The sequence below is a fragment of the Porites lutea genome, chromosome 10 (assembly GCF_958299795.1).
Source record: "Porites lutea chromosome 10, jaPorLute2.1, whole genome shotgun sequence".
Taxonomy (NCBI): Eukaryota; Metazoa; Cnidaria; class Anthozoa; order Scleractinia; family Poritidae; genus Porites; species Porites lutea.
In genome coordinates this window covers 16,424,262-16,496,350 of record NC_133210.1, presented here as the reverse complement: position 1 = coordinate 16,496,350, position 72,089 = coordinate 16,424,262, and the positions used below count along the sequence as shown (strand labels likewise).

Genomic DNA, 72,089 nt, shown 5'->3' with positions numbered 1-72,089 from the left:
CCCTGGTTCCAGTGCTTCTCAATGAAAAATCCCCCTGATTCCTGATCCTTATTTAACTGGGGTTTATTTGATTGAAGGGACTTTTTATGATAGTCTAACCTGTGTACATTTACAGTAACTCAAGGTGGAATTTGTCACTCAACTGTTTAAAAGAGACCTGCACTAAAGGAACTGTAGATCAAATTTCATGTCAGAAAAATGGGGAAAATACTTTGTTGCTGTACTGCTAAAAGACAAGCGCATGCCAGTTGTGATGGCTACACATGTATGATAGTTGCAGATAATATTTTACTTACACATGTTAGGCTTGGAGAAGCAATAATAATAATTACATGTATATTTTCCTCAAAAAATCAGTATAATAAAAGAACATCCATACCAACACAGATTTGCTAGGATCGGAAAATTAAGAACTGATTAAATTTTTGTCTAAGACTAATACCTGGTGTAACTACTTATTAAAATACAACCGGTGTAAATCTGTACCTCATGTGATTAAAAAATAATGTTGCTCAGCAGTCATCACTTTTGATCTATTGTTGTTTAGTGTTTTACTAGCAATAGTCACCTTTTAGCACTGATTAATCATGATCACTGTTTTTTAAAGTAAAATTAGTTTGCTGAATGGCTAAACATGTCATTATTTTTTACTTTTAATCTTATTTGCAGCAATGCAAAGCCATCATGCCATGAGAAGTGAGGTTTTTTGAAAATAATGGTCATGCTAAAGAATCACCAGTCAAGCAAATCCGTGAGTTGTGTCCAAAACAAACGACAAAATGTGGGACAAATGATGAGCCATCCCAGTGCTACACATGGACACAAAACAAACAGGATATATTTTGATCCAAAACTGGTTATTTCCTACAAGGAAAAATTTATTAGTGTCTGGTAAGGCAATTACCTGTTGTCGTATTTAAGTTGGTGACTGTGTGATACTTGTTTACCCCTGTTGGACAGAGAAGGAAATTTCCAGATATATGCATCACTGAAGAACTGAGATTATAGTACCCTTTACAGAGCTTCTGATATTTCGTGCAGTCACAGAGGCCACAGAATTAAAGTAAATCTGCAAAATCCCATGAAATTCACAAAAACACGACAAAATACCGTGAAATTCGGTAGAAATCTTATCAAATACATGTCTGTACAACATATTAGAACTTATTTCAGCTATATAGGGGCTATTTCCTTGCCGTAAACTTGCAAATTTATCTTGGAACTTCGTCACTGAAACGTGCAAACAATGTCCCGAAACTACCAGGTGTAAATTATGTTGCAAAAAACTGGGCACTAGCCATGATGTTTAAGGCTTTGCCATTGGTTCATTTCTGGAGCATATTGTTGTTGAAAGTAAATGATGACCTCTGTTAGAAAAACTTTAAAAAATGCTGGTCTGGTCAGTGCAAAACCGATCAATTTCTAGCAAAATTAATTTTGCCTTGAAAATAACCACAAAATCGGCCGTTTTTTCCTGATTGCTTTTTGCTGAAGTTTGCCCCGAAAACTCCCTCGAAATTCCGCGAAATCGGCCGATTTTTCCTCAAATTTGTCCCTAAAAATCACGCAAAATTTGACTTTTTCTTTCAAGACCTATCAGAAGCCCTGATGTGTATAAGCAGAAAAAAAAGGTGATTATTATTGTAACTCTTATACTCTTAACAAATCATCAATTTTACCAGAACATAGAGGTAATTATCTGCACTCAATTTGACAATTGATATATGCCTGTAGACTGAGGAATATTATTAAGTTTTAAAGTACCACTATTAATTACCTTCTTTAGAATCATCCACAAGCTTTAAAATGTAATGTATGGCTTCTGGTTTGTGATGAACCCATTCCCAGGTAGAGACAATACCTCTATAAACGTGAAAGATTTCAGGCAGATTAAATTTTAGTTGCAACTTAATACTGTACTACATAATTTTTGGCACATATGGTACAAGGCACATAAAAAATACATCTAAAGTAACCAAATTAACTACAGTCATTTTGAAAAGGGGCTGTTCTGCAGCGATGTATAGAATTATGAAGTCAGTGTCACAATCATTATGAATACTAACCCTATAATCCTCTTAACCTATTATGAGTGATGATCATAATCAGACATTCTCTTAGCACTAGTACATCATAAGAAAAATTAAAGTTACATGTATGAGGAATAAATCAAAAGTTTACGAAAGGGTAAAGCTTAATTGATTTTCTATCTAAAATTGGTCCTGAGAAAAATTGTAGGGAGCCCTGTGCTCTGAACTTGTGAAATTCATGCAGGGAACCCAGTATGTGATTTGTATGAAAAAACTAAGATTTTCTAGTCGCCCCAGAGCAAAAGTTTTAGGTACCAGGGGCTACCAGGTGCTGGTAGGGCACAGCCCTGCTTTTTTCCTTTATTATAAGGAAATGTATATAGGGATCAGTACTAGTCTGGAGAATGAACTATGGATTTTAACATCTGCTACATGTAAATGTAATGAAATATTATTACTTTCAGCTCAATTCACTCATTATATTATTGTAATTATCATTGCACAAACAGTAATTCAATTATAATCAAGTGGTCGTTTCCAGATGCAATAATTAAATAATTCATCCTTCAGGTTCTTTCTGTGCAACCATTACAAACGCCGCCTTTAACACTATATGAACCTTAAAATCTTAGAAATTTCTGTCTTCTATCGTCAATAATTTTTTAAGAGTATATTTTAGCCCTTGCTGTCTTATTTGAAACAATTGAACTCTGTTACTTCTTGAAATAAGTTTAAAAAATACAGCTGTAACACATTCACTTCTCTGTAATCACTGTTAAGTGCTCTTTAATATTGTAGAGTCTCTAAATTACAAAATGATTTTTTGATACCTCCATTCTGTTCCAATGTCTTCCTTTGTCACTTTGTCTATTTTAAGGAAAATATGACTTGGTCCATATAGGGTAAATCTTAAATTGTTGATAAATGACTTGATCTCCCAACTGCTGTTGGCCTGGTTGTTGGATCTATCAATCCCTAGGACTGACATCCAATTGTCATGTTCAGGGTTGTAAACTGACCATCCTGCTTCTCTAACCAAAGGAAGTTCACTGTGTAAGGGATAGCACAGCAGATACACCGGTTCTCCAAGCCTCACTGGCAATGGCACAGGATTCGACGGCCCAGTGGCTTCTAGACAAGATATAATTATTAATATTTACGCCTCCAACATTACACCGTACAGTCAATCGATTTCCCGTGGATTTCCGTCATACTTTCACTGTCATTTTACCCTCGGTAACTAGAACCCTCGATAACTTGAACTCCAGCTAACTCAAACCAATTTTTGTTTCCCCTCAGGTCATTTTCTATATTATTTTACCCTCCAAAACTTGAGCCATGTTTTGAGCCCTTAAAAAGTCGGAAAAAAACCGTCTACTGGCGTCCGAAACATTGAATTTTGGATTTCCTATTAACGTGTTGTAGGAGTATAGTTTACTAACGGAGGCCGGCTGATGTTGATTGTCACAGGCTAACGTGAAGCAGCTTTACTTCTCAAAACAGTAAAACGCATGCTCTGTTTAGGTTATGTTTTGTTACGTTACATTCTGATTTATAATCTAGAAGTATGTTTTAATTTTTACTTGACATTTCTACAATTAAATGTGATTAAAATGTTCACTGTGCAGTAGAAAACTGTTTTTTGCCTTACTCTCGGCTATTTTCTTCGAGCTCCCAATAACTCGAACTCCCGATAACTCGAACTTTTTTCGATTTCCCTAGTTGAAGGTTTGAGTAATCGGGAGTCGACTGTATATTGTATAAATATAAATTATACCATCCACTTGATTGGGTGTGTCCAAGACACCCGATCAAGCGCCTTTTATCATGTTTATACTGTAGCTGAAATCTGATAATACCCCTCTGTATCTACTCGCTGCCGAAGGCAAACCAAAACAAAAACCAAGACATGTTCAAGAATTGTATTAAACCGCTGGATGGAATGTTTTTTTTTTTTGACGTAAGGAATGATCTTGTCAGCTTTCATGCTCAATGATCGTATGATTTAGGTTAACTTCTGGGCAATCCTCCGAATTTATAAGCTCACAAATTGAAAACAAATGCTGAGATGAAAGCTAAACCTTTTAAACTCCAAGCAAAATCGACATTCCTTGGATTTGATCCTTTGCTTAAATGAGAACTCAAACCGGCCTCGTGCTCGAACTTAGCTTCTTGCGGCTTTGAACTCGAACGATTTCAAGATTCTTTCTAACACTGATTCAGCCACATTAGACGGGAAGCTTGAAGAACATTTCTACTAACAGAATACTAGTTTACCTGTCAACGGTGGAAAAATTACTCCCAGAGACACAAGGAGAGATACTACATGACCTGCCGCCATAGTTAATGTTATTTCTAACGAATGAGCCCGCGAAGATATTTTGAGCGCGCGAGGCAAGTAGTACATGTTAGCACACCATATAGTCGTGCAACATAAATTAAATGAACAGTGTGTACCTGAACGTCTTGTAAGTAGTACGCATTTCTCAAAACTCCTCTTTTCTGTACTCTCGGCTTGACCTTTGTGTCCTTTTATGTCCTTTTATGTACTTATTTGTCCTCTTCCGTCCTAACTGAGTTTGGATAGAGTGCGAGCCAGCGAGCCATGCGAGCCATGCGAGCCATGCGAGCCATCTGAAAACCTATCTACACGAACGATGAAACCGTATCGTTTTCAAAACGCGCAAAGCGTTTCTAACACGTTTCTAAATCCTTTCTCTTGATTACGTGGTATGCCACTTTTAAGCATGTAGTTCTCCAACATGTCGATTAGTCCTTGCACATCTTTCATCCCCAAATGCGCTGCCGAACACTGATAGAAGCAACGGTTTCTTTCCCCGCTTGGATCGATGTTTAGCGTGAAACCACGCTTCGTTGCTTCAACGAGACACTGCACATTTCCAGCAGCAAAACCAATTACAAAACGAACTATTTCCAATTAGAATATTATTAAAAATTTATATTTTCCGATGGCTCGCATGCCTCGCATGGCTCGCTGGCTCGCAGATTATCCGGACCCTCCTAACTAGTCCTTTTCTGTCCCTATTAGTCCTTTTTAAGTCCATATTAGTCCTTTTGTGACCTTACTAGTCCTTTAGTATCCCTACTAGTCCTATTCCGTCCTCCTCATTAGTCCTTTTCTGTCTTTATTAGTCCTTTTCTGTCCTTACTAGTCCTTTCCCGTCCTTACTAGGTCCTTTTAGGTCCATATTAGTCCTTCTGTGTCCTTCTCAAGTCCTTTAGTATCCCTACCCCGGGGGGGGGGGGGGGGGGGGGTACTTTAGGAATTTCTGGGTGGGGATGTGCCGCTGGGAGCCTGGAACCCTTAACCTAGTTCAGCTAGTTCAGCTGAATTTTGCTACCCTATAATAGAGTAAACTCCCCAAATCCCCCTATCCTAGAGTAGCTGTGTACCTAGTCTAGATAAAATCTTCAACCAACTGATCAGTTTCCTGAGAAATGATACCCTATTCTAGAGCCAAACGCTCTGATTTATATACCCTATCCTAGAGTAAACTGCTTGAAACCCATACCCTTCACAGCGGCACATACCTATATAGCCCATATATGGCAGTACCCCCCCCCCCCCCCCGGGATCCCTACTAGTCCTTTTCAGTCCTTTTATGTCCTCATTTGTCCATTTCTGTCCTTATTAGTCCTTTCAGGGTTGAACCTTCCATTTTTGGTTTTTATTCTTTGCGTTCGAGAGGGGCCACTTCCGCTGCTTATAATGGGGTTAGTGACAGTGTGTTTCAGTGGCTTGGCAGCTGGAAGTCCGTTCTAGCCAAGGGCGCCTACCGATGATGACCTAGAAAGAAGGCTTTCACTTTCCGAATTTCTTGGGCTCTAGGAGCTTTCATTTGTCATTCCGCCCAATAAACTTATTTGCCATTACGTTTTGCCTGTTGATGTTGTGTAGTGGAGTCAAAATATGTTATTTCTGACGAATGAGCCCGCGAAGAAGGCAGAAATAAATATTTTGACGGCACGAGATACAACAGGGCCTAGGTACTAGGCCGGGTTCACCATGGGTAGCCATATCGGAGGTAGTAAGGCTGCGTATATCACGTGTACGTCATCTAGGCTTACGAACCAACCATTCTTTGGTTTTTCTTAAATTTTTGTTTTATTTATTTTTAGGAGCAACCTATTCTCGATTACATCGTAAAGTCCCGTAGGAAGGGCTTTGAGCTTGAGCCTTGGTTCCTACCCAGATTTCCTGCCCGCATTTTTTCCCTTCGGGGTTTTTTTGGGCAGGATTTTTCTGGCCTCCGTCTGACCGCATTTACTTCAGTTTGTAAGCGGTAGCTCTGCTCTGCTAGTTTTCAGCTTTTTCCCGTTTCTTATTTTATGTACTTGTACAGTTATCTCAGTTTTGCACCTGCTTCTTTACTTGACATATTTAGTTTCTATGTATGCTTAGGTCAACTGTCCCGGAACCGCTCCTTAGGGGGCGACGTCTCGTTTGACGCAGTTAGGTTGCAGACAATGTCACAGACCTCTAGCCAGGGTCGTTATCCATTTGTTTACCCTCAATGTCCTGTCCTAGCCTTTTATGACAGCCTTACTGGTTATTGGGCTACGTGCCTTGTTGGGTACATTAGTGGAGATAATTCCCAGTTTTCCTGGCACTCAGCCTCTGTGCTCCTTCCTGAAGTGTTCCCGGTCCCAATTATCCGTTTATCAGAGTTTTATTAAATTTCCCCAGCCTAACTGGCACTAAGCCTGTGTGCTTCTTTAGGGGATTCAGGTCGAGGTCGACCAGTTGTGGCAGTTCTTTCTGTTTGCTTAGACTCTGTGCTCCAACCGTGTTCCCTGTGCAAGTTACACCTAATTTCAATAACGTTGTCGTAGAAAAAAGGAAAAAGCCAAATAGGAATTAATAGGCTATTTGCACTAAGAGGCATGTGACATCGTTTTTATGAAAATGAAAGTTGTATGATTTTGCCTTCGAAAAACGATTAGTGGGTCATATCTTAAACAAAATAATAGTGATTTGGTTTTTCAAACCCGCACCATTTTCTTAAAATGAATAAGTTCGTAAATGGTCACGTGACCAAAATGAGATTTTTAAAATTATGAATTATCTCTCTCTGAACACAAATTTTGCACTTAAACTTCAAGGAAAATGTTGAAAAGATGATGTGATAACGTTTAAAGCACATCTGAGCGTAACTATGAAACGTTGAACAAGATATCAGCAAGAAGTAGTTTTGGCCGCCATGTTGGAGGGCAAGAGCATGCCCTCCAACATGGCGGCCGATACAAATCATACTACTTTGCTGAAAAATCAAAGTGCCGTAAAATATCTCCCTTAAATGCGTTTTTTCTCAAATTTCGGGTGTAAGATAAATTTTGTGTGCTCTAACAATTTTTGGCATCGGCAAGATTCCAACTCATTGTTTAAAGGAAGCATTGGTCACGTGACCTCTTAGTGCAAGTGGCCCATTAGGCTAATTAAGCCACATTCTCAGGGTGGATTCATGTTCAGCTGCTGCATTTCTCCGCTGGAATTTTTTTGATTGGTTTTCAGCTTTAAAACAATGGCAAATTCTAACAGGGAAATACGACGTCCATGTGCGGATGCTGCAAATGAATTTGTTTAGCTTATTAGCCTAATTAATTCGTTTTAGGTGGCTTTTTCCTTTTTTTCATTTTTCTAAGACAACGTTATTGCAATTAGGTATATCCGTTGTCAGAATTTTATTAATTAGTTTCCCCAGAATAACTGGAAGCCTAACTGGCACTAAGCCTGTGTGCTTAACTGGGAGATTCAGGTCAAGAGCGACCATTTGCACCACGAGTTTTTTCTTTTTGTGAAAGCTAGTTTACAAGTGTTGTATGTTAGGTATTCACTTGTAATCACCTATTATTATATTAACATAAGTACCTTGTAGGGTTGGTTCTCGCCAAGCCGTCCCAAAATAAACTTATTTGCCATTACGTTTTGTCTGTTGATGTTGTGTAGTGGAGTCAAAATAGGCATTTTCAAGTGGTAGTCGTGCCAAAAAGGCAAAGAAATGCACAGAAAAGTGTGATGCACGTGTAACTTTGTTTTGTTTTGTTTTACTTACTCGTTGCACGTTAGATCTTTTAAGGGTGCGTTTCTTTACTAAAATCCAAGATCAGATCAAAATACGAATTATTAGGATTTTTCGTTAAGAAAAGAAACGATGTATCCAAAAAAGGATTATTTTTCTCCCATTTCCGTAGAAGCGACCCACAATATCGACGGTATCCCGGTGAAAGAATAATAGGTTTCGGCTGCTCACAATGCTGCAAGTTTTCTTGTATTCTGGGCGATTAGCCCAAGAATACTACTTTAGACTGGTCAAATAAAGACCACTCATTGCAAAAAGATATGTTCTGGAAAAGTAAAGTCGTAGAAAATTAGAACAATGCAGCTACCATTTGCATTGAGATTTTACCACGCAATAAAATGGATAAAATCTAACGTTTAATCCGATGCGTCATGTTCAAAAATGACGGTAAAGATGAGCAGCTTAGTCAAACAGATTATATGTATTAAGATTGTTTCGAGTTACCGCTGGAAGTATTCACTCTTTTCGGATCCGTAGTAGAGAAACGCTTCGGATCATGTATCCAAGTATTTGGTTTTGGATATGATCCAAAGAATCCACCCCTCGTTGTGGATCATTTGATTCAATAATCCGTTTTTGGGATTTTAGTTAAGAAACGAAATATCCGGATTTGAATTTTAATAAACAATAGAAAGTCACATGTCATTTGTCGTTTTGACGTAGGCGTCACGTGGACGCGCATGCTCGATCGATGGAGAATCAAACGGTTGTTCTCAGTGGTTTCTCCCTCTTCGTAGCGTAGCGTCCGGCCTGGCGAAACCACTGCTAGCGGGGTAAATCCCCAAATGCCAAAGTCAATTGAGAATGAATTGCAATTGAATCCACGATGACCGTTACGTGAGGTAAATTTTAATCGCGTGTTGCAGGATTGAAAATTCTGATTGGACTGAAGCTGAAAAGAAAAGGAACAGCTGGGTAACTCGGGGAGTTACTTCTGGGAATTCTCGGTTGGAGTGTGCCTCCCGGTTCTCCAAATCCTGACCCTCAGACCAAAAAAATGTTATTTTCCACACCTGTTTTCACACCTGGCTTCTAAAACCCAATCCTGCTTTCAGACCTGAAGTTACTTCTAAGTTTCGAACGTCAGATATTTTACAATCCATTTCGAATTTGCATATACTCTTTCATTCTAAAATGCAACCAAAAAAAGAATTCATACACTACCTCCGATCCTGTAGTTCCCTCGAAAACCATACCCGAATTCCAGACCAAAATCTTTAAATGTGCAAAGTCTATATCAGCGCTAGCTGGAGACATAATCGGCGTAGGAGACCGCAAGCGCGGGGTCAACGCAGTACCATCGAAATTAGAGCCAAATGTGCTAGTTTTAGAATAAACTGCGCCACCCTCAACGTCACACATTCGCACGGGAACCGGCGAATTTGCGCGGCTCTCGAGTGGAATTTCAGGAGATGGGCGATCGTTTCGCGACTTTTTGAGTGCTCTCTGAACTTTCCAAGTGCTTCATATCTCAATAGAGAATGCATACATAGTGCATGGAAAAAGAGCCAATGTTATATAAACACTACAGTAACTAGGAATACGTTTATCGCAAGAACCACGCGAGGCTGTAATGAGCCAGCAGTAAGAATTATTGGAAACAAGCCATAAAGGGGAAAATAGGATAAAATAGAAAAATAAAACCAAAAAATTATACAACAATTTAAGAAAAAACAGTTAAGCCCAGAGTCGAACCAGGACCCTTAGCATGGACGTTCGGCTCCTAGACCACTGCGCCACGCTGCCAATGACAAAGATAAGTGGGAAAATTATTATATCTAAAGTACAGTAGAACCTCCCTTAAGCGACCACCCAAAATGCAGACTTATTGGTCGCTTATGGGAGTTGGCTGCTTACAAGAATCGAACCACAGGCCGAAACCACGGGGGGCATCTTCCGAGAAGAGGTCTGGGCACATCTACTTTATGGAAGATAACTTATTGCATTCAATTTCTAAGTTATGCCATGTGTAGTTCCAAGTTGTTACTAAAGTTCTTCGCATATGCTAAGTAGGATAAGATCAGAGAATGCGTCAAATGGTAGCTTACAAGAGGTTATAAACAATGCAAAATATTTAAACTTTCAGGCCTAAAAAGTTGACGCAGTCGCTTACAGGAGGTGGTTATTTACTAGTGGTACCAGCTGTAAGGCTTTGCCTTTAGTGTTTTGGATCGGTCGCTTATGAGAGGTGGTCGCACATAGAGGTTTGGGTGTATTATTTCCGTGAAATTCTGCCGGTAGACACCGTATTGATCATGAATTCAATGATATATTTGAGGAATATTAGCCATGGATATTTGTTGTTATTGTTGTTGTTAACTTTCCGCCCTCCTCTTCCCGATCTTTCCCCTCACGTTTTATGTTTTTTTTGTTTCATCTCTTCGTCACTGGATTTGTCAAAAAAAAAAAAATTGCCGGATTAGCATAAGCGGTATTGGCAATTACCTTGATTAAAGATAAAGATTAAAGAGTAACATTCACAGTCCTCACATTTAGTGTTATCGTATTTATTCGAATAAGTGCCCAACCTCGAATAAGCGCCTATCCTAAAGGCAAAAAAAGTTAATAAGCGCCCAGCCTTGAATAAGCGCCCACCCCCACCTCACCCCTCCCCCTCCCACTCAAACTCAAATAAGCTGTATCTGCTTCTCGGGCGACTTACCCAATTGCCCGAAGACGAGTTTTCTTCAGAGTATTTTACAGAGACCTTGCTTTGTTACATCTTCGCGTTTTGTTATTAGCATTTATTGTTTTGTTGTAAAATAAACATACTATACTTGCTGAAAATGGTGAAAATTTAATAAGTGCCCAGCCTGGAGTTAGCGCCCACCTCATATAAGCGCCCGCTCTCAAGGTCCAAAATATTATATAAGCGACCAGGGCGGTTAACCGAATAAATACCGTGTTGTCAAAGAGGTTTTCTTTATACCCTATCAAAGTCTCTCCCCACAAATTAAAGGCGGACATTTGTTTTTCTGTTACCCAGGCCCGCGCGATTGACTAAATTTGCTGTCGCGCATGTCAGGCAGACTTGTCAACCATCAGGAGATATCAAGAATAAAGTGAAGTCAAGATTAAGCCGGTCGATGTAACTTAAAAAGCCTACACTTTGGTCCGAGTTCCCTATAAGTTAATAGTTTTTGCACACATTTTCCCCCTTTGCGGCTAGCGTTCTTAAATGCCTCTTGGAGATAGGGAAGTTTCTTTCTGAAAGCGTCTAAAATTTGGTTGTTGATGATAACGCCACCGACACTTGAATGCTCTCATCATCATTTTCTCCGTTGCCTTAGCTTATTGTTTTGACAGCGTGTGCAGAAGGAAGCCATAAAGACAACTATATCAAATAAAGTCGGCGAATGGTTTTGCAATAACTTTATTAACTAAATGGATTAAAACAGGCCTTGTCACGCTAAAATCAAACCTCTATCTACGGTGGTCGAAAGGGCTCCTTAGTGTAAATAAATTGGCTGAATTCGAATACCATACCTCCTAAAATCGCACAGATACTAAACCCGAAAGACAGTATATTTCACAGACCGGAAGGCAGTGTAGATTAAAATTTCTCAGTCAGAGATTTGACCTTCATCGAAATTGTCTATTATTAATTCCTCGAAGGCTGCGTGACTTTCTTCGCTGTTTTAGAATATTCAATGAGTACTTTGATATTAAGGTGCTCTCTTCCTACCTCTTAACATAGAATCTTACTAATTAAGCTTAATTCATCGTGACAATATCTTCATATTCCAGTCTTAACTCACTTGTTCACATTACTTGTTCATAATTTCGTAGTAAGCGAAGGCAATTCTGCCACAGAAGCGCCTTCCTTGTCTCCCTCCGCTTTTGCCAAGCACACGCATGTAACACAAATAACACAGCTAGCGTTCGAATCACTTTACTAAAACTAGCACAACAGTAACACGAGTCGTAGGTCTCCTAAACTGCGCATGTCCGACCCAACTCGGGCTCAGGTCCCAAGCTACACTACCCCCTCCCCCATAAGGTCCCAAGTACAAGAGAGAATTTTTAACTTAAGCATGCAAATGTTCCTACAAAGTTCAAGGGCCAGGTTGGATAAACAACAACTGTTCTAACATAGTCTCGTAGCCAGACAGGCTCCCTTCGCTCACGTCTCGGCCTCGCAGCATAACACGGTTCACGACGCAGTTCATCACTCACTGGAGAAACCTCAGATTGACACGGCAGGTCAGCAGATTGAGGGGATGTACTTAATGTACCACTAGATTCACGCTCCGGGGAGGGATGAGAAACCTCTGTGACTGTAGCAACTGGATTTTCCAGCCATTCCAATTCGACATCTCCAGAGTCAACTAAGCTTCCTCGAGACGGTTGCTGCCCGTCCCTCAGGTTCTCCGCTTGTGGCGTATCTTGCGTATGGCTGGGAGAGGTTAACTGTGAGGGCTTCTCGTGGATTTCTGGTGGCGAAAAGCATGGCTTCAGATAATTGAAGTGGACCACCTTCCTCTGACGACGTTTTCCCGGCTTCCGCCTCTCCTCTTCAATGCGATAGGTAACATCAGAAAGAGCTTTCACCACCTTCCAAGGACCACACCAGGGCTTGAGGAATTTCTTTCTTCTCGTCCTGGTTCGGTTTCTATACCAAACCCGGTCTCCTACACGGAACCGCTGACCATGGCCCTTAGTGTCATAATAAGCTTTCTGGGACTTCTGCGCTCGCTTGAGGTTCTCTCTCACTATCTGTTCCGTCTCTTCCAATTGCTGCTTCTGCTCAACAACATAACCGAGGTATGTCTGTGTCGACCCTTGGGAAGGTGTTGTCTCGAACCTAAGGAGAGCATCCAATGGCAGAATAGCTTCCCTGCCGAACATTAAGCGGTAAGGGGTAAATCCAGTCGACTCATGCACGCTAGTGTTGTAAGCAAGAACTGCTTTCGGCACAAAGTCCGCCCAGTCCCGGCGATGGTCAGAAATCAGCTTACTAAGGATCTTCACCAGAGATTTGTTCAGTCTCTCTACCTGCCCATCCCCTTGGGGATGGTACGGCGTTGTCCTTGTTTTCGCTGCGTCAATTAAATCGCACAGTCCTTTGAAGACAGCTCCATCCACATTGGCTCCCTGATCAGAATGCAAACCCTCGAAACACCCGAAACGGCATATGTATTCATCCATCACCTTCTTCGCCAGCGTGACTGCTGAGGTGTTTCTCACTGGGAAGGCTTGAGCAAACTTAGTAAAATGATCGGAGACCACCAGCAACCACTCATGGCCAGAGGTAGATCTTGGTGTGGGGCCTACGATGTCTATTGCGACCCGTTGTAGGGGGTGCCCTGCCTTAATGTTTATAAGGGGTGCCTTTGGAAGCTTGCAAGGGTCGTTGACTTCAGCACATGGGATACACCTTCTAACGTGCATTTCGACATCTTCCCGCATGCCGTGCCAATAAAATCTCCTCCGCACTTTTTCTAGAGTCTTCGAGACGCCAAGGTGGCCTGCTGAAGGATCGTTATGCAAGGCGCACAACACTTGTGACACGACGCTCTCGGGCAAGCAGATTTGATGATAAATCTCTTGGCCTGTCACTTCGTGTTCCCAACGTCTAAACACCAGACCGTTCCTGAGAAACAGCCTTCCCCATTGTGACCAGTATGACAAAAGTTTGCGCCCCCCTCCTTCCACATCGCCTCTAGCAGGTCTGACACCAGTTTCAAGCCACCTCACAACTTGCGACAGGACAGGATCTTGGTTTTGGGCTGCACGTATACGTTCTCTCGACAAGGGTTCCATATTCACAGACTGAATCAGGGTGGCGTCCCTCTCTACCTTAACCGATGCACCCTCGTCCCAGGGAAGGCGGGACAGTCCATCTGCATTGCCGTGCAACTGACCCGGACGATGTTCCACCTCGAAATCAAAGTCACTAAGCCTTTCAAGCCACCTAGCCACCTGGCCTCTAGGGTTTTTAAAGTTCAGTAGCCACTGCAGAGCACTATGGTCAGTCCTGACCCGAAAACATCGCCCGTAAAGGAATGTCTCGAAGTGCTCCGTTCCCCACACGAGGGCCAACAGTTCCTTCCGGGCGGTACTATAGTTCCTTTCGGCCTTTGATAGAGCGCGTGCTGCGTATGCTATTACACGTTCTTTCCCACACTGAACCTGCGACAACACCGCCCCCAGCCCACTGTCACTGGCATCACTGTCCAGGATGAACGGTACGTCTAGCTGGGGAAAAGCCAGGATGGGAGCACTCGACAATCTGTGCTTGATGACCCGCAAAGCTTCCTTGCACTCAGCTGTCCATCTGAAACGGTCCCCCTTTTGACAAGCACGGTGCAAAGGGGATGCAATGTGGGCGTAGTTTGGCACAAATTGTCTGTAGTAACCAGCCGTCCCCAAGAACGCTCTCAGCTGACTCTCATCAACTGGCTCCGGCCACTCCTTTATGACTCTGATTTTCTCTGGATCAGTAGATATGCCCTCCCGTGACACGACGTGACCTAACACAACCACCTGTTCACACAAAAGCTTGCATTTCTTGGCGTTAATCTTCAAGCCTGCTTCTGTCAAGCGTGACCACACAAGTGACAGTCTCTCCCTATGCTCCTGTAGTGTTCGACCAAAGACAATGATATCATCTAGATACACTAGACAGTCCGACCAGCATAAACCCTTCAAGATAAGGTGCATAGCCCTCATAAAACACGCAGGTGCATTCGTAAGGCCAAAACTTAGTTTGCGGAATTGGTAAAGACCATCCAGAGTTGCGAACGCCGTCTTTTCCCGATCTTCCTCTGCCACATCAATTTGCTAATATCCCCTAAGGAGGTCGAGATGAGAAAACCACTGTGCCCCAGATAAACTCTCCAATATGTCATCACACCGAGGAAGCGGGTACAAGTCTCGCTTGGTTACCGAGTTAAGAGCGCGGTAGTCCACACAGAAACGTTGACTGCCATCAGGTTTCGCTACTAAAACCACCGGAGAGGACCAAGGGGAATCGGACGGTTCTATAATCTCTGCTTCGAGCATTTCATCCACTTGGTTGCGCATTTCTTGCCTTTTGTGAAAGGGAACTCTTCGCGGCGGTACCTGGATTGGCTTGGCAGAGCCTGTGTCGATGGTATGTTGTACGCCCTTCGCAGTTCCTAAATCCCACGGCCCCTTTGAAAGGCAGTCAGCATAAGTGGACAACACCTCATAATGCCTAAGTTTTTCCTCTTCCGGGACCAAATCGCTGCTGATAGGGAACATCTCTTCTACCAATAAACTGTGAACGTCAGCGTCCCTCACAAAAACCGCACTACATTGTTTAGCTTCCAATCCAACCTCAACATCTTCCTTTGAGGCCGTAGGGGGTACCACCTTGTAGCCCACACCCACATTGGTTTCCTCCTGTGATCCCTCCTCGCCAGCTAATGGGTAGAGGTCCCCTATACCGCTACACCTGTAAATCTTGAGGGGCTTGTTAAGGTAATTGAACACACGAACTGGGATTCGACCTCATTTCACAGTCACGGCCGTCCGAAAGGCCCCAGCTGAATATCTTTCTGAAAACTTGTCCGCTGGTTCCAGTACACCCATACATTCGTCTAAGTCATCTACCCCTTGGACCTCACAAGGTATGTCTGCGACCATATTTGGAGATAATGTGACGGTTTCGGCCACAGCGATCCTGTAAACTCTGTCACGGCATCCGAAAGCCATTTTGTTGGGTCCCTCCTTGCTGTAGACAGTGTTAGTGTCAAAGTTAATAATACATTTGTGAGTTGTTAGGAAATCTACACCAATCAACACTTGTTGTGCCAAGCCTCGGCACACCAGCACTTTATGCTTAGCCCTGATTGCGCCCAGCTGAATTGTTACTTCTGTTTCTCCAACCACATCAAGTGGCATGTTATTGGCTCCCAGGACAGGCTTCAGTGCGGACTCAAGTTTGTTTATATGTGTCTTAGAGCGACTGTACAGGTCTTCACTGATAATTGTTGCTTCTGCACCTGTGTCTAATAAGGCTTGAGACTTAACACCATTGACATCACAAGGCAAAAATGCTCCCTTTGGATTCTCGGGCGGGGTCACTTTCGGCTGCGCCCCGCCCATCTCCCGTTTCCCTGGTCGGGACGGACTTGATGTGGACAGTCACGAATAAAATGAGTCGGGCTACCGCATTTAAAACATGCTCTGGGGCCTTGTCCAGATTCTAAACTTTCATTCCTACCTTGCCTCCCTTGAGGAATATTCTTTAGCTTCTCTAAGATTTCAGCTTGCTGTTGAAAAAGCTCCTTAGCCCACGCTGGGGGTTCTTGGGTGCCCTGTTGGGAACCAAACTTTTCCTGCTCCCCAGATGTTGAAGACAGTACTCGAGCACTTCCCTTGTTTAGCACTCTTTGATTTGATTCATATCGCTGAGCTGCCGCTAGGGCCTCATCCAAAGTATTGGGCCCTAAATCCAACACCTTCTCTCGCAATATAATAGGAGTTAAAGCACCCACGAAGAAATCTCTGCCCGTGCGATTGAGTGTATCCGGGGGGTCATCCGGATAGGCCAGCTCCACAAGACGAGAAATGTCGCACCTCAGTTGATGTAGATCTTCGTCGGGACGTCTTAATTTAGCTCGTAGAGTGGAAATGTGTACCTGACGAGATTCCTTAGGATGAAATCGATCTGTCAGAGCGCGTTCAACGGCCGTCCACGTGGCTGTTTGTTCGGCAGTCAGGCTGTAATAGGTCTGTTCGGAAAGGCCTTTCAGGTACGCGGGTAATATTTGACATTGAAGCTCAGGACTCCACTTGTTAAGGGCTGCAATACTTTTAAATTTCCGTATCCAAACCACCCAACTTTCGCCGGACGTCGCAGAGAAGCTCTCCGGTTTGATGCGAAGCGGGTTTTCTGGCGACGTGGTCGGTGAACTGCCGCTTGCACCAGCCTTACTTTCACTTTTCTTTCCAAGTTTCGCCTCGAGGAGCGCCACTTTCTCTTCCAAAGCTTTCACAGTATCTTCCATGGCAAAAAATCCCACCGCTGCCACCAAATGTAACACAAATAACACAGCTAGCGTTCGAATCACTTTACTAAAACTAGCACAACAGTAACACGAGTCGTAGGTCTCCTAAACTGCGCATGTCCGACCCAACTCGGGCTCAGGTCCCACGCTACACGCACACAACCATATGGCTAAACACCATAAGTAAATACTTTGAAATGCCATTCCCGAGCCAAAGTTCTCTCCAATATAGGCAAATTAATATATATCTCGTACGTAAACGACAGCAGATTAATTCCCGAAGCGCTTTCTGAGCTTCCCGAATCCTCTCCTATTCCTTTCACGCTTGGAAAACTGGCAAAAATCACAAGGAGCAAGATATACCTGTTTTCGGAGGCCATTTGACGAGCTCAAATCTGCTTTTTGTTAGACGTTTTACATATCAAAACAAAGGAAATTTGTTCCTCTCCTTGATTTTGGCGAAATTTTGGCGGTACATTTTCAATTTGCGCTTGCGTAAAAGGGTCATCGCCCAAGATCCCTCGCTCGGTTGTGTTTTGATCACAAACGCCTTGTTAATTTTGATCGAACCGCTCGGGAAAATTGAAAAATGACGAGGGAAAAACTTTACTTTGGAGTTTGAGAATTAGCAAAATGGAAAGCCCTTATATCATAGTTAAATATTTCAGTGGTACATTGACTACTTTTAGTGCACAGAATCGGCACGACGATAAAACATCCGAAAATCGCACTCGATTTTAGGGTGGTGCCGAAAGGGGCGTGGTCGCAAAATTCAATTACAGACTATTTGTACCCCTTGAGTTTCATATGAGGTCCCGACTCAAATTTAGAGGACGCAATGATGACAGAAATGGAATTTATTCAATTTTTAAATAAAAAATCTGTATCTGAATCTGAATCATCTCCTACGGAGGTAATTTCCCACGCCGTTTTGTTTGTTCGTCCCTTGCCCGGCGCCCACGCAAAAAAAAGAGCGCGAGTGCCACACGAGATGGTACTATTTGTGCTAAAAATAGCACATATGGCCATTTCGATGGAATCAACCCCTTTATTGGAAAATGGCATGCACTTACGGTGTCCTACCCCGATTATGGCTCCTGGTCTATACACGTTTTCAGACCGAAACAGCGCAAAAAACATACCCTTTGGGGCGCCACATATGGCTTGTATAAGGGAGTACCATCCGCCGGGCTGTATAATTCCCCAACGGGAACAAGTACATGTGTACTTATAAATGACTTTCCTTGTCGGAGAGGAAAATTTGATGCGACGAGTGATTTATTTATTTATTATTTTATTTTATTTATTTTTTGGCAGTGACATGACTATAAAATTGAAGCTTTATTTCAAGATCCCTTTTTAGGTGCGAGCAAAATTTAAGTGAGGAAAGTAAGATGTTCACCAATGTACCCTACAGAAGAGGACCACCTTCGGATTGTCCCGAAATGAAAATGTTCCTTTTGGGGCCGTGGAGAGAAATCCTTCCATTTGGTCAGCGGCAGGCGAAAGAAAACAAGGTAAAAGAGAGGACACTGGGTACGAGATTGCAGTGAGCAAGAAGTTTCGGCGCGATCCATTCAACCAAAATTCAGACCGGTCCGACCGGGAAAAGAGGACCACCTCAAAAGGTGGACCTGTTTTTTCGAAACTTTTCCGGTTGGACCGAACCGATCCATTGAGTTTTGGACCGAAATTTCCGGAAATTTTGGTTGAATGGATCGCGCCCTTTGTCTTTGCGGTTTCGACTGCGGTTTCAACTGCTCTTCGAGGGGATAGAGATTTACCAGTGTTTTAAAGCCAAAAGAATCTAAAGGTTTGTCCATTATGACCCTTGTGTTTTTACTTATTTGGAAAGAACCGCTTGGTTTCATTTACAGGTCAAAGATTAGTTTCAGGGTCACTTGAGTTTCAGGGAGACGCACTGTTGCTTTTTTCCAGTTATTCGAGAAGTTTCCTCTAGAATCAATGTCTCGTAAATTCTTATAAATACACAGCTAACATGACAAATTCACAATGATTTTAACTTTAATTAACAAAGCTTCACAATTATTTAGCGTATTAAAATAAAAGGGAAGACAATCTTTAAAGTTACTACAGCCACAATAATGCACAGGTCAGTGGAAGGCCCCGCATCCCACTACCCGAGGAATAGCGGGGCATTAGACCGGGCCTGTCTTCTAAGGCCCGGTTCAGACACCGAACTTTTCATGAGCTGAACCCAATTCAAACTATTTGGACCGACTGAATTGATTCGGACGCTGATCTTAATTGCAGCACAACAATAAATGCTCATTTTGGTCAAACTGCTTACAAAATATGTTATAATTTATGCATTAGGCTTGGTACATGAAAAGCTCGGCGTCTGAATCAAAGCCGTTCCAAAGTCACCCAAAGTTGAAATTCCCGGCCGGGTTGGGCGAAAAGAATGGCTAAGCCGTTCCAAATTGAAACAGACGTTTCTAATTGATTCAGACGCCGAACTTTTCATGAACTTAATTCAATGTATTAGGTTCGGCTCATGAAAAATTCGGTGTCTGAACTGGGCGTTAGTTAAGTAAATTCCCCACTATGCGGAGAAATTTCGTGCGTCAAAATGTCACTTTTATTTCCTGACCCGCGTGGCAATATAGTACTTTAAAAATCACAAAATAATGTGCAATGTTGCCTAAATTAAGTTTTAGAATTGTGGCCCCGAATTGAACTTTTACAAAAGTAATAGTTAAATCAATGCACTTCTTACACAGTCAAAATTCAGTCAAAATTGTAAAGATGAGATATTAGTCATTATTTTTAATATCAGTTCATTAAATATCTTTATTATTCATTCAAAATATTTCCTCAATTCTGACAGGCTAAAAGCACACTCATAGTTCACCATAACTAGTTACTGCTGACCAAATTTGGAAGAATTTTGTGTTTAACTAGGAAATGACCACAAAAATGCAGCCTGCTACAGGTTAAGGCACCGTTACCGAGAAGACCTGGGGATGAGGTTGAGTTGTTTTGGTTGTGAAAAAAAAAAAAAGGCAGACATTTGACTCATTTCAAGAGTAAGAACTACAGCTGAAACTAGGTGAAATAATAGCTATTAAAAAACATGGCAAAAATAGCAAGAAGACAACTCGGAGGGAGACATCTGCTATTTGGAGCTGGACAAACGTACACGTACACTATCGAAGACGAACTTAACATCGATGCAGGTAAGCATGTTTTAGCTTATAATGTTTTTAAACTAGGAATTATTTTGAATGAATAATAAAGCAATTAATGAATTAGGCTTTTGGAGGATATGAAGAATTATTTCTTCATATCCTACTCAGCCTCATTCATTAATTGATAAATAATATATATGGAATATAAAACTGGAACTGGACAACTGATTAAAAAAAAAGAACTGGAAACTGCAGCCATTTTGAAAAACATTAACGATTGGTAGTATTAATTATTGATGTGAAGTATATATGAAATAATTCATTTTTAGAAGACCTTAATTATTTAGTAATAATTATTATTCAGAAATCAAAACTCAATTATTGAGTTTGCCAAGCTTTCCTGTTCAGTTAAGGAGTATCGAGTGAGAGATGAGCTAGTTGAGTTGATCATGATACCCGTATTATAAATTTATTAATACTGCCAATTCACTGCATCAGTTCAAAGGTTTAGCATTTCATCATCATCTTCATCATTATGGTGTTGACCTTCTGTGCAGTATTTGTGGTTTCTATAAAAAATCCCATTTCTGTTATTTACAGCATCACCCTGAGGGGCATGGGTTACTGGTACTTTACAGTACTTGTAGCACATGTAGATTATCACCACAATGGCTGAAGCAAGGAGCAAGGCTAGTACTAGACAGCCAATTTTCCAAGCTTTGTTTGAACTTGAGTGGCCTGCAGGATGGGAGGGAAAAAAAAAGGGAAAGAAGAGTGTATTAATTCCTTTAATTTATAGTAAAAGGTAATAATTATCATTGTTTGATTCTCATGGAAAAACTACAATCCATGACAAACAGTTTTCTTTTAATTAAGTAATGACAATGTTATAATGTGCTAATTGAATGACCACATGTTTTGGTACAGTTAGACCAGGTATCCCAGGTGCAGGCCATCAATTAGTGATAAAGAAAATGACTTGTGCATTATGTAGATGTCTTATTATTATTATTATTATTACATCAATTTTATCAGTTTAAATCTTTATCTTTCATAATTAAATTTGGTAATCCCAGTGAGGTTCCACAATAACATAAAAGTCCCAATGGCAGAAGAAAGCAAAACTCTGTAAGATTCTGGTAGTAGTAGTCAAAAGACAGGTCATCATGCAAATTGCTCACTCAAGTTCTCTTCAATAGCTTTTAATACCTTAATACTCAAATCTAAAAATACGATTCCATTTCAATAACTTGAAATAAAATGTTTTTAACAGCTAGCCATAAACATCATTTAATACGCTCTAGACATTCAATTCATCCGTAACACACTAATACACAATTGTACCTGGACAAGTTTGAACCAGACAAACTTCTGCTTCAAATGGTTTACCATCACATGTGACTCCACCAAAGACAGGATGAGAATTACCACACATGCGTTCACGAGTGCTTATCCCATGACCACATTTTTTGGTACAGCTAGACCAGGTACCCCAGTTGGACCACTGTCCATCAACTATGTGATAAATATAGAACAATTGTCTTTTGATGTCTTTTTTTGTTTTGTTATTGAATTAATTTTTTTTATGATATTAAAAATAATAATTAATATGTTATTATATATAACTGAATTTAGGTACAAAAAAATTGTTCTGATAATAAATCGAATGACTACAGTCATGTTTTGGTACAGTTAGGTATCCCAGGTGCAGGCCATCAATTAGTGATAAAGAAAATGGCTGTAAACCATGAAGATGAACCCTGAAAGATTGTGCTAGTAATAGTCAAAAGACAGGTCATCACGCAAATTGCTCACCCAAATCGCCTTCAGTAGGTTTTTTAATACAGAAATCTAAAAATAGGATTCCATTTCAATAACTTGAAATAAAATATTTTGGACCAGGTACCCCAGTTGGACCACTGTCCATCAACTATGTGATGAGAATAGAACATTCAGCCCTTGCGAAATGAATTCCCAGAGTTCTGGGAATTCCTAGGATTTCCTAGGAATTCCTAGGAATTCCAATTTATTCCAAGACATGCAAATGAGCAAAGATTAAAAACCTTGGAATATTTGGGAATACTTGGGAATGGGTTAAAACACCAGTGGGAATTTTTGGGAATTCCTTGGAATTCCCAATAATTCCAAGTTTGAAGGAAACTGCCTTTGGAACTTATGGGAATTATTGGGAATTGCTAAAACACCAATGAGAATTTGTGGGAATTCCTAGGAATTCTCAATAATTCCAAGTCATTGTTAACTTGGAAACACTGGCTTAATTTTTAGGAAAAACGATAACTGTTCAAAGGTAATAAAAAGCGTAAAAAATTTTAATAATCATTTCTTTAATTGCCTATAACAACAAGGATTTCTTGACATTAACCAGCATCTATATACAACATTTATTGCGACTTAAATCTTTAAAAAAAATTATCAACAATAAGCACGATACTAAAAGCTTATTCAAAGTGCACTTCTCGTACCTGAGCTTTCCGAAACATGTCCACAACGCGTTTTTCATTTCGGCTTTGCCTAATAAAAGGTCATCGCTCTCTTGAAAAAACAATACGAAATTTTCCTCTCGCTGCTTATACCTCAAAAGCGTTGGAATATTTTATTGAGCTCTGAAAACGACCGCTTTTTTCAACTTGCTCATCATCGAGCAAAATCATCCGCCATGTTTGAGCTATACTGGTTACCAGTTTCCCCACTAAGTGAATTGCGTCATCACGTGCGTCTTTTGAACCAATGGAAAAGTGTGAAATGAAGTTCCGTTTGGTGAATTCAAATTCACGCGGACTTTCATTAGCAAGAGCACAAGTATTTTGCCGTTATTTTGAACGCGGATTGTTCATTTATTTTGTTGTTGACACATGAAACGTGCTTCCAGTCATGTCCGAGAACGATAAGTCAACTGGATTTTGAAAGGTAAAGGTACGTTCATGCTTCGTAATGTGTCTTCTGATGGTAACCACGTACTCAAATAATGAAGCTGGAGATCAAAGTGAAATTATACATCGTTCCGATATATGAACACGAAACTTCAAGATGGCATGGAAAACCATTTATTGGTTCCTTTTTGTTTACTGGAGACATAACTGTAGTCGTTGTTGCAAATGGTTGATGGAATTCTACGTGAATTAGCTAATACTCGATCAGATTTTGGCGGATTTAATACAGTAGAACCTCGATAACTCGAACTCCGATAACTCGAATTCCCCGCTAAGTCGAACTAAATTTGCTTTCTCTTCACCAAGATTTAACTGAAATTTACCCCGATAACTCGAATTCCCCACTTAAAATCGAACTATTTTTCGTTTCCCTTTAGAGTTCGAGTCACCACCGGGGTTCTACTGTAGTCATGAACAAGTATGTTTAAACGCCATGTACTACAAGTATTTTAGTTTCCAGTTCATTATTTTGTTCTCAGTTTGAGACCTGAATTAAAAGAGCAGCTTAATAAGGGCTTAGTAGATAAGCTTGCTGGAAGCAAGTTGGCCTGACTTTTTCTTTTTTTACATATATGTTCCCGTTGTAAAATTAATTCAATCAAGACTCTTTTCCTGTATTATTCCAGTTACAAATGTGTCCCACAATTTTTCAATAATGACTCAAGAACAATTTATCTCAGGACTTTAATTGTTTTATTCAATTTTTTAAAAAACAAAACATGTACCATAAGATGTGATTTTGAACATTATTATCATAAACTTGTTTAAATGCAATTTCCATGCTTTCTCCAGTTGGTAATTAATCATTAAATTGCGTATACTTTACTATCCTGGCATTGGATGTTGATTGATGACATGATGTTAAACCTGTAAACTCCTAGAATTCCTAGGAATTCCTAAGAATTCCTAGGAATTACTAGGAATTTCTGGGAATTTCTAAGAATTTTTTGTGCTTTAAAATCTTGTAGGTTGGAATTCCTAGGAATTCCAAGTCTAGTTTCATTTCCATTTGGAATTTCCGGGAATTTCTAGGAATTTAGAACCAGAACTTTTTAAACTGGGAATTCCGAATTTACCGTGAAAATTCACACCTACGATTCCTAGGAATTCCTAGGATTTTTTTCCTAGGAATTCCTAGGATAATCCTAGGAATTCCTAGGAATTCCAAAAGTTATTTCGCAAGGGTGATGCAGTGCAGATGTCCTTTTTTTTCTTTTGTTATGGAATTAATTTTTTATGACTAGTCGATTTAAATGTTCTTAAACCATAGCCAGTCTTAACGTCTTAATGATGCTGACAGTTTCGATGACTGTCAGCCATCTTTATCAAAACTCGAAAAACATTAAAAGTGTCAGAAGCCTTAAATAGGCTTCTGAAGGTGTTAATTATTGCGATAAACGAGAAAAGTCACTCTGTAGACGCTCCCCCCCCCCCTGGTTTGGGAGTGGAGTTCACTTGTGTCCATCTGGGAGAAAGCTGATAGGCTCCCTCACCCTGTTCAATCTAATACATATGCTTTCCTTTGATCCATCGCTTAAACTTGTCGCAATTTCCTGCTCAATTATTTCACTTGCTTCCCAATTCATAATATATCATTGTTCTGACAGGAATGTGGTCTGTTATCCCTGATTTATAGTGTTTATTGGTAGAAGCTCTGCAGGTGGATCTTGTGAAATTTCTGTCAGAGATCTTTTCTGCTTCCTTTCTGTGTTCTGTGATCCTGGTTCCCAGCTGTCTCCCTGTTTCACTGATCGATATGTACCTTTTCGCATTGGCTGCATGGAATTTTGTACACCACTCCAGCCTTTTTTTGCTTCTCAACTTTGTCCCCTGGGTGAACTAAAACCTGTCTGAGGGTGGTTTGAGGTTTAACCACTGTGGCTACCCTGTGTTTTCTCTGTGAAAGAGTGGACCCGACATATGGGAACAAAAATAACGCGTTTACATAAGAAAAGAGTTCAACTCCCACAGGACTGGTTTGGGACACCAACATGGCTGCCGTTTCATTGTTTTTGGACACCAATATGGCTGCTGTGACGTCATGTGAAAACACTCTATTAGATCGAACATTCCTACTATGAACAAGGATAAGGGAGCCTATCAGCTTTCTCCCATATGGACACAAGTGATCTCTGCCCCCAAACCAGGGGGGGAGGGGGCGTCTACAGAGTGACTTTGCGTATTTATCGAAATAATTAACACCTTCAGAAGCCTATTTAAGGCTTCTGACACTTAAAATGTTTTTCAAGTTTTGATAAAAGATGGCTGACAGTCATCGAAACTGGCAGCATCAATAACACGTTAAGACTGGCTATGTTTTAAGAACATTTAAATCGACTAATTAACTTCACTATGTAGCCTGATGAATTTCTTCAAGAAAGTAATTTTTTTTTATGGTATTAAATATAATAATAAATGAATATATTGTATAACATGAATTTAGGTACAAAAATATTCTCATTATTAATCAGGCCCTGGACAGAAATTTACATCTGCAATAAAAGTCTGTAAGTTGTGGTTTCTTTTTTTAGTGATAGCTTCTCTAACAACAACACCACCTTTAACTATTCATCCAGGTACAGTGTATAAGCCTTTATGCAGATAGTTTATTATTGTGCTATCTACATAAAGGCTATCAGGGGCAGATCCAGAATTTTTTTAAGAGGGGGTGCAATTGTCTCTTGCTCTATTTCAACACCAATAAACCACGTAGCTTTTTTTTGCAGAATACCAGTTGTATTAGAAAACCGCGGGTCATCTCGGGGGGGGGGGGGGCACCCCCTGCACCCCCCCTAGATCCGCCCCTGGCTATACAGTGTATTATACACCGTATACCTGGATGTGTACTGAGTTAAGGGTGGTGGGTTGTTGTTGGAGAAGCTATCACTGAAAAAAAAACCTTACAGACTTTTATTGAAGGTGTACATGTAAATTGTGCAATGAAATTAAGGCAATGCGAGACACACACACACACACAAGCTGACAATATAGCCATGTGATCCGAGCCAGCAGTCTGTTTTGCTCCGATCACCTCCCTTGACTGTTATGTAGTTACTAAACAGCCTTGGCTCTAGCTTATCCATACTGATTTTACAGCAGTTGCCAATGAATTAAACACCAGCCTTTGGAAGGTTTTCTGGACTGTTAGTTGAAAACTGAATTTACAAGACCATGCAATCAGTTTCAAGACCACAGTCTGAACCAGTGATAAAAAACCATAGCGCAGAATGTCGTTTTTATTATAAGTCATTGCAAGATAACTTACAAGTGCATCTTAAAGTGTTTTGTCCTGTCCTTGCCTACAAATTATGGACAGTTTTTTTAGCAGGCTTCTGTATGTAGCTTACCTGACCATGTAGTTGTCATGGCCGGTAGTGTAGTTGGTGGAAAAGCTAGAATTTAAAAAAAATAAATCACACAATTATTTTAGATTAACAGTTATAAGCCTGATTTTTTTATTATTGACCTGAGCATAATGTTAAGTAAATTAGCAAAATTAATATTAATACCTTTTATTAAAACCAGAGGGTTGATGCCAAATATCAAGTATCAATGATACCAAATGGTGCCGGTAAAAATGTTTAGTTGACTCAGTTGAACCAGTGATGAAAAAGACCATCAGAGCAGAATGTTGTTTTTATTATAAGTCATTGCAGGATAATTTACAAGTGCATCTTAAAGTGTTCTGTCCTGTCCTTGCCTACAAATTATGGACATTTGTTTAGCAGGCTTCGATCTGTACGTAAGCTTACCTGGCCATGCAGTTGTCCTGGCCGGCAGTGTAGTTGGTGGAGAAGCTAGAATTTAAAAATAATAATAATAATAACATAATTTATATAGCGCTAACTCCACTAATTGACCAAAGCGCTTAAAAAAAAAAAAATAAATAAATAAAAAAAATAAAAAATAAAAATAAAAATAAAATAAAAAAATAAATCACACAATTTTAGATTAGCATTAACCTGATGTTTTATTATTGACCTGATCGGGTGAGCATAGAATTAAGTAAATTATGAAAATTAATATTAATACCTTTTATATTAAAACCAGACAATTTTTTAGCAGGTTTCTGTACATATCGAGTTACCTGACCATGTAGTTGTTGTGGCCAGCAGTGTAGTTGATGGAGAAGCTAGAATTAAAAAATAGTAATAATAAATCACACAATTTAGATTAGATTTAGCATTAACCTTAGCCTGCAGTGCAGGCGTTTTCTTCGGGTGTGCAAATGTTTTCGCTCACGAAAGAGGGTATCATCACAACACAAGTTCAAAATCAATAATAGTCCAAATGGTGGCGGTGCAAAATATTTAGTTGGCTCAGGTGAACTTGAAAGAGAAGTTGTATATTTGGCAGGCAACTACCAATCCCCAAAGTCATTTTAACTAAAAGTTATCATAGTTATAAGGTCAATGTGCATGCATAGCTACACTTCAAAGCATATGACAGCTAATAAATGTTTTTTTTTTCTTGATTGTATTTGTTGTAATTATAAGTAACAATAAATTAATATATAATCGTTAGCTGAGGAATGATTAGAAAAATTTTTATTGTCCCATTTTTCCCTTTTAGACCATGAGCAAGGGAAGGTAAAGATGCAATAAATTTGAAGTTCAGCTGTTTCAACCTGTAAGTAAAAATAAAGCCCTTTTCTCAATTTCTATGGTAATATTGTATTCAAACTTTCTTCTTCAGCGTATTTAAAATTTAATGTACAGACTGTAAATACTCATCCTTCATTCTGTTGTTCATTCAGTCCTGCCTCAGTAATACCCTGGGGAAGCTGAATTATAGCACTGCGCACAGTTACTATTTATAGACCCAAAACTCAGACAAATTTAGCGAATTCCTCACGTCATTAAAACGAGAAAATTGACAAAACTCAGACAAAAATAAACAACTGCAAATTTTATAGTCACTCTGACGTCATTTGCGTGCTACGCTATTGAAATCCCTACCTTGCATTTTTCATCAGTTAAGATGAATAATACCAGATATACCTGACTGAAAAAGTGTTGTCGCTTAAAACTGAGGTATAAACCATGAAAGACGAGGCTTCAAGGATTTATGGGTATACTTTCATTAGCAAAGCAATTTCAAAGTTCCGTCTTTCAACGAAAGTTTACATAATTATTTGTCATGATCGAGCTGCTCGTGTGGATGCAAATCCCTACAGTACTTTGTTTAAGGCATGCTGTTGTCCCGGGGAGGGGGGGGGGAGGACTTTAGGAATTTCTGGGTGGGGATGTGCCGCTGGGACCCTAGAACCCTTAAGCTATACCAGTGCTAGTTCAGCTGAATTTTGCTACTCTATATTGAGAGTAAACTCCACAAGTCCCCCCTATTCTAGAGTAGGCTTGGCGCACGCTACTGGTGTACACGAGCGTAACACCGTGCCTTATGCACGATTCGCGCTCAAGAAAAGGCACGGTTTTTGTGCCAAAGCACGGGAAAAAAACATGCAAAGGCACAGATTAGGCACACTTTGGGCACAGTTAAGGCACGTTTTAAATATTGCTAAGGCACATTTTAGGCACAGTTTGGGCACAGTTTTGGCACGGTTTAGGCACAAATATTCAACGCTGGGCACTTTTTTGAAAATCTTTGTAACCCGACTTGCAAAAAAGAACAAACTTGGTACGAATTACAAAAATAATTCAGATCAAACACGATACAGTTAGAAGTATAGGAAGCGTAAGTTTTGAGCCGCGCCGAAAGTCTGGAAAATTGAAGTATTCTTCGACAGTCCGTGTTTACTCCGAGGATAAAGAGGAAATTCACACGCGATAGATGCGGTCTGAACCTTTTCCATTGCCATGCAATTTTATAGACTCGCTTTCTTTCGTTTCTAAAAGAAATCGTGAAAGAAAGTCGAAGCCATAATAACAAAAACAAAGCTAAAGAAGTAAGGCACAAAAATAGCCAATAAAAGTCGTAGAAAGTACTTTTTGCGATCGTGGTAAAATTGGCCTGAATTTGCATAACAACATGAAAAGTACAAAGTGGTAATTTGAAACCTTCATGCCAACGCGCGTTGTTTTTTAAATACAAAATGCGGCTGCTTTTTAAAATATTTCTCTAACTAAAAAGTAGGATTTACACTTAGTAGTAAAATAATTCAAGCTGCTTGTTTGTTTTTGTTTTCTGGCTCTGTTAGCAAATTAAGCTTTGATCGTATAATAATCGATGAGACGTGCCATTTATTTTGCTTCAAAACTCATCGGCGTGCAATCAATTTTTTCGTTTTCATTTTATAAGTCATATCACAAGTAAATTCTTTTTTTGAATGCAAATCTGCCCTCCTGAAAAAAACAAGAAGGGGAGAAGAAACCTACTCGGAAATGCTTTAACATCGATGGAATTAGCATATCAACAATGTAATTGAGCTGAGTACTTACTTTAAATACGCTAACCTGTTTAAGATTCCATTTTCCTGTTTGTCGGGGCTTTCCCTGCTGTCTCTAACCGTATTCTGAGTCATGTTATTTCTTATTAGGGGATAAAAAGGTCGTCAGACCGTGTTTCTAGACTTCGTAAACCTCAAAACTGACATAATTGCCGTGCGCTCTTTTCGTTCGCTGTGGAGCTCGATAGGCTGGACACGATTTTCCGAGTGACTCAATATTTTGGCACAACTTGTGCACAGATTAGGCACAGTTTGGGCACAACTTAGGCACGACTTAGGCACGTTTTTCAAAACTAAAATGCACACTTTATGCACATCTTAGGCACATTTTAGGCACAAAATCTTTATGCCAAAGCACACTCTAGAATCTGATTTTCGGTCCAACGCACGGTTTACGAATTTTCACGTTAAAAAAATGCTGTCTAACCTTACATATTTGATCTTAGCGTAAAAATGGGTTTCCCGAAGTCTTAACAGTTAGTCTATAAGGAAGGTTTAACTTATGAGCATTCCAAAAATTATTATTTCTTTTCTTAAGAACAACAGAAAGTCAATGAAAAGCAATCTTTTAAATTGACGTTCGCGCTGCACAGAGATCGTATGTAGACAGAACATCTTTCTGAAAACGCCCTTAACTTTGTTGTTTTGCCATTATGTTCAGTAATTTTTAATACAGTTAGTACTCATAAGTCACTGACCTCTTCGGAGAAATTTTTCCAAAGTACCATTAACAGAAACAGAGAAATCCCACAATATGCGTGGTTAGACTGTAAATGTTACGCGAGCTGTTAAAAAATGGTCCCATTTTGAGCCATACTTTTCATATTTCAATTTTATTTTGGTCTTACAGCCAGAAAAAAAATATTGAATGAAAAGCTGTTTATAAACTTTAACTTCTTGCCAAATATCGATGCGATCTGAGTTTTAATAAGTTCATAAGAGCCAAACGATGTGAGATTCTTAGCCGTGTACACCAGTAGCGTGCGCCAGGCCATTAGCTGTTTTCTAGAAACCACTGAGGTCACTAGCACAGTCTAGCCAAAACAAAACCTTATACCACAGTCCCTAGTCTAGATAGAATCCTCAACGAACTGATCAGTTTCCTGAAAAATGATACCCTATTCTAGACCCAAACGCTCTGATTTATATACCCTATCCTAGAGTAAACTGCTTGAAAACCATACCCTTCACAGTGTCACATACCTATATAGCCCATATATGGCAGTGCCAGTACCCCCCCGCCCCCCCGGGGGGGCTGTTGTCTTTTTAATATCTTTTAAGAATGCTTTTAGGTCCTGTCTTAATAATTTATAATTTTCAATAGGCTACTTAACGGGCATTGGGTAATCTTTCACACAGAGCTCTTGTTTACGAAGCTGAAGGCAACATCTGGTCAAGTAAGAAAACTCAGTTTTTTTGATTTGCCAGATTGTGAGCGAATGATTTGATTGTTGTCTACTGTCTGTGCGTGCTATGGTGTGGGCAATTACATTCTTTGCAAAGCCTTCAGAAGTAATCAAATAAATATTTTCACTGAAGAAGTAGTTTTCCTTCTCAATATAACTTGACAACTCAATATTTAATATTAGTTTTCGAAGTATCACTATATTTAATTACCTTCCTTTGAATCATCCAAAAGTGTTAAAATGTAGTGTATTCCTTCTGGTTTGAGATCAACCGATTCCCAGGTGGAGACACTGCATCTGTATATAAATCATGTGAAAGATTTCAGGTATATTAAATTTTAGTAACAGTTTAATACTGTACATAATTTTTGGCACGTATGATACAAAGCACATAAAAAAATATATCGAAAGAAACCAATTGCTACAATCATTTCAAAAGGGGACTGTTCTACAGGGATGTATAGGGTTATGAAGTCAGCGTCACAATCATTATGAATATTAACTCTTAAAATACTTAGAGTAATGATCATGATCACTTTTCTCCAGCTAGCACCAATACACCATTATAAGAAAAATTAAAGTTACATGTATGAGGAAATATAAATAAAAAGTTTACCAAGCGTAATTGATTTTCTATCTGAAATTGGTCCTGAGAAAATTGTAGGGGTCCCTGCAGTTACCTGAACTTGTGAAATTCATGCAGGGTGCCCAGTATAAGATTTGCATGAAAAATGTAAGATTTTCTAGTCGCCAGGGAGCAAAAGTTAGGTGCCAAGGGCCACCAGGTGCTGCTAGAGCACAGCCCTGCTTTAAGGAAATGTCCATAGAGAATCACTCTGGAAAATTAACTATGGATTTTAACGTCTGCTACATGTTTAATAATGTAATGAAATTGCTTTCAGCACGATTCACTCAAATTATATATATTATTGTAATTATAATTATTGCACAAAATAGTAATTCGAATAATGAAGTGGTTGTTTCCAGATGCATTAATTAAATAATTCAATATCTTTCAGGTTCTTTTTGTTATAACCATTAGAAACGCCACCTTTAACACTGAACCTTAAAATCTTGGAAATTTCTGTCTTCAATCAGTTCAATAATTATCAGTTTATGACTATATTCTGGCCCGTGCTGTCTTATTTGAAACAAAAAAGTAATTCACGATCGAGCTCTGTTACTTCGATCTTGAATCAGGTTTTAAAAAAAAACTGTTACATAATTCACTTCTCTGAAATCATTCTTAAGTGCCCATTAATGTGAAATCTCTAAATTACAAAATGTTTTCTTGATACCTCCATTCTGTTCCGATATCTTCCTCTGTCACTTTGCCTAATTTAAGAAAAAAGTGATTTGGTCCATATAAGGTGTATCTTGAATCGTTGGCAAATGACTTGATGTGCCAACTGCAGTTGGCCTGATTTTTCGATCTATCTATCCCCAGAATAGAAGTCCAATTGTCGTGCTTAGGGTTGTACACTGACCAAAGTGCTTCTCTAACAGAAGAAAGTTCACTGTGTAAAGGATAACACAACAGATACGTAGTTCCTCCCAGCCTCACTGGCCATGGCACAGGATTTGACGGCCCAGTGGCTTCTAGACAAGATATAATTATGAATAATTATGTCTGCAACATTACATATATATATGTAATGTATATACCGTTGTTAAAACAAATTATTTAAAAGGTATTTCTATACGGTATTTCATATTTTTAACGATAAAGAAAGAAAACAACAAACAAAAGACGACAAGAAGAAACTTGAATGGTGAATACTTTGCCCAGGGATGATAATTTGTCATTTATTTATTCACCTAAGGTAGATTAGGAACTTTGTAGCAATAGTCAGTCATTCGCAACTGCATGAATGACCTCCGAATATCATTTTATTAATGCCCGTTGTACGAGAAGTGAAAATACTCCTAAGCCAAGCGAAATGTTAAATTCAGACTTCAGCAACGTTACCATGCTCCCCTACCGAGGAATTTAAACGGTAAATAACTTCAACTTAAGAGATAAACATGAATGAACTTAAACACTTAACTCGACAAAATTAAAAGTGTGCAAGAAGTTGAGAACAATAGATTACTTCACTATATTGTATAAATATAAATTACATCATGCACTTGATCGGGTGTGTTCACTTGGACACCCGATAAAGCGCCTTTTATCATCTTTATACTGTAGCTGAAATCTAATAATACCCTTTGTATCTACTCGCTGCCAAAGGCAAACCAAAACAAAAACCAAGACATGTTCAAGAATGTTTTTTTTTTGACGTAAGGAATGATCTTAATTTTGTCATCGTTCATCCTCAATGATCGTATGATTTAAGTTAACTAATCTGAGCAATCCTCCGAATTTATAAGCTCACAAATTGAAAACAAATGCCGAGATGAAAGCTAACCCTTTTATGCTCAAAGCAAAATCGACTTTTAGTGGATTGGATCTTTTCCTTAAATGATTGTTTTACCTTCGAGAGCTCAAACCGGCCTCGCGCTCGAACTTCTTGCGGCTTTGAACTCGAACGACTTCGTCCATATGTTTTCAAGATTCTTTCTAACACTGATTCAACCACATGAGACAGGAAGCTTGAAGAACATTTCTACTAATAGAATAATAGTTTACCTGTCAACGGTGGACAAATTACTCCCACAGCCACAAAGAGAGATACTACGTAAACTGTATCCGCCATAGTCATTTTTGTTCTGGATACAGGCACGTGATTGTGATGATTATACAGCAAATCAACCACGTTTCCAGGATCCTCTCTACCTAGCAAAATTATCTTGTCAAGTGGGCATGTTTCAGAATTTTAAATATAAAAGTTAGTCCTTTGTCGTATTATATAGATAGCGTATTTTCCGGAACTTAAAGTACCCGGTAAAGAAAAAAATGATAAAAAGGCAACTGTATGGAAAATTGAATAGAGACCCAGTGAAAATGACGCAACGATGGCGCAATGTTTTGCAATTTCCGTCACGCGATATATTTTCGAGAATTGCCGACGTGACACCGAGCTGCATGCCGGTTTTTAAGAATAAAATGACTGAAAGGTTTAGACTATTTTGTAAAGCCCCAAAGAACTCTTTGCTTAGTTGTTATACTGATTAAATATTCATCTACCTTTGCAACATACATGTAGCGTAAAGAAATGCTTTTTATAAAAAGCAATATTCTATTATTTTGTGTGTAATTGTATTTTGGGGGTCATCCACTAGATTAGCCTTTGCTTTTTTTGATGATCCCAACACGCCGCTTATCTAGATACTACAATTTTTATTCTTTACTTATGCAAATATCTTTGTTTCTTTCAATGTGTGTCATATGTGTAGCGATGCCGAGTCTTCGTTGGCACAATTGCTAAACAGTACAGTGCGAAATAGTAGAATTCATCGCTTAAAAATTGCCACATAACATTTACTCGTGTAATCCGGGCTTAATCAGTCATTTCCAAAACCGCCCATGTTCCCCCCCCCCGGGAAAACCCCCGCGCATTTGACTTGTTTGAAAAATTTTGGTCAAATTCCCCAGTGTGTTGGCAGCTTAGATGGTCAAATGCCCAACCAGCTAGCACTTCAAAAAGTACGTGTCAAATCCCCCACCCAGTATAAAGCAATTGCAGTCGAAGCTCTCTTAAGCGACCACCTCGGAAATTCGAAAAATGGTCGTAACTAGAGCTGGTCGTTTACGGGAATGAGCTCTTTCAGTAAATAAAGACGGACGGACAGCTCAATCTCTCATCTGTCGTGGTTCTTCGTAAAGCAGTGGCAGTCTCTTCATACCGCCAAAGCTGTGTATGTTAACACAGGATAAGTCAACAAAGTTATGAGAGCTACATCATAGTCCGGGATAAAATTGTAGTTGGCTCTTGGTCAAAAGTCTCAACCAAGATCTGTGGCTTCACATTCGGATCCATTTCACTCCGCTTAATCAATAAAAGGCTAAAGGGAATCGTAACACAGAAACAAACTCTATAATGCGAAATATTTATCCCGATTTAATGATAAAAAAGCTTTCAGGAAATATAAAAAAATCCATATAATTTTTCCAGATTTCAGCTGCATGCATAGGCGTATGTGGGTACACGCGCGCTACATTCCTTATAGTAGTTGATAGGTTGCTGGGCCAAGCTTCATATGGGTAACATTTTGTTGCTGAAAAAGAACCGCCGTAGCAAATTTTTTTGTCTAATTTTGAAGGAAACGTGGAATTTCTTCAGTCATAATATTGGTTGACAACTTTTACGTAGAACGCCAGTCCAGTGTCTTAATATTTCGACCCTCCTCACATTTTATGCTTTTTTAAAATTGACCCCCCAAAATCAAGCCTCTCAGAAAATTGTGCCCCTCCAAACCCCTCCTCCCCGGGACGTAACAAACGGTCGTTCCCTAACCTTTTGATAGAGGTTGAAAGTCAAAGATAATAACCCTGACTTAAACATCAATTAAGTTTTAGGGCAGCTGTGTAGTTTGCTTACAGATATATACAGCTGTTTCGAGAAAGGTTGTCGGAAGAAATGAGCAAGCGACAATCCCGAAAGGTAATATGGGATATGATCAATACACTGTTCGTAACGACTGAAGCTGTCGAACCTACTTTTGTTCCTTTCCTTTAGTACTCGCAAACTATGTCCGTGGCCTCCCGTAGCATTCTTTCAAATTTCTTTGAAGAACAGTGCCCTCAAAGCCAACCACAATACCTTTCGGGATTTTCGCGTGCACTTTTTCCGACAACCTTTCTAGAAATAGCTGTATACTGAACACTGCAATAAAAAAGGAACACACGAGATTTGGAATTACAGGAGATGATCCATTCCACAAACCACTCGCTCATAGGTAATCCTCGCTGTACATGTTTACCTATAGGGAATCTTTGTTTACATTTCCCTTTATATTATAGCGCATTTTCTTCATTAGTGCCTCGCAATTTTTTAATCGAGTTTATAATACCCGCGAACGCGGTGCACATGTCGCTAACTGACCTTTTTGACACGACGGGGCATGTTTAAAACACGAAATGACGAAATGACGTTCCTAAGCAGTAAAAACAAATGACTCCCTGTTTTTTTTTTGTCGTGTCCAGATGTTATTTCTTTACCTTATACGAATCGGCAAAACTCTGCTCAGCATGCAAAACCTCACTAATCTTGTTGTTGTCACTTTCTGATCGTGACTTATCGCAGTCAAGTGATCTTTCTCGTTCTAAGGGTCTCTCCTCTTCCCTAGGGGCTTCTCAGTTTCAAAATGGTGTCAGTTTCCGCTTCCCAAGGGGAGGGGGAGGGGGGAGGGGTTTGAGGGGTGGTACTCAACCAATATTTGGGTATAAGTGAGCCGCTGAGGGTTTGACACCTTACCGAGCTTAGGGAAAAAAAGCCTTTATACATGCCCTGTTTAGGACAACACCCTCAAGTATATTACATATTGTTTAGGACAAAGGACACAATGCAAGTCGTCTTGTTAAAGCCATTCATTGGCAATTGCAATTATACAAATTCACTTAAGAGTTATTGCTTTTGTATACTTGGAGCGCGAACAAATTTCGTCAAGCAAATCCAGGAGCCAGAGTAATCGTGTAGGTAGTATCGGAGCTTTCGTGCGCGAAGCGCGCGCAGCGGAGCACCGTGGGTAAGAAAATGAAGTAATCTACCCAATCCGAGAAAATTTGGTAATCACGTGACCGTACGCCCGACCGACCTTCCGCACTACAGGCATACCATTGTAAAATATCTCAATCAACAGGTATGGCAACCAAAATGCAACTCGAGGTTATTTTGGCGGGAAATCGCGTAGCCACTGGCGTCTTGTAAAGCAGAGACAACTAAAGAGTCAATAAAGACGAAAATGGAAAGCAGAAATTGTTTCTGTATCCGTGTTTTCTAAAGTATTAAGCTTATATCAATTGTCATGTCCACAAATTTGGAATATAGAGCTAGAGAAAGAGAGAGAAAAAGAGAAAGTAGGCGGCAGGCCGCAAAGCTCAACGAGAAAAAGGGCGACAGAAATCTACAGCGAGAGATAAAAAAAAGAAAGGAGACATTTTTTGGTCGGAAGGACAACATGAAAATTTTGCAGCTGCGGTTACCAATCAAATGCAAGATGAAAATGAGCGGCAGCGAAAAAAGTGAACGAGAACACGTACGACATTTCCTCCATTAAAAGTGTAACTAAGACGTTTCTAGAAGTTTCCCGTTGTAGTTGTGCAAAACAAGCAAGCAATTTTCCTTTTGGATTTGGACTTTTTACTTCTTCATCTTCACATACGTTTCCCCACGAACGAGCTATTTTCGGCGCGTGTGATGAGCTTGCGCGCGCACATCACACAAGCTCTGCGTGACAACAATCTCTTCACCAGAGCCTTCAAATCAGATTATGGCTGCGCAATAGTGTAAAGTGCGCGTGACAACTCCACCGAAAGAGTAGTAGGGAGGAAAACCAGTAAAAGAAAAAATATGTATTATTTCTAAATAATTTTAGTCATTTCGCTAATTCGCATTTCTAGTCCAGTCAAATTGTGGCTTAGCATCAAACTAATTGCAACAGAATTTTTTTCAACGCCATTTAATTTTGGATGGCTGTTTAACAACATACTAAAAATCCGCCAAAATCGGTTCAGTGAAACATGAGAAAAATTGGCAATAAAGATTCTCAACTTTCACCACAGGAAACCGAATTTCGGGAAGATCACAAATTCAGACAAAACATCTGATAATTGTGTTCTTTTTTCTCAAGAATTTTCGATAGAACATCGCTAATGTATTTTGGGTAGTTTTGGTTTAAAAAACGCCTACTAAATGTGTGAGAAACACGTGGGTCGGTGTTTCGTCTTGAGGGTTTTGCACAGGCTACCCAGCCACTCGTCTGTCTTCATATTCTGTATTCCAAGCTTTAATTGTTTTTTATATGACGGTATTTAAAATGGAAAGTATTAGTCAGTCTGTGTTAACATGGTTAAAATATTAGCAATTGTTTTTCTTGCGCAATATCAGAAATGCAGTAAGTATTTCAGCAGTTTTACAGGCTTGTCAATTTTTTACATCCTGCGGCATGGATGCAAATTTAGTAGCTGACTGATGGCGAACAATTTGATTTGATATTTTGTTCACCTTCCGTCAGTTACTTAATTTGAATCCATGCTGCAAGATACGTGCGGCTAAATGTTTGCAAAGAACGATGGATTTGTATCCGTACAAACTGTTTATAACCTATTCCCATTTTCTGTAATCGAGTTTTGTGAGGTAAATAAGTTCAAACCTTGGACAATATGTGCGATAGAAATCAGGGATTCCTTTTTTCTCGCGACATGCGCAACCTCCTTTAGGATTATGACTCTGTACTTTACAATGTGAGTCAATAAATATTCTGCTAAGGATTCCGTCTATTTGGTTTTTGCTAGATCGTAACGGTCTGCGCTCAGGGGCACCCAACGACGGCTTCCTCCTATCCAGAGTACTAGAGTACAGAGTACTCTAGAAATTTCCTCCTATCCAGAGTTTCTAGAGTACAGAGTACTCTAAAAATGCATTCTAAGCGGCGCTATAAAATGTGTATCTGTTCGATCATCCTAGGGGAACTTGAGCCTTCTCGAAATTACAATTAGGGCTTCAGTATTATTTCCCCGAAAATTTAAGATGCAATTTAACGTATTACGAAAGTAAGAATTTTACCGATTCCTTTCTCCAACACATTTTTTAATCCGAAAATTTTAGCTTTCCTTTTTTCTACGAAAAATATAATAACCTGTGGAGTGAATTGTGAAAAATTAAACTTTAGAAAATCGTAGGGAATTTATTAGATAAGCCTCGAAAATTGTACATGAATGGGACGGTCGACATCTAGACATTTTTAGCCATCTTAAAGTAATAGAAAATTTTAGGCTACATGTGCTTCTCCGAACAGATATTTTACAGAAAACAGTCGTTGGGTGCCCCTGTGCGCTTTTCATTACACATGGCCGAATCTGTAGTAAGGGAAATCCAGAAAACCAAGCGCAGTGTGATTGTTCTCAGATCTCAGTTTTTAGTTTAGTGTATCTCTTTGTTGAGTTTGTATTTTCTGCGGCAGCCCTTCATTTATTGGTCTAAAGGCGTTTATATTCCCTCCTTGCATTTCTTTTGTGAGAATAACCCTGAACCTTGACCAGTCTTTTCTCGTCCATTGGCAAATGAAGTGCAGTGGTCAATAAAGGCGCGAAAGTACTGGACACATGTACATCATTAATGGCTTGCCTGACTTAGCTTCTGATGGCTCGCCTCTTTTTGCGGAACCTATGTTTCTCTTCGGATGAGCGTTGTTTAACACTTCAACTTACTGCATGTTAACCTTCTGACTGAGTTGCGTGAATTATGCTCTGCGTGGGGAATTTCCATTACTCCATAGACTCTTACAAGATATTTTTACATACGCATTGTTTTGGCTACCCAGAGTTTGTCTTTGTCTAAAAGTTGCTTCCCTATTATACTTTTTCGTTTTCTTGAAACAAGCCTTTGCTGGAACCAATGTTCTTGTGCGATGAATGTTCCGTTAACCTTTATAATTTTTTTTGCGAAAGTAACAACACTTTTCCTTAAATGTAAACGCCTGTCCCTTTAGTCAAATTCATCGTCATTGGAGCTTTTAACCTGCTCGAAAACTCTGCATTGTTGTACATGGTAAAGGATTAGGAAAACTATCCTCCCCTCCTCTCCATTCACTTTTAACAAGAAGAAAACGAAAAGCTTCAAAAAAGTGAAACTGGTATATTTGAGGATGACGGTACGTTAACGAAAATTAATGTATAGGTAATCGTAAAAGCCAAAGCATTATCTTGCTGGATTTTTGAGAACGTACCGAACGAAAATTGCAGTCTTTTGACTGAGAATAAGACCAAAAGCGGAAGGCAAAACGAGCCCGAAAATCCTCCTGGAAACGAACAAGGGAACGAAAAATAGCAAGAGCGAGGAGAAGAAAAAAAGCAATGGCTGCACTGCTAGTTTTTGTTTACTTCTGTTTGAGGGGAGAGCCCTATTTTGGCTGTAACGTTATTCAAAAATCCAGCTCTGATATATATTTTTCTTACCCTTGCGCCTAACAGAAATCTGATTTAGAAAGGATGTATTTTAAAATCTAATGATTAAGTAACGGCTTTCATTTTTCAGATTTAAAACCTTTCGACTAAATTTGTTGTAGTTTTTCAGCCTGTTATTTTGGGTTTCCTTGAGCGAAGCATGGGCTTCCTGTGCGAAAGCCAACCGTGTTAAATATTAATTATTTTCGAAAAAAAGGGAACACGTCGTTTTTATCACCGAAAAGTAGGTAGCAGTTTTTCTTTCTTCTTTCACTTTTCCATAAAAGTAACAAACACATTTTTCGCATTGTTTGGACGTATAATTTCAACTAACGTGGGTGCCCTGTGTTAAAAGCTCAAAATGTTTAACGCTTAATTTTGACATGTTCCACCGAACGGGTTTTGGCGGATTTTTAATATGTTGCTAGATAGGCCACTCTTACCTAAATGGCGTTGAAAACAATTCTGTTGCAATTAGTTTGATGTTGAGCCTCAAAAATGCCTGGATTGACTGGGCTATTCGCCATTTCGTGTTTTAACCCTATTCAGACTGGGGGGGGGGGGGGGGGCTTTCCGAACCCCCCCTCCGGCAAAATCGTGATAACTCCTACACCGAAAGAACTATGACGTTCAAATTTTCTGACTTTTCCTAAAATTTATCTAGGAACATTTTGGTATAATTACCATGTCCATGTGATTAATCATGTTGCCATGGCAACCAGTTTCTGACACAGGTTTTGGATTGGTGATTTTTTTTGTTTTAAGATCGCGTTTTTACACTTAGAGTGCTTTTTGTTTTTAAAATGGTCTTTGCCTGGGACTAGTTTTTGAATTACATCAAAATGTTTCAACATCGAATATTTGGGGGGGAGGGATGGGGTAAAATTTGTCACTTTTTTGCTTTGACAAATATGCTGCTCTATTTTCCAAATAACACTTCCAAAGTCATTTGTTTGGGTAATAAAAATTAGTTTGATACTTCTTTTATACATTCTGAGCTTTTTCCCCTTTGAAAGTTGCTTTAAATTATAATTTTAACAAAAAAACGGAAATCCAAGATGGCGGATCCAAGATGGCGGATTCAAGATGGCGGACAACCATTTCGAGTTTTAAATTTTATTGCTTCCTATTGCTTTTTCTCGCTGTACAAGTGTTTCCTTGTTACTAGTTCATAAGAAAGGATAACAAAGAGATGACTTTACCAATATTATTGATATTTTACGTATCTAAGTGGAAAAATAATAATTAACATTGAAAAATCGGAATATGACGTCACTATGACGTCATCATTGGGCGTGGCAAGTCAAAACTGGGTGTGGGGCTTCTTTGTACGGAGATGATAATTGTGTGTAAATTTCATGACCCTAGCATTATTGGTTCCAGAGATACAGAGGGGGGGTCCGAGGAGCCCCCCCCAGTCACAGATTGACCAAAAAAGCCCAGTCTGAATAGGGTTAAACGCCCCCCCCCCCCCCCGCCTTTACTGGAAGGGCTTCAATTTGGGTCAAATTAATATAAATATCCTTGAGTATCATTACTACCGGCTAAAATGCAATAGATTTGTTTTGAATTCAACACACTGAGTTACATTCACAGTTGTATGAGTAAAAGTGAAACTGGCAAAACACTAGGCTATAATCAAGGAATATTTGCGAAAGGTTCCTCTGGGGCGCTAGTCTAATTCATTTGTTAATACATTTCTCCGTGTACTCATCAATAACTCACGTCCCAAAATATAATCACGCTCAAAGGAACTGTACAATACGGCGGAGTTGTACTTTTGAGATATGATTTAATAAAAGTATTTTTGAGAATACCTATATTACATATAAAAACAACTTGGAACTCATGTGGTGAGGTTACATTTTGTCCGCCGGCCATTCATGTAGGTGTCTAGGATTTCGATATCTTCCAACTTGAACGGATCCACCTTTTGACCAAAGCAAAAGAAAGAAAGAAAGAAAAAACGAGTCTATTAGTTTAGTATATACACACTCAGTGATCTTGGTAATTCAAGCAATCTGGTGGTTAGCTATCTCGGACTATGACGTTATATTCACCGCGCTAGGCGGTGAATATAAAGCAGAACAAAATCGCTGTCGTGAACTGGGTGTTTTGCCAAAGTTTCGTAATAAAGCCTTTTTGAAAATACACGAATATCCAAGTGCTGATGACTTTGAAGGCAAGAAAAGACTTCATGGTGTTCAAACAGCGCGATTTATTGTGAAGTGGTTTACTGTAGCTGACTTTTTGTACGCTCGAAGCTACGTTTACCACTACAGAGGAAAACGAGGTCGCTTTGTCACTGTTTTGTGATTTCGGGATTTTCTCCCAAGACCAGCTCAGTTTTGCCTATAAATAGAAGTTAATTTATGGAGGAAAGAGGAAGGCAAATATTTGCGAAAATTGTACGTGCCAGCAAGTTAACAAGGCAAAGAACATTGGAGGGATGAACAACGCTCACCTTGATCGCAGCCGCTGTTGACAGCATTTGCAAGAAGCGACAAACAAAACTTTCTCATTCACGGTGAGTTGACAGAAACAAATAAGCTCTACTTTTCTTCTTAGAATTGGGTAGTAATTTAAATTTTCGGCGTTTTCTTTTAAACCGTTGATGCTAAAGCTTACAAAACTCGATACAAAAAGATTAAAACTATCATTCGTCATGTTTGAAGATACTGTAAAGATCTAACTTTTGCGCATCCACTGTTTACGGCTTCGTGTTCACGCATAAATTCACCCGTCAATCAAACTAATCGTTTTTTAATGGTTTCCTTTCTGATTCTGTTGAGATCACTTCGTGTGAATATACTAAAACAATTATTCACCTCAGGCTTAGTTAATATTGTTGAATAATCCCCTCGACTTCGTCTCGGGGATTATTCAACAATATAAACTGAGCCTTCGGCGAATAATTGTTAAATATTGACCTGGCCAAGTATCAACTGCTTCTTCAGCGAGGGGTCCACCATGTGTCTCGTACCCCCTGAAATACCAGGTGGAATAGCTTTTATCCCATCGTTCCTAGAGCGCGTACAAAGATGGCGGGCATCGTGAATAAATAACAATCATTCACCGAAGTGGAGGTGGAGGTGGGGGTTTAACGAGGCCACGAAGCGGCGAGGTAAATATATCCACCACTAGCCACCGACACTGAGGTGAATAATTGTTTTAGTATATACCAAGACAGTGAGATAATTGAGCACAAACGTCGCGCGTTTGTGTTCGGTCACAGTTGTATGAGTAAAAGTGAAACTTATTACTGAGGGAGTAATAACGACTCGAAGTAATCGGATGAAATTCAGGCTAAGTGCGAAAACGAAGATTTTTTTTTTTCATGATAACGAGTTCACTTGTTTATGAACTTGGATTTTCGTCTCTTTTTCACAACTAAGTGTTCAAAAATCAACGGCAATGATTAAGAACTTTCTAGTGCTTTTTTGGAATTGAGCCTCTAGCCAGTCAGACCAACAGCAAAAGCGGTGAAGCGGTTTCGCAAATACTATACCGCCTCTTCGTTGAAAAGTCTGCCGTAAAGAGTGACATTCAGCCGGAAAGAGTCCGCAAACTGGTCTCTGTCGGGAAATATCTAATTTAAATAAAGTGCCTTCCCGTTTTTAACGTTCGTTGATCCTCTTGAAAACAAAATAAGCTTAATTATAAAGTAATAGCGAAAAATTAAGCTAGCTTTATGTACTTTTGTTATAGCCGAACTATCCGGCTGAGACTGGAAAACTTCTCTTGCAGTAACAAGGCAAATTAAACAACAAGACATAAATTTAAGCTTATTAATCGCAAAAACAACTGCTGCCTGGTCCCCTCAAGAAGCCTTAATGACCAGTTCATGTAAGATTTCTTCCATTGTTCGTAAATGAAAAGATAAGTTTAACGTAGCATGACAGTCGTCGTCGCTAAAAAAAATAAGTTCTTTGTTTTCTGGATTTCGCCGAGCAAAACGTAAACAAGTTTTGAAAGAATGGGGCCAAACCATACTCCACGTCGTCTTACGAACATTTGAGTGTTCTATTTTATCTTTAGGTGGAATTTAAGACTATTTTACCTTTGTTTCTACTTAGTTTCCATTGAACGTTAACGAATAAATAAGAAAATTTTCACTGTTAGTTTGAGAAAAAGAATTTTCCTTCAAACTGGACGATTGGTGGCGTGTTTGTAACCAGCTGATAAGAAGCATTTGTTTTTCTGGGCGGCACGTTACGAGAATTTGGGATAGTATTCAGCTCCTAAAAACTTCTAATTTCATTGGTTTTCCATAACACGCAGCTCCATTGTTTTACGGATAGAGACATTGTTGTATTTCTATGTCTATTGTTTTCACAGCCAATCTTGTGAGGCCTTGTAAAGAGAATTTTGCAGTTAACCAATAAGCAATTGTTTTTGTTAGCTATGCTTATAAAAGAATTGGTTAATGCTTTTAGCTGTGCGTTTATCAAGTTATTGATGCACTTGGAAAGTTTGGAGAGCACTCAAGAAGCTTCGCATCTTATTTGCAAAACAAGAACTGATTACGCGAGTAAGACGTCGTGTACCAGACTTCGAGACTGGTGAGAATTTATCTTTTAATCAAAGCGGTAACAAAGAGTTTTGCGTTTTTTCTAGGGAAAGTTAATTTATAAAAGCAATATAAAACTTTTTTCCTGTATTTTATCAGCCTAATATAAACAATCGAGGGGTTGGGAGAATTCTCGACAGTTATGCAAACTCGAGATGAAATCGGGGTTTTGCCTAACTGTCGACAATTCTCCCAACCCCTCGATTGTTTACATCTAGCTACGCAAACGTACACAGAAAATGTTAGGTTGTATTGCTTAATTTCGGTGGTGAGGTCGAGGGTTGAAGGGTCATCTCAGAATCCGGGATTTGTCCGAAATACAGTGCAGAATTCGGTACAACGCATTAGACCGCTACCCGGGAAGCGGGATTCGTCGAAATCTTGACACGGGATACGGTATTAGAAAAGGAAAACGATATTACGGGTAGAGGCGACAGAAGTTAGGGATGCGGGATCAGGACCCCCCCATTCCCGACCCTGAGAAGCGGTAGGTCAGAAAGTATGGATTCTGCGTAAGGGACGGGATTAAAAACCGCCAGCCCAGTTGTTGGAAGGGCGATTAGCGCTTAACCCGGTTTCTTTTTCTTGTGTTCAAAACCATTTTCTCGGATAATTTTCTCTGTTTTTTTTTTAGAGCTTCCAATCATCAACTTGTAGGCAAAACGAATTAAAACTGAAATTCTTTTTGAACTTTCAAATCTGGATTCGAATCTTTCACTAACCTGGGTTACCTTGACCCAGCTTTGATCAACTCGGCCCGGGAAATTGGCCGCAGCTTATCTTCCTAATGTTAAGTCATTTGCAAGTGGTTGTGAATGTAACGCTGTTACAGAGCACCAGCGACTGTTAACCAGGAGATAATTAACGTTTTCCTCGTCCGTCATATTTAGTCCTTTACTATATAAATGTGACTTGATAAACATTCTAAATGTCTTAACAGTGTTATTACCGTGTAAGGATTGTCGGAGACAATGACTAAATCAGCCTTTTTGCCTTCTTTTAAGCTCCCCAACCAGTCATCTTTGTGTATCTGCCAAGCTGCGTCAATGGTTACTGCCTTCATTGCCTCGTGAATTGTAACGCAGTATTCTGGTCCGTAAACCTTCCCTTTGTCATCTCTCTGTGTACGAGTCACCGCCGTCTTGATATTCGCAAAGGGAAGCGGGGTGCCTGGAAAGGTCGCGTGGTCCTGGTGAATACTCCATCGAAGGCCAGCCTTGGTTGCCGCCGAGAGGGGTGTCCAGCGGTTTGTGCGCTCTGGTCCAAAAATGTGTTCAGTGTATGTTTTTCCGTAGAAGTACAGGTGGGCCACAAAGAAAGACAAAGCCAGGTTAAGTTTCGTTGCTTGCTCAATTTGCTCCACCGTACACAATCCGAGATGTTCAATTCGGTGGCGTAATGGATTAGGATCTTTACAACTCTTGTCTAAAACCTGTTTTAATAGAAAATAACTTCAATTTTAACTTCATTACATATGAGTGTAAAATATAAGTCAACTTTGTTGGCGATGGGCAAGGCTAACTGAATGCCGAGAAGAATAAACTTTCCCTAAAACATGCAAAGAGTCAATTTTCAATGGAGAGAAAAACCTCAGAATTTCCGCTCTCTTTTCTCTCTTTACCTAGCACGGTCGTCGCCAGGAGCCATATACATAACAGGCGTTGCTACGTATTAATTGCGCGGGTGGTGGACAATGCAATCCAAAGCCTTGGAACAAATTGAATCTCTCATTCTGCATCCGGAGGTAAGGGGGTTAGTTGGACCTCCGGAGACCCTTACCGTGTGTGAAACCAAAATATGTGACTTGCCCGACCCTATTACGCAACAAAAGAAAGAATTTCCTATCTTAGACCTAAACGGCAGTTCTAAGAGGCAAAATTATGTATGCAAATCTAACAATGTCTAGACCCGTATTTTTTGTACTCCATTTCAGACCCAGTTTGTAAGATAACGTATACCTTCGATTGCAGACAGACCTCTTACCTTATCATACGCCTCGATCACTTGATCAATAGCACGCTCCCCGTGAGCGTGTACAGCAATCTGGGTTCCTAGCTGGTGAAAAAAACTGACCATTTCCTTTAGTTTATTGTCTGAGTAGTTCATTTTACCATAATTTGGTGCGGGTTGGAATCCGAGGATCTTGGTGAGATTGGACTCTAGGTATGGGTCTTTTATCGCAGCTGTACCACAGTGGGGTGAGCCATCACTAATGACCTTTACTCCAGCTATCCAAAGATTATCATTTGGCGTGAACGTTGGTTGTATCTTCCCGCCGGCAGTTGAGAGGTCTGTAGAATAAAGATAAAAAAGGCCGAGAGTCATGGTGACAATTTCCTTGTTTGCTCAAAACTTATAATTAGCCAATAAGGTTTCAAATATATACCATCTTAAACAGACTGAACTGCGCTGTTGTTTGAGAAGAACACTGTCCTTTTGCGTTTCAAATTGCGGGTTGTGTTGTATTGTCCAGAGTTATCTGAACTCTGACTCGTCTTTTGAACCTCACCCAGAGGGAAATATATTTAAAATATATTTACGAGAGTGTGAAGGGTGACGTCTCTCCTATTCCTCCCTGAACATCACGTGGAAGAGCCACGGTCGACCCTTGAGGAACACTAGCAGGTAATTGGCCAACTTAGAGAGGCAGTCTGCGTGTACCAGCCCTCGTGATCCCTGGTTCTCTTGATTCTGCCTTTTTTTCTGAGACTGGTGATGGGTGAAGCCCTGAATCGCAGAAGCACTTTTTGAAGTATGGATTTACTCTGGATAACTGTTTTCTTCTGATATTTTTACGAAGGAGCTACAGTGGATGTAATCCCAAATGTTAAGAGTGAGTTTATTCTTCTCATAAAACTGCAGTAAAGTGGAAAACAAAAACGTGAAATGTAGCAATAGTTTTGCATTGCAAGTTGAAAAGCATTGTTGCACCTATTACCCCTTGCAAGCCTAGAAAATCCTGCGTTGTGATTGGTCAAAAATGTGTTTAGTGAGAGCTAAACGTTTCCCGTATTACTTGACCTTAAGAGTTTGATGAAAACGAGACGGTCACACGCATCTGGCGATAATGTCAAAGCCACCATACGAAAAAAAAACAGGGGTGCAGTTTGCCGACATACCTGAGGTATCTACTGCACGATATAATGCCAATCGCACTGGGCAAAATTGACTCTCTGATACCCTCTTTAAAATATTAAGTGCAACATTAGTCTCTTCGGTATCGTCGCTTTTCATGCAAAATAGAAGATCTGTGACTGTGGTAAAGCCACGGGATGCGTAATCTCTCCATTGTTCCTCGATTGCCATCTTCATTTGATCAGCTTTTGGTTGTGGTGAGGATCCGAGGATTTTCTTCATTGCAGGGACCTCAAATAATTGCCCAGTCAAATGACCGTTTTCATCTTTTACAAACCCTGAAGGATCTTCAGTACTGTCGTCCACTCCGGCAATCTGGAAGAGGCAAAAAAATTATTTGAGGGCCACAATAGAGCGATTTTCGTATGACCTTAAAAACGCGCGAACCCTGAAAACAGAAACAACAAACAAACGGAAATGGAGCGATTTGATTGGTTTATCGAACGGATACAAACGCGCGTGGCTTTTGGTTGGTTAAGCGAACGCTCGGTGAAAAAACTTCATAATTATATGCCTGAGAATTTTCTAGAAATCAACCGATACTTCGCTTTGACGTCATACTGCAAAACGATTGGCCAATCGAGCAATGCTTCCTCCATATTGGGTTTCTCTTTGGCGGGAAAACGAAGAGTCCATGCTTTGATCTTTCCATCCACCGGCTGATGAAACAAATAACGAACACTTACCGAAACCGTTTTTCAAGGTCATAGGAAAATCGCTCTAGTACTTAAAATGCTGGGTTTAGTTTGGACACAAATTTTCTCGGAAGATATACGAGAACTTCAAACAAAGGAATAGGTTAAATGAGCAAAAAAATAGCTCTGTACCGTACGTGCATCACACTTTTCTCCTACATTTCTCTGCCGTCCCTGCACGACTACAAAGTACAACGGCCTTAAAAGACATTTTACGGAAAACGCATGCAAGCACTGAAGAGACGAATGTCTCGTCATCTGCGTTTTTAACTTGGTAAGTAAAAAATACTTCAGGCGAAAGAAATAGTTTTTACGTATCATTCTAAGCCGGCTTTAACCCTTTAAGCCCTAATATCTACAATATAAATTCTCCAAATTGATCGCTATGCAAATCTTTTAAGAATTAGTTGACTAGGTAATTTTATAAAAGATCAAGACTTTTCTCTTTGGTGATCATTTTATTAATTCTCATAATTTTATCTCTTGACAACGTATGGATATTGTCAGGAGAAGATTGATGTTGGTCACTATTGGGAGTTAAAGGGTTAATGACAACCAGGCTTTGTTTGGCTTCTCAAAGAATTCCTGATTTCAGGGAGGATTCATTTCACCGATCAATGCTTATTCGTTCGTATAAACTGCAAAACCTCGTTGTCTATATAAAGACTGTGGTGTTCGGAGTCCCGAGGAAACAAATCCTCACGCTGATATATTTTTCAGCCTGTATATCTTCAAAATTACCCCATCAAAGGGAATTGACCATTCCAGAAATACCATAACATACAATAATGCTCTTTGTTTGTCACTCTAAAATTTTGCATAAGCAGTGTCTTCAGTTTCTCTTGGGAGTTGGCTATGAAGATGACTACCGCACAGGTTGTCGAAAGGTCAGTCGCTGTCAACAACAACAGGTTCTATTCTTTCTTTGTTAGACTCAAAGATCAAGGCTTTAGTTATAATATATACTGTTGCGAGGATGGTAAAGTATCAGGTCTGGGGAATCTGCCATCTGAAACAAACCTGACAGTGAATAAAGACCAGGCAAACCATTGTGGATTATCTATTTCTTCCCGCCGAGGTCTAGAGAAATACTAGCCTGTTCCAGGCTCCGAGATAGTAGTGAAAAGTCGTTCAGTAAAAGAAATGCGAAAAACGCCACCGCCCCCTTTTCCAAGTCGCGCGCGTCTTATTTTCGCTTTGCTCGTTTTAATACGTCCGCACTATACTATCTGAGAGCCTGGCACAGGCTAGAGAAATACACGAGCGAGGAGACTTGTCAGGACTCGACTCCCCTCGCTTGTATGACGATTCTGAGTCTTCGTTGGTACAAGTACATTAAGGTACAGACAAAAAAGTGCTTTAATTAATGGCTTAAAAATTGTCACATTAAATATACTCGGTCAAATTTTTGTCTCAAAGCGGTGAATAATTCGATGGTGAGCGGGCGAAGTTTATACGAATGCATTTTCGTTTTCCGTAAGTATATTTGTAACTCTAATTGCCAGTAAAAACATTATTAAGCAATAAATGAGATCTTTTTTTTTTTTAACTGAGTACCTGTAATACATTAATTAAAAACCCACCTCAAAAGCCTTTTGATTCACCCAGGCCACGTGACCGCTCTGTCCAATCACACAAATAGGAATTTCAGTTGAAAAATCATTTAAGACGTCCTTCGAAAGGAATGGCAAGTCTGGAATTAACTCGGAATCCCAACCGAAGAACAGGGCCCAGGGTAGAGGCTTGGCGGTTGGGTCGAGTGAAGCGATCTTATTCTCCATTAGCAATTTGATCTCCGCAAAAGAATGATGGTCGTACCCGTCGATCTTTACAAACCTCTCAACACCGTTAATCCTCTGCAAGATTAGAAACAAGGCGGGATTGAAGATAGCTTGTTTCCTTATGAAGGAAAAGTCAAAAGAAAAAGTTAAAGACATTTTTGGGGGGTTAGTTATTTTACCACTGCGACGCCAGAAGCAGGGGTGACGAATGGTCTTTGCGAGCATGCCGAGCACTGCGATTTTTTTGCAAGAACGAGCAGAAATAAAAAATTTGCTTTGCGAGCTTGCGAGCAACGCAAAAATTGGGGAAGCAAGAGCAAGCGAGCACTCGTTTAAATTTTGCGAGCAAATCGAGCAAAGGTAAAATTTTGCGAGCAGTTAAAAAAAAATGGACCATTCATCACCCCTAGAAGCTAAAGGTTGTTCTCTTTTAAAAAGAACTTTATTCCCAGGGTTTTATTTCGTTCCGTGGGCCGGAAGAGGCCGGAGAAATACCGCTAACGAAGTCAAGTAGCTTCAAGTAAATACAAATAACTGTCAGGTGAGCTACGTAACGATATGTCCCTAGGCCTGTGGTCATGGGTGGCTTACTTATGAAATGGTTAAAAGAATACAACTAATATAATTACATAAATTAGGAGGCAGCCTGGCGGAAAGCGCAATCTGATGCTCCCGGGTTCGAATGTTTCTGTTGGTCGTCCCAAGCTCAAACCCACGGTCATGCTTTTGACAAGAGAGAATAACTGGTTTCTCCTGCCATTCCTGTTATTGTTATGTAATAAATGCTTTTGGTTTTTGGCCATCTCAGTTTTAAAAGGAATAACACACAAACTGCGCTTACAAACATCAGAAATAACAAACGCATTGTATAACTGACTTTTTATAATATCGAAATTGACGTTTTGTATGCTTCAACATACATCTTTTAGAAGTGACCGTTAACATGAGTATAGTAACTAAATTAAAATAACTAACTAAATAAAAAAAAAGGAAGATAAGGAACTAATTAACGGGAAGGAAAAGACAAATAAATGTGACAGATGAGAAAATTTGCATGAAATTATGCAAACTAGTATAAGTAAAGCTTTTCGCTGCTTATATTTTCATTTAGGGCTGGTCTTAATTCCCTAATAAGAAGAGTCTCCTTAATTTTACAATGGGTATCTCATTTTTTTCTTGCTAAAATGTCAAAATGGTCCCATTTCAAATTGCGACCAGTTGAAGTTGAAGTTCGGCAATAGCTGATGAATGACCGTTAGTGGTGATTGCCTAGAAGTGTTCAGTTTCTCGGTCATGCAATTTCTATAGGTAATAGCATGATTTGTAGTGATATTTGGCATAAATACCACGAGTGATATTTCGAAATTCACGAACCGTTAGGCGAGTGAAATTTGAGACAATTTGGAAATATCACGAATGGTATTTATGCCAAATATCACGAACAAATCATGCTATTATTTGTTTATACTACTACCCACAAAAGTTTTGTAATTTTCACGTGTAGGTATTGCAAATTAAGCTGAAATACCACTCCTCTAAGCCAATCAAATTGCAGTAATTTCTCATGTAGTAGTATAACATGTTATCTTGTTTTGTATTATTTGTTTGTCTAGTGGAATAGAGTGCTTGCCTCCTCCACAGGCTTTCCTAAGGCTTGGTTGGGAGCACGTAACCGGCTAGAAGTGCGAAACCTGGAGACAAGCGAGAAGTGCTAGAGGGGTATGATGGGAACGAACGCAGTTCGCTTCCCATCACTCCTTTCGTCCCCGCTTTTCTTAATAATTAACTCAAATATCCCCCAAAAACGTCATCACGAGCGACTGGGGACAAGGCAGGTGAAGTGCAATGTGTAGCGAACAAAACTACAACTAGAAGAGCTAAGTGTACCTCCACTTTAAACGAAGCATTTTGAGGGGAGGAGCGATGCTTGCGACACTAAAAACTGCCGTGTAGCCGACTACCCGATCGGAGGCCATTACATTTTATTATGGAAACGATCAGTCGGTTACTTAAAGGAGCTGTGTCACGAAATTCAGCCAAATTAGGAAATTACAAAATGCCCGTTAAATTAAGAGAAACATAAAAATAACCGCTTAAAACTTTAAAAGAATTAAGGTTAAAATAACATAACAGAAACAACAGATGCCACGGACGGGCAAAGCTGAACAATATTGAAACGGATTAAAATTTGGGTGTTCCGAAAACTAAGACCCTCGAAAACTAAGACCTAAGACCTAAGACCCGTCTTAGTTTTCGAGATTACGAAAACTAAGACCCCCTAAAATCGAATCTGTTGAAATATGAAGTCAAATTGTAACCAAAATAGGTCTAATCTGCCAAATTATCTTCTGTCCGATTCTTTCCACCGAGTTTTTGGTCAAATTTAACGGTAAGTTAAGGGGTCTTAGTTTTCGTAATTTCGAAAACAAAGACCCCTCTTAGTTTTCGTCATTACGAAAACTAAGACCCCCCACAAAACCAATCCGTAAAATATATATGAAGTGGAATAACGACCGTTCAAAGACTATAATCCGTAAAACAACCAAAAACTATCATCCGCGTGCTGACAAACCGCGGCTTCTTCTTAATTTGCAGAAAAAAGAGCATGAAAGCAATTACCTGTGTATAATTGTAAACTGAAAATATGCCTTACCCCGCCGATTGGTCTATAATTTTAGCTGTTTTGCTTAAAAATCGTAAAATTGGCTTTCCACTGGAGATGAATTTTTGCCTTCGTTGCCGGCTGAATATATTCCGATCGTCAAGTGGTCAACGGCGTTATTGGTTAAACATCACACAAAAATACGGGTTTTTTTTCCTTTTCTGGCCAGGCCATAGCCAAAAAAATGCTTTCTTAAAAATTGGTATCAAAAGAGTGTATGCTATATTACGTTTTTCATGAGTCTTTTTTTTTTAACGTTGCCACCCAGGAGATCACCGGAAACCAGTTGAAAAGTTACAATCTAAGGGTACTTGAGGGGTAGGATAGGGGCAAGGGGAAATAGTCTGTGAGGGATACTGGCTAAAATCACTTATTAAATGTAAAATGAATGAATGAACAAATTTCCAGTACCATCAATGCATCATCTCGAAAATTTTGCGTTTTAGTTTCAGAAAAAAATGAAATAGACAAACAACAAGAGCCATAATGGGCTCTTGACAAGCAATCAAAACAAAACGCTCCTTGGGTGATTTTTAGGTAACGCAATCATTGTCGCGGAGACACGAAGGCAAAAATCCATATCCAGCACGTGGAAAGCCAATTTTACGATTTTTATGGATAAAAAACCAAAATTATTGACCAATCGAAGGGATAAGGCATATTTTCAGTGTACAATTATACACAGGTAGTCTATGGCTTTTCATCCTCTTTTATAGCCTCAATACTGATATGTGTGCAAATTTTTAGAAGAAGCGGATTGTCCAGCACGGGGATGATAGGTTTTGGTTATTTTACTGATTATATTCTTTGAACTACGGTGGCCCAGAAGGGTCACACATGCAAATTAAAAATGTTGCTGCAAACTAAAAATTTTACCTGCAAATTAAAAATGTTGCTGCAAATTAAAAATAGGACATGCAAATTAAAAATTGTACATGCAAACTAAAAATATTACAAACATGAAACATGAATGGGCCGACGGCTGTAAGACTTACTGTAAGACCAGGTCGCACGGCTCGGACCAGGTCCTCATCGCTCATACAGCGCGCGCGGGACTTTTAATTTTTAATTTGCATCGATATGTTTTCTATTTTCAATTTGCAGCAAAATTTTTAGTTTGCATGTACTATATTCAATTTGCAGGTAATATTTTTAGTTTGCATGTACAATTTTTAATTTGCATGTACTATTTTTAATTTGCACCAACCTTTTTAATTTGCATGTGCGACCCTTCTAGGCCACCGTATTGAACGGTGGTAATTCGAATTCATATATATTTTACGGATTGGTTTTGTGGGGGGTCTTAGTTTTCGTAATAACGAAAACTAAGAGGGGTCTTTGTTTTCGAAATTACGAAAACAAAGACCGTAAATTTATCGTTAAATTTGACCTAAAACTCGGTGGAAAGAATCGGACAGAAGATAATTTGGCAGATTAGATCTATTTCGGCTACAATTTGACTTCATATTTCAACAGATTCGATTTTAGGGGGTCTTAGTTTTCGTAATCTCGAAAACTAAGACGGGTCTTAGGTCTTAGGTCTTAGTTTTCGAGGGTCTTAGTTTTCGGAACACCCTTAAAATTAGGGTTTTCTAAAACTGTTCAGCCTAACAGTTTTTCAAAGTTGCTTCCTGCTACTTGCAACTTCAAAAATAATGCTAATGAGACATATTTGTTCGTCTCGGATCTCTGATTTTGTCATTTACATGTAATTTCTTTGCTTACTTTAAGTTCCATAGCGATTGAGGGCGAACGTAGGGCGAGTAATTGACAAAATTAAACAAAATGAACTGGACTGCCGTGACACAGCCCCTTTAAGAAAAACTCTCTAATACTGAAATTTTAGAAGAAGAGAATTTTCCACTAGTAATTCATTAAGTGTTCTAAGCTGTTTAGAAAACACAAATCAAAAGATCAAAATAATTATCTTTTTATGCGCGTGATAGCTTTGCCATGTTTGTGAGCTGTCTTTCTTGTGCGACCTAAAGGCCAATACACACAAGGGATTTTGCTCCCGGAGCATGTTCCAGGGGCACGCTCCCGGACAAAGCTCCTCCGTGTGTACAAACGATTTCAAGGATAAACTTCATCCTCAGGAGCAGAATTTCCACCCCGCAAAATGCTCCACGATATTTAACCGGTTAAATATTTGGGAGAAAGATCCGGGGGAAATTAAGCGAACTTGAAAACGCTCTCTCTTGTGTACTGACCGGTGGAAAATGAGCCTGGAGCATGCTCCGGGAGCAACAGCCCTCGTGTGTATCGGCCTCCCGGGGGGGCACTTTAGGACTTCCTGGGTGGGGATGTGCCGCTGGGACCCTGGAACCCTTGACCTATACCAGAGTTAGTTCAGCTGAATTTTGCTACCCTATACTAGAGTAAACTCCCAAAATCCCCCCTATCCTAGAGTAGCTGTTTCCCCAGTCTAGATAAAATCTTCAACCAACTGATCAGTTTCCTGAAAAATGATACCCTATTCTAGACCCAAACGCTCAGATTTATATATCCTATCCTAGAGTAAAGTGCTTGAAAACCATACCCTTCACAGCGGCACATACCCATATAGCCCATATATGGCAGTACCCCCCCCCCGGGATCGGCCTTAACAAGTTGTGTCTTCTGTTTGTTTGTTTTTTCCTTTATCAATGGGAAACTGTTTGGCTTTTACTGGCCAATTAGCAAAACATTAATGACCGTTTATCATGACTTGTGGAATACATGTAAATAAAAGCTCTCTGTTTAATAGTAAGTTATATTTAAGCCTTTGGCTTTCTTACCGTCTTTAACGACGCCATCAATACAGCATGACTATGAGGCTCAATGAAACCAGGTAGAAGGGTCTGCCGATCGTTTAGATGCACGAACTCTGTTGATGGCCCAGCTAAAGCGAACACTTCGTCACGCTTTCCAACTGCTAAAATAATTGTTCCTTTAACCGCCAAAGCCTCCACTGACGGCTTCCCTTTTTCCATGGTGATAATACTTCCACCGTAGAAGATGTAATCTGCGTATTCTGATGCCATTTTGCAAGCGACTATAAGCTAGTTAACGCAGCCTCTGGGAAGAACGAGATCTAAATATGTAAGTGTTTGCCGAGCCATATTTTGTAAGTTAATACTCAACTTACTTTCGTACATAATTTATTGGAGAGTTTTGCATATGGAATTGCTAATTATTAACGCTTGGCTAATTATGCTTACGTTACGTTTTCAGTACCTTAACATTCCTTTAAATAGGTCATCCTAAATGAATTGACCCATTTTTTAATAAATTGAATGAAGAACGCTTTACTTTTCACCTACAGGACAAATATTCTGGTACAGTCAAACCTCTTTAATACGGACATTAAAGGGACAGAACCAAGAACCCGCTTTACCGCAGAGGTGTCCGTATTTTTGAGGTAGGGAATGTATGATTTTTGGCATTTCTGGGACCAAACGAACTGTCCGTAATATAGAGGTGTCTGTATTATAGAGGTATCCGTAAGGAGCGGTTAGACTGTACGTTTCCTGTAAATATGAAGAACTTTCTTGCCCCAAAATAATTAAAATCCGAAAATGTGCGACCCCATTCTAGTAACGCTATTGAAAATGCGACCCCATTATAGTCAACCCAGTCGTGAAAATGAATATACAACTAGAAAATGAAAGGGCACCACAGTCAAAATATTTCCAAGGCTTAAGGACAAAGCGCCACGTGATGAGAAAAATGTCTGACCGTAAATTTATGGCATCACATGCTGCATATGAAGGTACGTTTAGTCTCACCTCACGTATCTCTTAAGTCTAAATACTTCAGTGAACAATATTTTTGTAAGACACTGGTTTTATTTTACTCTCTCATCTCTCGTCTTATAAGCTTATGTCATACTGACCTTGAAAGATCACGGAATCATGTTAGTGTTCTCCCTGCATATAGCATGTAAGGGAATACTAAGTTCGCCTTGATTTGCCCTAAAACGTCTAGCACGTTTTGTGGCTCAGCTGACTGTCATCCTCAGAGCACGAGGATTCATATTGATCCCGTAGGGAAAAGAAAATTATTTATATATAAGTCACAAGCGTACTTGCGAGCAAAAGAAAGATAGGACTGAACAGGAAAACAAGATAGCTGAGTCTAGTTGGCCAGGGAAAAACAAGGTATTCAATTTAACACTCTGCGGTGGTTTTTCTTATAAGAAAACAGAAGTTTGCAATTAGTTTTGTTCGAAATAATTTTATTTGTTTATCTAATTATCTATTTATTGTCGCTGGGTCTATCATGATTTACTACCTTTTAAATTATCGGTTGGCCGTCGGTGGTTAAGTTTTTTTACACTCAAATTTAACTGGATAAAAGAAATGTTTGCATTTAGAGAATGGCGGTAAAGCATACACGTGACTATCGCTTGCTCAGTTTCCTACAATCGAGTGAATAGGTCGGCAATGAATTAACTACTGTTTATGAGTCTCAGAGCTGAAGTTAACAATTATTTTGCACAAGACAGAATCCGTGACCACTGTAGTGACCATTTTAACAAATCTATTTACTGCATATCCTACCATCGATGTCCTTTTCTTTACATTTCTCTAGCGATCTCTTGCTAAGTTGTACGAACTCAACTGTCACCAAACAATTCGGCAATTTTACGGGTCACAGTATTTTTGGTTACACACAAGAAACAGCTGGCTGTCAAAATTGGTTGCCAATGGCAACGTCAAGGTTAACGTACACGTCACGACTTAATAATGTTCTCAGATAATTTTTAGGAAAAGCCACTAAGTTTGTTGGTCATACCTTAAACGGTTTGAGTGAGCGGGGGGAGGAGGGGGGATGAGCCGAGGGGGAAGGCGAGGGGGGGTGGTTGGGGCGCTCCAAAGCTTCCCCAGGACTGAGTAGCGTTAAGGCTCTTTTTGGTTATGTTAAACTGTGCTTAACAACACGATGTTGACGCAACATACTATTTGTTTCCGGAGCAGATGAAGTTGTACGTTGGTATAGTAACACTGTTGCTTTGTGCACTTCTTGGATGTTTTGCCCAGGAGCTGGTCAGTCAGTCCGCAAGTAAGTCACTCAACAAAATCGTAGCTAAAGAAACATATTATTTGGGAAATATGTCTGGCAGTCAATAAGTGATTACATATCTAAAGGTTTGGGTTGACACTCGACTGTATAAATACAATATATAAACTCCGTATAAAACTGCCTTTCAGACAAAAATAGTTCATTTCGACTTAGGTTCCACACACATAGGTCACTCACCGCCTGCCTTCGGTCCAAAAAGACACCCTGTTCACACCGTTTAAGACTCCAAGCCCTGAAACCACACCCTCTTCAGCAGCATATACCCGTTTAGTCCAAATAAGGGAGTGCTTCCCATTGCTCCGTTCTCTCTTGGTTCAGCCAGGGAACATGCTTGTAAGGATTTGGTTTTTACCATTAGTTTAACGTTCCTTTAAAGACCCAGTGCAAATAAGATGGCTTGTGGATTAATATTCCTTTGTTTAAATAAAAACTGCCCAAACCATTCCCGTCCTTCAGTACAAAATTCAAAAGAAAACTTTATCTCAAGCGAGGCTAGTCCGGCTAATTTCAATTTAAACAAAGTAATACAAATACAGAAGCCATTTTTTGCATTGGGTCCATGTAAGTACTTTTCTCTTATTGAGCCGCCTTTTCTTTCTCTTTACCCTGTATTGTTATAGGAGATCATATTGAATGCATAGATGGCTCGATGTGCATGAAAGGCGAGACTTGCTGTAAAACGCCAACTGAAAAGTATGGCTGTTGTTCGATACCAGATGCTATTTGCTGTGCTGACGGAAAACACTGCTGCCCTTCTGGCACCAAGTAATATTTTATTCTTAATCACCAGGGCCGGGTTGTTCGAAGCTGGTTTAGGGTAACCAAGGGTTAGTTCGAAATTTGAACTCAGATATGAGAGCTTAAAAAGAAAATTCAGTTAAATTCTCTTTGCCTACAATTTGATTATTGGATACTCTAAAAAGAATAGAGAAAATTATCCTAGAGGGTGCTTTTGATAAAAAGAAAAAGAAACCTGGGTTAAAATTTAACCCTGGGTTAGCGCTAACCGGCGTTCGCACAACTGGGCCCAGGACCGAGTTGTTCAAAGCTGGGTTAAGATAACCCAGGTTAGTGCGAGATTTGAATTAAGATTTGAAAGCTTAAAAAGCATTTCAGTTTTAATTCTTTTGGTCTACAAGTTGATGATTGAAAGCTAAAGCTCTAAACATAACAGAGAAAATTATCTGAGAAAATGCTTTTGAACACAAGAAAGAGAAACCCCGGTTAAATTTAGCCTAGGGTTAACTGCTAATCAGCCTTCGAACAACTGGGCCCAGACGTACCCGTTCCCTCTATTAAGCCCACACCCCAGCCCCTCTCGCGCGAGAACTTACAATATACTCAGTATAACCTACACATTCATAGATACAACATATGAGATATATTATTGCAATGAATCATTTTTCGTTATTGTTTATTAGCGGTAACGATAAAGGTATGTCATAAGGCTCAATATTACGTGTAGACTGATCCAAACGAAATTCTAAAGAGTTTTAGCGGAGCTCTCTCTCGCGCGGGCAACAGAGCACCATGGGTAAGATTATAATTCTTCAGATGTTACGAAAGCCAAATTCAATAGTTACTTCATTATTCAATAAAAATAATTCCCAGTTTAAACACATGCTAAAACATGCTTACTCTTCATCGATGTTAAGTTCATCTTCGATATAGTGCATGTTTATCGGCAATTAAGGAGGTAAAAGATTGTTCAGTTCTGCAAATATTCTCCAAATAGCAGATGCCGTCCGTCGAGTTAATTCTTGCTGTTCTCGCTATGTGTTTAGCCAATAGTTCGCCTATTTGTTCCTCGTAAAAGCAGAGAAATGTTCCGCTATTTTGTATTCACCACCAAACAACTCATCCTCGTCCCCAGGTCTTCTCGGTTAACCATTCAAAAATCTGGCAATTTTGTTGCACGATTGACGTCATCAGTTCAGATATCGCAAAATTCTTCGAAATTTGGTCGACAGTACCTGGTTATGATGAATTATGCGTGAGATTTTAGCCAATAAGAAACGGAGAAATATTTTGAATGAATAATAATTGGTTATCTATGCATCCATGAAATTTTGATTCTATTCTCACTTAGCAAAACACCCACAAAAGCCTACATTAGCATCAATGCACTTCCTTACCTCTCAGCGTGGCCCGGGGGAATACGCAGCATACTCACAGACCTTGTCCCTCAGTTTGAAGAGCAGCCTGCGTGATTATTCAGCCAGTTCTAGTAACGCTTAGGTCTCAGCACCCTCGATAAGAGTTCTCACCCCACCCTCCTCCCCTCAGCGGTGGGGCATACCTCGTATTCTCTCCTGGTTCACCGAATCGCAAATCCTCGGGCCGATTCTCCCATATTTTATGCATTTAAGCTCATTTGGCTTTGTGCCCGGATGTTCCGGGTGAAAATATATTACTGAGAAAATCGTTCGTACTTACGTCCGTGCGTACGTCCCCCCATTCTTGTAAGCCGGGGTGAAATTTTGCATTTCAAGCACTAGCGCGTTTCGGTGGTAAATTGCATTGCTACCCGGATCTTTAATTTTTCCTACTAAAATTAATTTTAATGTCTACATTGACATTAATAACAGCAAAAGAAAAAAGCCAATTTCGTTGGATCTTGAAAAACATGAGAAGTTTTTAGCGGCGGTGAGAAAATGAGAAATGCTAGCGACCAGCAAGGTGAAAATGAGCGGCAGTAAAAAAGAAAAGCGAACAGGAACACTTACGACACTTCCTCCATAAAACGTGTAACTAGGAAGTGCCACGTTGTAGTCATGCAAAACAACGGCAATGAATTTTACCAACAAGTGTGCTGCACGTGCAATGTTGCAATTGTTGGACCTATTGATTTTTGGGGGAGATGTTACTAAAACTCGTTTTCGTTGCCGTCGCTGCTTAGCATTACACGATTATATATTTTGTTTGGGTAAACCATAAATATTAACAACTGAAGGGCTTCGCTTTTATATATATGATATATTATTTTATTCATAAGCTTCGCCGACAGGTATGGAACACTTTGGATCTCTAAGTCTGAGTAAAGCACCCAAAGCAAGTGATTACCAAAAATGCAAAAAGCAAACCACTTTCTGCAACATTCATAACTCTATATCTTTTGTGGGGCAAATTAGATGTTTTAAAATTTCAAAATTTTTTCTCTTAGCTTTTGCTTATTCTTCTTTTCCTAGATGTGATTTAAGCACAGGGAACTGCCCACCGTCCAATGCTCGTATTCCATGGTTAAAAAAGACAATGACTTCTCGTCTCTATCAAAAAAGAAAAAAAGAAAACTTGGATAAGAAGCTTCGTTTCATCCCAGACAATCACGGTCCGTATAAAAAAGCCGCGGAGGACGTTGGATTCATCTGAAGGCGATTTGCTACAATGACGAAGATTCAAAGCCGGGGAAGTAGAATCATTTTCTGCCAATGAAGAATTTTTAAACAAATACTTTAAAATCTGAGTAAAAAAGGTGTGCTGTGGACAGTGGACACACATTTATTTAAAAGTGGGGAAACAATTAGCCAATGTTATAATTAGACACGATTCACAGACTCAATTGCTGTAGCCACTCGAATTCCAGAACTTTGTTTGTAACACAGCTACGATCACATATAATATATATCGCATAATTTATATTTTAACTTTTTGCTGTTTGTATTTGAACAATTTTATGGTGGTACACACCGTATTTTTTCTAATAATAAGTGCCCACTCTCAAGGCTAAAATGTTAAACAAGCTCTCCCCTCCCCCCACCTTTGAATGAGCGCCTCCCTGCCCTCACCCATTACTTGGTTTAGTAGGAGGTATACAAGAAAAACCTGTTTCTATCGACACTTTATTGACAACTCTGCGTTGCTATAAACAGTAAAATGGCATTGAAGAACAGTATCCCGTTACTGTTTATGTACCAAACTTTGCTTTTCTGACAGGATATCGCGAATTCAAAGATGCGAGGAGAGTGAGAGGCTTGAAAAATCCGTTTGCATCGCGCTTGGCCGAGTTCGATACTACACTAAAATTTATTCTCAGAATTACAAATAAATGATATGTTGTTCCCGTTAAGTTTTTATTTGTTTGTTTTTGGAGTTATTTTCATTGCTTTGGCCTCAACGACCAAGAGAAAGGAAGCACGTTATTGCCAGTTGAAGGCTTATTTCTCCCGCCAGCTTCCATAAGCTCAGATAGTCGAGGAAGTAATAGACAGAAATGGAACAGCAACAATAAAGATCAAGACTATGAAAGAAAGAAACCGTCAGTTAGACATAGATGTGACTGAGGAAATCTTGTGTAAGCTTCTTGAAGCACAATGTTTTGCAACAAAAATTAGACAAAAAATGACTGGAAATCAAAATATAATGTTTGAATAACCTTTGCGATGCTTCATCGCGTTGATATCGCATTTATTCTGACATCTGTCGAATCTTTGAGGCCAGAACGTAGAGAACGTGAGCAAATATTCAGAGTCAGTCAAGGGGGGTGGGGGGGGGGGGGGGAGGGGGGAAGGAGAGATTGTGGAATACCAAACTACCCGGCAATAAACCTTCTAATATATCAAGAAATAAACCAAAACTCTTGTGACATGCCATAATCAAGAAAACCACGGTATATTTTATAACCAAAATTAGTCCTGAGCGAAGTAAGGAGTACGGGGCCTAGCTTTTAGCACTCCAACGCCTGTGGTGGAACGAGCCACGTTTTGAGATTCTGGAAAATCAATAAAACTCATCAGTGACTCAGTGAAAATTTGATTTATCCAACTTTAAATTACATCGACGTTTCTTTTTAGTTTCCTATCAATTACTGCTGGTTTCGGCTGATAATGGCTGTTCTAAGAGAAATGAAAGTCACTTGATGCAGCCACCCTCCTCCCTCTTCACACCTACTAGCCTGTGTACAGTCGCCCCCTCCCCTAAAAAATATTGGGGAGAGAGATTTTTCTTTTTTGAGGGGAGGGGGTGGCTGTACACAGGCTAGGGCCCATTGGACATGGCTTCTCCCTTCTCAGTGTAACGAAGAACAATGTCCTCTGACGAATGCAAGGATACATTTGTTTAACAATTTGAGCAACCTGAACATACATACATACATATTTTATTTATTTGGAGTCTATAAATAGTATATCAGCTATTTCCAAATAACTAAAATTACAAACAACAAAAAATTCCTAACCATATATGGCTAATAAGTTATTAATTAATGAAGTCCTAGAGTATTTACTTTTTGCCGTCTTCCCCTTTCCTTTTTTCAAAGCATTTGAATATATGTTTTGCTATTAGTTTTTGTATTTTAACATTTCCGCTAGGAGGTCTTATTAGAAACATGAATATTTTGTTAGGTGACATTCTGCTTATTTTTATTCTATATTCAATCTCTTCACTGGCAACTTTCGTTATGCGTGTAATTTTACCAGTCACCCCATCAATCTTAGGAGACCAGAGAGTTCAGTTGAGTGACTGAAAGAAAACGATCACAAGGTCCTTACTGACCAGGAAGCAGTCTGTAAAATTGAACAAAACTTCAAAACTATAAAAAAGCGTAGCATTCATCTTTTCTTCAAAAAAGGATTAAACATAAAGTTCCTGTCTCGTATTATTTCCTTATATGATTCGTGCGTTCCAAACCTCACAATATTCTATTTTATTTTATTGTTTTTAGCGAAAATGCTAGTTGCTTCCCTTTTTAAATATTATCTTCAACGCTAAACTTCGGTTAGGTGTTGAAGCTTGCTTGCTACTCGCTTATTAATGTCAAGATTACGAAGAAATGCCCCAAGGAAGATTGGTTCACTGTAGAGGATTTGGATCAGGGAGTAAGTATCTGATCGTCGTTTAGCATTGTACATGCTTAAGACTTTTAAAGAACATGCATCTGCAATTCGTTGTTATCATGACCGTCGGCAATAACGGAGCTGGTGAGAGCAATTGACTCTCCGTCTGGCTTGTTGTTTGAAACGGTGCCACTCCTACTCTTTTTCCATTTTAAAATAGCGTAAGTCACCAATAAACCCAATAGAACACTGATGATACCCATTATAACAACAAGGATAATGGTAACATTTCCAGAGTAGTAATCATCAGTGGTGGATTTCGGTGAACCTATGGTGTATAGAATATAAGGATCAATAAAGGTTTCTGGGAAACTGCCCACCTACCTCTTCCTTAAGCCATCATTTTGCCCTAAGTGAGAAGTAAGTGTTAAATCTTAGCTTAGGGGAGGGGTAGGTGGGCAGTTTCCCAGAAACCTAAGTTGATCCGAATATAACAAAAAAATATTATACGCACATTCATTTTAGTTAAATGCGATTCAGTCATAAGTTTACCACTAATAGGGACCTTAAGATCCGAGGACGGAGACGGCTGAGAAAACGTCGCTGAAGAAGTGAATTCGCGTTCTTTCAATCTTCATCGCGATTACTCCAAGTCACTAACTTTGTGAAATGTAGGTGAACCCTCCTAAAGTTGAATTCCTAAGAGCCATATCCAAGTTCAGAAAGAAAAAGAAAATTTTGTCCTCGCTTGTGTACCTCCTCTGTAGAACGTGAAATTACGCATTTTCACGTTGTAGTCGTGCAGTGACGGCAAAGAAATGTACAAAAAAAGGCGTGATGCGCGTGTAAAATTGTTTTTTTGGGTAATAAATAGATTTAGCCAGGGCTAACACGAAGCTCTGGTTAATAATACTTATAAACAAACAAAAAATATTAAATCGTGTAATGTTACACGGAGACGACAATGAAAATGGCTTCAAGACCAATAGATCTAATTAGCAAAATAATAATATACACGAAAAATTACTCATTTCTGATTGGCTGAGAAAGGAGTGCAATTCTTCTGTAACACGAGTGCAAACTTGTAACACGAGTGCAAATTACAAATGGTTTTTGATTGGATGAAAACACAAAAGAAACCACCAAGAACCAATCAGATTGGAGCTGTTTTAACAACAAAATTCAAGAAAATGGCCATGGTTTTCAGTAGACGACGACGGGATTTAATTTTGTACGCAAAACGACAATAGAAAAGTTAAAACAATATTCCAAAAACCCGAACACAGTAAAAAGTACGTCTTTCTGGCTAAAGGTATTGAAAATGCGGTGCTAAGAGAAAAATACTGTCAACAAAATCGAGGAAAATGAGCCGTTGTTTTGCACCACTACAACGCTGTTTTGTACGACTAAAACGTCAAACGTCCTAGTTACACATTATTTTTATGGTGGAATTGTCGTATGTGTTTACCCAATATTTTGTTTCCTGTGTTCATGTTCGCTTTTATTTTTCACCGCCGGTCATTTTCACCTTGCTGGCCGCTGGTATTTCTCATTTTCCCACCGCCGCTTTGAATTTCCATGTTTTTCTCCCTACGAAATTCGTCTCCCTTGTTTTCAATAACTCGCTCTAGCTCTTTCTCTTTCTCTGTTATCCACGTTAGTGTAAACATAAAAACTAACGCCGAAAAAGACACGACTTTGTTGTTGTTTTTTCATTCTAAAAGTCCGAGCGGCCATGTGATTTCGCTCCAAATAAAACCTTGAGTTGCATTTGGGTTGCCATACCTGTTGATTGAATTATTTTACATTGGTATGCCTGTGGTGCGGACGGACGGTCTCTCACTCGCTCGCTCGGTGTACGGTCACGTGATTACCAAATTTTCTCGGATGGGTAGATTACCACAATTCTTTAGCTATGGGGCTGCACCCACGCGCGGCTCGAAGCGCCGTGGTGGAGCTCCGCTATTAAACCTACTGATTTTTTGACGTTCTCGTTGCCGTCGTCGGAACTTAAGGTCCTCATATCTAAATACGAAAGATTGCAAACAAGGGGTGCTTACCATTTACACAAACCATCCGGGTGGGAATCTTGTACATAAACTTAAAGCTGTAAAATTTGACGTGGTGAGGGACAACCCGCCACAACTATTCAAATCAGCTCAGAAAAAAACTTAACTTGGTAGAAAAATTGCAGCGGCTAAAATCACAGCCCATGTTGTCTGAAGCTTAGTAAGACTAAGTACACATGATTTACCAAACCAAAAATTTCTTCCTTCTTTTTTTATAATAAGCCAGGGTAAAATGAATTATAAAATTAGCTGATCAATACAATTGCCATACAGTTCCGTTGGTCTTCATCAAACTTGTAATACATCACCTGGTACCATGTATCACTAGGAAAGTGATGGTTGCTGATAGAGTGAACCACATAAAAGTTAGCCCAACTTTTCAAGTTTAATGTCCATCCTTGCCATCCATTGGACAGACGACAAGAAACAGTCTCATTTCCCTTATATAGTGTTAAATAAATAACCACTATTCTTGGAATTCGAATGAAGAGAAAAAAAGTTTTAGCTTTTTAAAGATACTCAAATAGCAAAAACAGCAGCAACAACAACATTTTTTTTTTCAGTTTGAAAAAATAATTTACATTTGTGCTACCCACTATTGGCCGGGCTATTCTCGGTGGAAAAAATGCAATTGTAACAAGTCTCCCGAAAAAACAGTTACAAAGTTCTGAAGTCGGAAAAAAGTAGTTGTTATGGAATACTCAGAACAAAGACAATTATAGAAGAAAAACTACGGATCTTAGGAGCATCATATCACTAACCCAACTTAATATCATAAAAGAGTAGTTCAAGTAGGAACTGGTGATGGTCTTCATATATCAACATACAAGTGACATATCCCCTTGTGAGTTCTTTAAGTTGTTGGAGAATCAGGATACTTAATTGAAGTAAATACGTACCTGTAGAGTGCTGAGGCGGGGATGTTGTATCAGTTGGCGATGACACAGGGATGGATCTTGCTGAACGAACTGCTTCTAGAAAGATTGAATTAAGACATCGCACAGGATTTGGCATTCCCCGTTGACATTCAAAACAGGGGTCTCGGTTCTAGTCTCACAGTCCGCCATTTTCTATTTAAAACCAGGCCTATCCGATCAAAAATGAGCCGAAAAAGGGTCCTAATAACCAAATTTAATGTTGCTATGGTGACTTTTCTTGGATTTTCAAAATAAAGGTGATGTTGCACGAGACTATTCGCAACGACGATTTTTAGCGCAACACAGCGTTGCAGCATTGTTGCGACATTGTTTCGAATGGTTACAACATTGCTCCAGCATTGCAACTCTGTGTCGTCTAAGCCTTTTCCACAGATAGTTGACTTCCGTGAGCGATGTAATTTCAGCTTCCGCACTTTTTGACTAGAAGCTCCGATTAATAGGAAATGCTAGTGATAAGTGTGAGTTGTCGGAAAAAGCCATGGCCGTGATAAACTGGCAGCTTCTCGAGAGCCTGGATCTAATTTAAATTCTGACCCTTCGCGAGTTTCTATGCGATGAACCACGTTTAGTGCTAACTTAAAATGTCGGGCTGATAACTGTGCAAGACGTTTTGTGGACGTAATGAACAGTGTACGATAAGTAAAAGGAAAATAGTCACCCCAGTTTGAACATGAAAGAAAAAAATGTGATGCACTTAGCTTGGGCCACGCAAATAATGTATGGTTTTACATGTAATGAGGGACATTTAGATACTATTTTAAGGAATGAAAGCTTAACGTTTCATGGAACGTCCGCCTATAAGCCCTCCCCCGTCACTTATAAGCACCCGGCAAACAGCCGGGTATAAGCTCCCCAGTTACTCCCTCCTCCCCACCTCTCCCCCTTCATAGCTTGTACTAAAATGAATTCCATTGATATTTACGGCTTTTTGAAGCTTAAAAAAGCGCTTTTTCAGCTTTTTATAGTCCGTTTATAATCCCCTCTTCCTCCCCTTTCGTTTATAAGCCCTCCTAGCTAAATCCCTCACGAAGTTGTCCAGGCCCAAGGCTTTGTTAAAATCCCATGCATATTTTCCTGTTTTGACCTCATTTCGAGTAAATGCCTACGGATTGCTGACTTGTCGAGGTATCAGTTGGCGATGTAACAGGGCTCCTTGTTGTTGCGGAAAACACTGGTTATTGATAATAAGAAATAAGATTTAAAAAAAAAAATTGTATAAGCGCAGTTGAAGTGACATAATTCTTCTTAGGTTAGCGGAGGGTTGGCGTTGTTAACGGGACACACTATGTGGCTTATAATCTTGTATTAATCATTCAGACTTGACATGGTAGGTTTTTGTCGTTGAACATCAGGTTTTCATATAGACTCATCCGGACACTCTCAAAAAAGCGTTAAATTAAATAAAAGTGTTTAAAAATGCAGAAAACGACTGAATATAGTGTAGTGACTTCAGACGTTAGGATTTAAGCAGTGGTGCCCCACCCCTCCCTCACTAATAAGTTGAATTACTCTAAAACCATCCAAGCCATGACGGTCAAACTTTCCAACTTTTCTTAAAACTCATCTATCCGTTAAATGATATTTATGACCTTTCTGCCGATGCTCTTAGTTTGCTGGGTAATTCTGTCCATGAGTTTTCCATGAAACGCCGTGAAATGGTGAAGTCTAAAGTTGCTCCGGCTTACAAGTCGTTAATATGTCATGAGTCAAAACCCATTACCACAGTGCTGTTTGGCTACGAATTGCACCAAAGCATTTGTAATAATTATCTCTCAGGTCAAGCGAATAACTGCTAAAAGGAGCCTGCGTAGCACGACGGGTTTTTGGTTGGGCGGGCAAAGTAATAAATGTGAGGGCAGACAAACCAGTAGGAGATTAGGGCGGGACAATACCCATTATGGCTCTCGGGCGGGAGCACCGAGAAACTGCCTTACCCAGTTAAAATTGAACATACACACGATGCCGAAAACACGAACCCTCGCTAACTCGGACTCGGACTTTTTTGTTTTGCATTGCTTTTTTTTTTCTTTCAGCCCTTCAATACTTACCAGTGTTCTCAGATTGTATTACAGCTGAATTAAAACTGATCGGAGCAAGTAAGCCTTCATTTTAGGCATACTTTGGCATCCAATAAGCATGTGCATTCCTTATTTGCAAATCAAAAACTATGAATCTATAAGCATTTTCTGCCCCAACATCAAATAAAGTATTGTATATTCTTACCAACATGATACAGCGTGGGCGTGGGCGTGGGCATGGGCGTGGGCGGTGGATCCTAGAGGGAAAAAAGGAAAAATCATCGTAGTTAATTATAAGCTGACTTAACGGTGTTCTGTCGCACTTTGTAATAATCGTCGCACTTTGTAATTAACTTTCCTCATATGGACAGCGACATTTCCGCCAATCCAGCTTACGGTGTTTATATAACTCAACTGGTGAGATACAATGCTAGAATTTGCACGTCCAAAGTTGACTTCATAAATAGACTCCGCGGAATTTCTTTCAGCGTCTCAGACAACAAGGCTTTGAAACCAATCTACTTCAGAAATCATTTAATAAATTCTTCAGTCGCCATGGTCTTATCGTCGAGAAGTATGGTGCAGCCCTGCGGGAGATGAGATTAGCAATCCAGGCTTAAATTGCACTATCGTATCCTTACATTACTTATTTATTCCTTAGATTTGCATTTCAGTTGTGTGCGTACAGTTTTATTTTGTGCGCGTGCATTATTTATTTATTTAATTGACATGTACATTTACATTTCTGTCGTTAAATAACGTCTTAATTTTACTTTGTGTTTTTTTTCCTCACTTATATCTGTTGTCCGTGACTGTACTCGCATTGTGGGTGGCTCCTCCTAAAATTTTCTGCAATTGGTATAGGATTTAAAGCCGAAACCAATTGGGGATTGCACACATTTTAGGCATCCTACTGATGAACAGTTACTACATGTAGATATATTTTTTAGTAACTATTCTAATTTGAAGTCTGTCCACTCTGAATTGAAATGGATGGTCGGAGGACAAATAAACCCAATAATAAGTATCATCATCGACAACATTAACAACAACAACAACAACAACAACAACAACAATAATAATAATAATAATAATAATAATAATAATAATAATAATAACCAATTTCTCAAGTGGGGGCGGAGGAAAGTGTTCACACTAACTGCGTCCTTCCGGCTTCAAAATCTATGTAGGGAAGTACAACCCAGTTCCTATGCAAATGACCTCGGGACCGCAAGACAGTGACCAACAGCTTGAGTCCGTAATAATGGATTTTGTATTGGAATGTAGCTTCTATCCGTATTGTCGAGTTGTCCAGAAAAATAGGGTGTCTTTCAGGCGAAAGGTGATTGTACGCTGTATGAGCAAAATATTTTGAAAGTTTTACTGGTAGCGCGGGCAAGCAAGAAATCCGGTTTCATTACCTAAGAGGATATGACGAGAGATATAACGAAATTTTGGTGTTTATTTCCATGAATAAGTGCTATACTAATATTTCATAGAACCAAAAAACATAAACTCCGAGCACTCCACGGTGCGACAATCATTATCATAATCAAACAATCATTATCATCGTCATTATCATCATAGTTATTATTAGTATTATTATCGCACTAAAACTTTCTTTTAAATATTGCATATCATTAGCCCACGTCATTGTGCCACAATGAATGTTACTAATTTTGTGGAAATTTTGAATGCGCTTGAACCGACATGAAACTGCAGAATCATTTATAATAATCAGAAAATGCGACATCAGAAAGTGTGGCCCAGCTAACATAACGGGAAGTAAGAAAAAATGCAAACACGAAAAGCAACTCTTAAGTACAATGGTACTAACAAAGCATTTCAGTCTCGAACGTTTATGCTCAAGTTTCATCTTCTACGTAAGTTGTAAAAAGGCATTTTTAGCCTTTTGTCGCCATAAGTTCTCTCACTCAATCATAGCTAAATATTGAGGTGTCTCTGCCTAGAGCTTTGAACTATGCTTCTTGTTTCGTCAATATATGTCCATGATGATAAATCATCCAAGACCTATATCGCAGTACCAGTCAAGCATTCGACCATTTTTGATTTGAGATTATTTCCCGTAATTCGAACTCAACACCCCTTGAAGGCCCAAACATTCTTATGAGTTTTTTTAACGCTGACATTTCCCGCCAAACCGCCACTGAAGAAGTCAAACGCGGCAGAATCTGAAAAGCCAGCTTTTGGGTTTACGAAAACGAGTATTAACCGGCATCGCACCGTTGATTGTAACCGTGTTTAGGCCAAGAAAAGTTTTAAGAAATTAAGATCTGACTAATGATTTTACGTAGAATTTCATTTGGAAGCCTGTCTATGTGAGAGGTGTCATTGTTGTTGTTGTTGTCTATGATGATACTTATTATTGAGTTTACTTGTCCTTCGACCATCCATTTCAAGTTTATTACAAAGTGCGACAGTTTATTTTATTACAAAGTGCGACAGCATTTTTATTACAAAGAGCGACAAGTGTCATTACAAAGTGCGACAGAACAAACGGTTGCTGTGTTAGAAATATTCGCTGCTCATCACTATAATATGGTGACCAAAATCATTCTTCCATTTATCTCACCTCTTAACAGCGAACACAACTTTCAGATTTTTTCAAAATTTTGTAGCCACTCAACCACAAAAAAAATAATTGGAACCCTTTTCTCCTCTGTAAAACGGCCGGGTGCAGGGGCGGATCCAGGATTTTTTTTAGGAGGGGGTGCACTCGTCTCTTGCTCTACTTCAACACCAATAAACCACATAGTTGTTTTTTTTTTTTTGCAGAATACCAGTTGTATTAGAAAACCGCAGGTCATCTCAGGGGGGGGGGGGGGGGGCGCACCCCCTGCACCCTCCCCCTAGATTCGCCCCTGGGGTGGAAAAACATTCAGTGAAACTATAGGTAGGGACATCGACTCAGAGGCGCCAGTCTAGCGTTGGCCGGTAAATAGCACAAAATGATCATGACGCATAGTTTTTTATAAATATAAAATTAAAACATGAATTTGTACAAGGATAACCTGCATCATAACTCTAGTCGTCATTTAAATGCCCAGTAATCGATCTCATTGTTCAGGTAGGTTGTGATAAAAATAGTATAAAAAGATTATACGGCATTTTTAGGGCACATTATGTGACCAGAAAGGACTACTGATGTGATAGCAAAATGCAATTTGCGCAGTTATCGCAGCTTAAAAGAATATGATGTGCCAAGCCGAGGTCCTGTACAATAGACAAAAGAATACTAGGATCATATCAACCCTTGGACGTACACGCAAATTCATACCCCCACCGTGGTACA

The 72,089-nt window shown here is 39.5% G+C and overlaps 3 protein-coding genes and 1 long non-coding RNA gene across 5 annotated transcripts; 1 reads left to right on the top strand and 3 right to left on the bottom strand.

The window, feature by feature from the left end:
- Positions 1 to 41,819: 41,819 nt before the first annotated feature.
- On the bottom strand, positions 41,820 to 47,717 carry LOC140950583 (putative amidohydrolase YtcJ). 2 transcript variants are annotated; one of them, XM_073399823.1, is made up of 4 exons: positions 47,184 to 47,717; positions 46,627 to 46,934; positions 45,593 to 46,075; positions 41,820 to 42,003 (listed from the first exon to the last, which is right to left on the bottom strand). In XM_073399823.1, exons 2-4 carry the CDS (start codon positions 46,747 to 46,749, stop codon positions 41,920 to 41,922), a joined length of 690 nt encoding a protein of 229 aa, XP_073255924.1. In that variant the 5' UTR covers positions 46,750 to 46,934; positions 47,184 to 47,717; the 3' UTR covers positions 41,820 to 41,919. The 2 variants fall into 2 exon arrangements, with proteins under 2 accessions (XP_073255924.1, XP_073255923.1); XM_073399822.1 differs by lacking the exon at positions 47,184 to 47,717 and having other exon boundaries at positions 46,627 to 47,029.
- On the bottom strand, positions 47,692 to 56,005 carry LOC140949594 (exoenzymes regulatory protein AepA-like). Its single transcript, XM_073398752.1, has 3 exons — positions 55,694 to 56,005; positions 50,057 to 50,329; positions 47,692 to 48,093 (listed from the first exon to the last, which is right to left on the bottom strand). The coding sequence occupies exons 1-3, from the start codon at positions 55,937 to 55,939 to the stop codon at positions 47,692 to 47,694; spliced, it is 921 nt and encodes a 306-aa protein (XP_073254853.1). The 5' UTR covers positions 55,940 to 56,005.
- A 908-nt stretch (positions 56,006 to 56,913) lies between these two features.
- Positions 56,914 to 61,699, top strand: LOC140950569 (uncharacterized). Its single transcript, XM_073399806.1, has 4 exons — positions 56,914 to 57,055; positions 57,875 to 57,959; positions 58,601 to 58,745; positions 61,169 to 61,699. Exons 2-4 carry the CDS (start codon positions 57,875 to 57,877, stop codon positions 61,347 to 61,349), a joined length of 411 nt encoding a protein of 136 aa, XP_073255907.1. The 5' UTR covers positions 56,914 to 57,055; the 3' UTR covers positions 61,350 to 61,699.
- Positions 61,700 to 62,650: 951 nt separating this feature from the next.
- Positions 62,651 to 67,580, bottom strand: LOC140951088 (uncharacterized). Its single transcript, XR_012167240.1, has 3 exons — positions 66,720 to 67,580; positions 62,952 to 64,079; positions 62,651 to 62,863 (listed from the first exon to the last, which is right to left on the bottom strand). It is a non-coding gene; the product is annotated as an uncharacterized lncRNA (long non-coding RNA).
- Positions 67,581 to 72,089: the final 4,509 nt, after the last annotated feature.

Coding starts and splice junctions, on each gene's coding strand:
- LOC140950583 (XM_073399822.1), bottom strand. CDS start 46,968: ATGACTCTCGGCCTTTTTTATCTTTATTCTACAGACCTCTCAACTGCC. Junction 46,076..46,626: donor TGATCGAGGCGTATGATAAG/GTAAGAGGTCTG, acceptor CTATTAAAACAG/GTTTTAGACAAGAGTTGTAA. Junction 42,004..45,592: donor TCTCCGACAATCCTTACACG/GTAATAACACTG, acceptor TTTGGTCAAAAG/GTGGATCCGTTCAAGTTGGA.
- LOC140949594 (XM_073398752.1), bottom strand. CDS start 55,939: ATGGCATCAGAATACGCAGATTACATCTTCTACGGTGGAAGTATTATC. Junction 50,330..55,693: donor TGATGGCGTCGTTAAAGACG/GTAAGAAAGCCA, acceptor CTAATCTTGCAG/AGGATTAACGGTGTTGAGAG. Junction 48,094..50,056: donor TGAATCAAAAGGCTTTTGAG/GTGGGTTTTTAA, acceptor TGCCTCTTCCAG/ATTGCCGGAGTGGACGACAG.
- LOC140950569 (XM_073399806.1), top strand. CDS start 57,875: ATGAAGTTGTACGTTGGTATAGTAACACTGTTGCTTTGTGCACTTCTT. Junction 57,960..58,600: donor GCTGGTCAGTCAGTCCGCAA/GTAAGTCACTCA, acceptor GTATTGTTATAG/GAGATCATATTGAATGCATA. Junction 58,746..61,168: donor TGCTGCCCTTCTGGCACCAA/GTAATATTTTAT, acceptor TTCTTTTCCTAG/ATGTGATTTAAGCACAGGGA.